At 41.4% G+C, this 72,089-nt stretch overlaps 1 protein-coding gene and 1 long non-coding RNA gene across 4 annotated transcripts; one reads left to right on the top strand and one right to left on the bottom strand.

Annotated features, from left to right (window-relative positions):
- The first annotated feature begins 22,566 nt into the window (after positions 1–22,566).
- On the top strand, positions 22,567–25,318 carry LOC119650317. The gene is made up of 3 exons (XR_005249259.1): positions 22,567–22,979; positions 23,063–23,146; positions 25,190–25,318. It is a non-coding gene; the product is annotated as an uncharacterized LOC119650317 (long non-coding RNA).
- A 98-nt stretch (positions 25,319–25,416) lies between these two features.
- Positions 25,417–64,698, bottom strand: LOC119650217 (zinc finger protein 184). Of its 3 annotated transcripts, XM_038052787.1 has the most exons (5): positions 64,304–64,698; positions 37,666–37,996; positions 37,338–37,611; positions 37,100–37,287; positions 25,417–27,024 (listed from the first exon to the last, which is right to left on the bottom strand). In XM_038052787.1, the coding sequence occupies exons 2-5, from the start codon at positions 37,982–37,984 to the stop codon at positions 26,405–26,407; spliced, it is 1,401 nt and encodes a 466-aa protein (XP_037908715.1). In that variant the 5' UTR covers positions 37,985–37,996; positions 64,304–64,698; the 3' UTR covers positions 25,417–26,404. The 3 variants fall into 3 exon arrangements, with proteins under 3 accessions (XP_037908715.1, XP_037908713.1, XP_037908714.1); XM_038052785.1 differs by having other exon boundaries at positions 37,338–37,996; XM_038052786.1 differs by having other exon boundaries at positions 37,100–37,272; positions 37,338–37,996.
- Positions 64,699–72,089: the final 7,391 nt, after the last annotated feature.

The following is a 72,089-nucleotide window of genomic DNA, read 5'->3' as shown; positions in this document are numbered from 1 at the left end:
GGTGAATTTTTGCAACTCTGACGCAGCATGAAATAAAACATTAGGGGGGATGTTTGCTATGTAGATGCCTTCTAATCCACTAAAGATTGAATAGAAGATATATTCTGCTCACCTAATTAGCGTAAACCATACCTATTTCTTGCCTGCGAATATTCCCTCTTAATAAAATTGGGTGAAAATTGTCAGTGTACACTCTTGATTGGACAGTTGACTAAGGTGAAGTTTATGTTTAACTTTCATAATTACGTTCAAAACTTATTAACTAAATTATCCGTTTTCCAAAACTCTGAATCGGCATCCCATTATTCAGTTCAAAATGGCTACTTCCTCCGTCGAAAAGGATCCCAATGTTGTCCGGATTCCCCCGGAAATTAATGGTTCCAAAGACCTTGTCCATTGTTCTTGTATTGTTCTCATCCGGTGCTAAGGTGCTCATCAAGTGCTAGTATTCTGTCGCTAATGCGTTTTATGTAGAAGTGGGCAGGGAACTTTGGGCGCCAACCCTAGTCCTAATAAAACGATTTTGAGAAATGTTTCAGGTAGTTCGCAATATTATGGTTAGTAATATTATGAATGGTAACATAGTATAGTATATCCTGCAACTAAATCTGAATAAATTAGAGCTTCTGATAACCGTAACCAGCGGTAATCTGCGTAGATCAAAATAGTTCGGGTAGGTTGTGTCTTTGCTCTAACGGGAATTTTGACCCAATGTGTTTATGATCTGAGGCAATTTAAATTATTGGTACTTTTCTGTAAAGTACCACAGGATACAATCAGGTCTCATATATCTTCGCTTTGGATCCTCGCAAATAGGGATCTTAATTAAAAACGGATATATTATTCATTTTTTTGCTAATGTTCTCAGCGAGAAAATGTGTGGGTTGGCCCCATTTGAATTTGTTCTGACAGTCAAGCCGCGTTATCAGCACTGTTTTCTAGAAGGGTATTGCTCCTGATAGTCATCACCTGGAGAACATCGAGATCGTGAGGGGAGGGGGGGGGGGGGGGGAGGGACTTCAATTTTCCCCCAAAAGAATTCAATCCATCGTTTTTAGTTTTCCCCGAGTTTATAAATTAGTGCTTCGCTTTACAATAAAAACATCCGTCATAATCATAACAATGCTCTTGTCCATCTAGTTTTTCCAACATTCCTCAGTATTGATTCCTTTTGTCTCCCAGCAAATTGATATTCAGAATCTCCCCCTTGAGGTCCATTTCCATATTAATCGATCGACTGTACAACTGAAAGGCAAAATCTCGGAATTCAACTACCATAAAGCGGATTTCCTAGCCCTGAATCTTCTCAATCATGGTGTCTTGTCATTCTATTATTTCCTGGAAAAACTGCTTCCTTGCCTTGTTCTCACCACGGGTGGTAATCTGCCTAGATATAAGGTTTCTTTCTTTACATGAGTACAAGTCGATATCCGCAATCAATACTATCTTTGACGTAATTCACTACCGTGGTTTGATATAAACATCGTTGTTATGATTTCCACCATAGGTGGTAGGCGTAGAACAGAGCTCTGTGCAATGCTACCGGAGACAATATACTCTTTGTTTCCAACATCAGTGTCACACCAAAGTCATTTTTTTCGGGGAAAAGCAACAGTAGAAATGGGAATACTGCTACTCGCTAGGAATTTCCTAACCTGGCTTTAGTTTGCTGAACGCATTTCTGAATTTATCATACTTCCATAATGGTGACAATATCTTTGCAATACACGCTCCGCACAACTTTACCGCAAGCTGGAAGACTTTATTATATTAGCCTTCCGGGACCAAAAGTTTATTTCCCTATATCCCATTACAAATTTCTAATTCTTTTGCTCTGATTATTGCGGTCACTAATATGATCTGCAATTTCTTTATGGTAGCCACGACGCCCTAGTTATATGGTTGCCATTTAGCCTTTGGTGGGGTTTAACCCAAAAACCATATCCACGTGCCTTCGTTCGCAGTTACCTGAGATGCGTTTCAGCTCCTCGGAGATGCCTCTACTGTTCTGCGTCAGTGCTCTTGGGGAGATCCACTCTTCGTCCAGTTTGGAGCGATGACGTCAGCGTAGATGAGGGAAGATGTCATGGTATATTGAAGTCATCCAAGTCGCCTGGACAAGACATCATGAAGAACATTACCGATAACAAAAAGAAATAATATCGTGGCTGAATGGTTAGAGCACAAGGCTGTCGTACGAAAGGTCGCGGTTCAAATCTCACTGGTGGCAGTGGGATTTGTATTGTGATTTGACGTCGCATACCAGTCGACTCAGCTGTGAATGAGAACTTGAGTCAAATCAGGGTAATAATCTCGGGCGAGCGTAATGCTGACCACATTGCCTCCTACTGTGTACTACTGTAGTTTACCGCTACGGTCTTGAATGAGGTGCTTTATCACCCTTCAAGGCCCTGATCCAATATGGATTGTTGCGCCAACGATTATTATTATTACTATATCGTAGACAAGATGGTACCCTGGCTCCGCTTTAAATCTCAAATTCCTTCGAGATTTTACTTCGATCCAGCACGTGGCATTTTACACCACCATATGTCGCCCTGATAATCTCTATTAGTTTCTTCGGAATGCCTCTCCAGCGTAGAGCATTTCAGATGCACTTCCTTTTCATGCTATCGGGATCAATGAAGAGCAAGTGAAACGAACTTGTAAAGCCCGCCTTATTCCAGAATGACGTATAGAATGTTAATGGGGTCCATGCAAGGGGATCTGGAGCGAAAACCAATCTACCCTCTCTCGATTACATTTTCGAAATGTTCTTTGATGCGTTGATTATTTTCTCTATTATCTTTGCGATGGCGAGGACCACGTTTCTACCCTCCAATTGTCACATTCAAAACGGGTGCTATTCTTTGGAATCATTTTCTCTCGGGGAAAAGTCTCCGATTCCCAACATTTCCATATGAAACGAAGTGGCAGATCTGCAGGTAAGTGTAGTAAGTGCAGCGGTAAATAAGAGATCGTCCAGTTTAGCGGCTTTACTCCATTTGAATGTATTGATGGCCGAAATTATTGCTCTCCTGTTTCGAGGAACAGTCCATATGCGCATATTACGATAAGTGACTATTTCATCTACAAAAGCAGGAACTTCACCTGATGTGGTACGGCTAAGACCTTGGTGAAGTGATTTTTCCGTCTCTTCCGCTGCTCGTCATCCTGGATGAAAAGTCGACCGTCAATGTCCTTCACAAGAATATCGAAAGATTTACCGCCACATGAAAATTCTTCCGTGATGCGGTATATAGTTCAAAAATCATCGCGTTCTGCGGCATCTAAATATAACAATGCGGGGTATCAAATGAAAGGTCTCAACTGGTACTTTTCAAAACTGCTCTCAGTTTTAACATTTAATTCACAAGGGGAGGGAAGGGGCGGAAAAGTGGTTATTTATTTGAGGCACCCATTCTCAGAACCTACCCAACCCAAAAATAAAAAAATCACAAATCTACCACTATATGGTGCCTAGCCTCCGAAATACCCCCCAGAACGATATCTGTTCAAATAAAGTTAATAATAGTCCTATTACTATGATTTTTATGTCTATGTCTATTGTCTATTACTATAATTTTTAGTAATGGACTGCAAAATCTCCTTAAGGTCATCCTAGAAGCATGCATAGAGCATGATCCCACCAAGTTTGGTGGAAATCGTACTATTACTAATAATATTATAATAGGTCAAAATTGTCATTTCTGTGCAAATTCTAAGACTCTGAAATAACAGTAGCAGGCATTCTGACATAATATATGCATATAAATTATGTGATAGGTACTAATGGGACAAATGTACACCCAAATGATTTTATATAAGAAATACACAAAACCTTTCATACCTGAAGCGTCCAGCTTTCGGTTTCCTGACGTGTTTTTTAGCTAGTCTTCCTTATAACTGTCTGAATATTGTTCGTTTCGATGACGACGCTCGGGTCGGTTATTCAGTTCACTATTACACCAATTTCTGGGCGTTGTTCTGCATCATATTAACATTCAATTCTACATTCTTCTAACTATTTCATACAATACCGTATGTTATAGCTTCAATATTCTAATCCATGACTCACATATCATTGCAAAAATTCCTACAGGGTCCCTTATGAAATTGCCTGAAAATGCAAATCTTGAGGGACTCTTGCAGGTTTAAAGTGAATTAATTTTATATTTGCTTGAATTAGGTGTGTAATTCCCATTTTTGAAAAAAGTTGTCAGTCGTTACTTTCATTGCTGCCATTTTGCCAAATAATTGAGCGAAAAAAAAACGAATTCTGCCGTGGAGCGGATGAACTTGCCTCGTGACATCGGAGGTAGAAGCGTGGTTGATGTAGCGGCACAATGTCATCGCCTAGTCGACTCGCTACGCGCTTCTTTTTACACCAAAGAGCCGGCGAGTCCCTTGCATGCGGCTGTTTATAAGGGAGACAGTGAGTTGATTCCACTTAACTTGAAGGATCGATCTTTCAATCCTCCGAATGGGGTGAAGTTGGACCAAGAGCGGATCGATGAATGGAAGTCGAAGGCAATGCACGGTAAACACGTGAATTGCCTTTGGCAGCAATTTGTCGAACAGATGGCTGTGTGCTGGGGAACTCTCTGTTGAGACGGAGGGATTTATGTGTACAATTCAGGACGGCGTGCTTATAATGATAGAGCGGGTGGGCATGTGTGCTTTGGCGTTAGAGACGTTCAACCATCTCATTTATGGCTGCACTGTTATGACATCGGTGCAATACACGAACATGGCATAATGTAAGGTGATACATGAAAACCTTGCATATAAGTATGGGCTGATCACGGGAACATGTTTGGCTTACCTATAAGAATCGCAGGCAGTACTTGATAGTTCTGCTTACAGCATGTATTGGTACCGGCAAGTTCTAACTTATCGCCACATATCGCACAAGAAGCCTGGTGTGTTGTTAATTGACAAGACGGGTCGCTCCGCGTATATAATTGATGTTGCTATCCCCCATAATAGCAAAATTGAACGGAAATACGTGGAGAAGAAGGTCAACTATGAGCCAATGGTTCGGAAAATCAAAGAAATTTGGTGTCTCGAGCGGGTGGTTGTAGTTCCTATAATATTGTCAGCTATAAGTATTGCGCAAAAATCCGTCACGGCTTCCCTCTTGATGTCCTGGGACTCTCACATAGTCTGGTTCAAACCATTCGGAAATATATCATTCTGCATATGTGCTCGATATTGCATTAAATTGAATTAAAATAAATCCAAAGTTTCCCCAATTTGCCTTAGCATCATATTCATACATTCAGATTTGTTATTTATAGTTATTAGTAGTTTTTCTTGCTTGGACCATGGTGGCCATTAGGCCGCTGGGCCCATAGATTTATATGCGGAGAAACTGTTTAAAGTACCGCTGATTTTATTCTAGGTGTTTGCAGTCTTTATTGTATTTTGCAGGGCACAATCTCCTTGGTCATCGTTTGTCGATGTCCTGGGAATCTCGTCGGATGGGACAGTCTTGAGTATTATACCTTCGTTAACGGCACTGATCTTACGGACGCGCCAACAGAGAAGGTCCATGGAGAACTGATCCTCGCAAAACAAAGCAATGGATTCAGCCCCCCACCCCCTTTTCTAGGAGTAATCCTGGTTAGCCCGGCCACCGGTTAGGACCTTACTTGAAACTGAAGGTGTTCAGAGGCTGCATAGTGGAGACCAAGTCTCTCAGTAGGAGTTTTGATTCTTTGATGAGACGTTTCGGGCGGAGCAGTTTTTTGTAAGCTGAAATATGCTTTGTTGGCTGTCAACCGCTTGTGGAATTCGTCCATATAGCTGCTACCGATTGTGCTCCTAGATAGGAAAATTTTTTAACGCTTTCAAAGTTTTACTGCTGTTGTTGTTTTAAATGAAACTAGCACCAAATCCATAATTTAAAAAATACGGGAGAGCAGGCGAAGGTGGTGTCGGATCTATTTTCGATTTACGCTGAACACTTCTGTTCGGTCACCTGCAGCCAATGCAGACAGAAATTGGGGAATACGAACTTTTCGTATTGCCAGATACTACTTTTTAGAAATTAGAAATTCATATTATTGTCAATAAAAGTTTGACTCACAAAATAATGATACTTGTCGATATTTTGATATTTATTGATCGATAATACTTAGGGTTCTCAGAAGTCAAGCAAAGGCCACACCTCCAGTTAATCGATGAAGGTGGTGTGTTAGACTTAACTGTATCTGTGGGTTAAAGGAGCGCAACGCCAAAACTATGTTTTTATTCAGTTATTGATCCCATCTCATCACTCCTAAGGACATTCACCACTTTCCTGAATTTCTAATAGTGTGCATTCTTTTGCAGTTTCCCCGATTGGTGATGTGACATGGGTACATGGTAATTCTGCATAGTCTTCAAATTTTCAGGGCTCAGTTCTGCAATTATACCATCTACCGCATTTGAAATCCCTCTCTCGCAGGATTAGAATCCTAAAAGGAGAGCAATGCAATTCGTTTACCCTATCGGGATATCGATACGGGCTTGAAAGCAAGAAATCCATCCATTTAACTACCACTTGAATACGTAAACAGTGTGAGAGTTTCCATATATACCAAGAAACCATACTCCGTCGCTGAGTGTTCTGGGACGCTTAATTGTACGATTTCATTATGGTCATAGCTAATTAAAATCAATTTGCTGGCACCACGCATTTACTAGAGCGTCAACAAGTGCAATACTTCATAAATTCTAATTGTTGCACATTCAGTGGAAAAAGGCTTTCGGGTGGTTCGTACTATTACACTTCGCCTTACATTATTATTACACATTATACATACGAACACTCGATTGATAATTTATTTTCTTTCTTTGTGGGCAGATGAACTCAAAAAGATTTTTAACCGCTTATTTATTTACTCGCGTTGTATCTTAGCGATGGATGCTTCCCATTGAAAGGGTTATGAGGAGATACAGAGTACTTTGTTTTATGGACTTTTTGCAACATCGTTGTGAGTGTCATGTGGTCAAATGAGGGCTCGTTGAGTTGAAAATGGAATTCCCTTGCAGCAGCCATCTGGTTGGAGGATTGTTGCGACATTAAAATGTTCATGAAAGTTTTCCAGAGTTTCGTTCTGGTACACACAAGAGGTTATTCGAATATTCATTTGCCTATGGCCTGTGAAGCACTTCTCGAAGTTGTGCAACTGGAACTCACCCATAATATTTTTCATTTGATTCTTATAGAAGTTGACGGGTTAGTTAGCACTCCCTCACCATTTAATGTTCATTCATTGATAAAGTTTTGTAAATTATTTTTAATTTCATGTCATTTTAGGTGCGCCACACGCAATCATAACCCAAAGAAGGAAGATAGGTCGAATCAAATCAAAGAGGTTCAACCGAGATTGCATCATCAACGTACAAACATATTTAGTAGCATCATCAGTTTAAATTTAACATCTTCACCCAAAAATGATTACAATTATCTCCCCCATATTCTTTTCGATGAATTTTGGCATCACTATGTTTTTGGCATCAACTTATGGCGTCATTTTCTTATAGAATTCGGAATGCTTCCCTTTAAGATAGTAAAACTGTCTTGCTTTTTGCAACTCGGATTTTTTCCCACTAAGAACTAGGCAAGAATTCACTGATAAGCAGAAGCGATGTCTAAAAATGGTTATGACTCTATGGAGTACGGAAACAGTTATTATTGTAATTAGCTCATCTCTGAGCATTTATATTTATTAATTCTTTTATCAGGCAATTGGAATCTAAGCCGCTTGTGCCGAAGGACCGATAACTTGTTTGGAATCAAAGAACTGATATGAGTTGCACTATTTATTTGTATCAAATCTGAAAATTTCACGGATTGTAAAGGTCAAGTCGTATAAATGGTTGAAGACGATAGTTAAGATAGTACATAAAATATGTTCCTTCGGTAATATGTATCAATGAAATTTCACCACGTACATCCCTACATATTTTTATGCCTAGTCGTATCCATTCACATGCACCTACAAGAACATATACACATAAAGCCCTGTAAAATGGAAATTCAAATCTATTCAACATTTGGCGGGTTTAAATAAAACTCGTTGCGGTAGTTCCTAATGGATTTTGTTTACAAATTTTTTGTTTGATGTGTTAGATTTTTTTTGTGACTTGAACTCAGTCGATTTGGTGTTCAACACATTTCCGAACTTTTAAGTAGGCCACATGCTTTTTTATACATTCACGGCTAGTTTGGAACAAAATTAAAATTTGAATTCTTTGATGGCAATTTTATACAACCTTGCTCCTCATTTTGCTGATGTAAATTGCAAATTTCATTTGGTAAACTTGATGCAAAGGTGCTGGTTCTTTTGGAAAAAATATTAGAATCAGACGTCGCAATTTCTGCGGGTATTAAGTCTAGATAGTAAGTAAAGTAAATTGATTAGAGTTCATTGACGACATGGGATTAAAGTACTTATTTGGTACTCGTCAAGAACAAATATGCAACTGAAGCTGGGAAAAAATTCCATTGCAACAAGAATAACAATAGTATAAATAGAATTTGCCTTACGTTCTAGAAGAATTGAAGAATGATTGTGCTCCTTTAAAGTTTTTTTATGACTTTATGACGCCCATCCCCGCGAGACCACCGTTACAAGTATCACTTCGAGAGGAGGGTTTTGGTTTACACCAGCACGACTCCCTCTTTCAATCCCGAATTTCGGACAATGGAACATAACATGCTCCGGGTCCACGTGTGTAACGGCACATTCGGGACAGTTTGGGGACTCATCCAATCCGGAACAACACAAGTACCTCCTGTATCCACTGTGTCCCGTAAGGAGCTGCGTTAGGTGGTAATTCAACTCTCTCATGCTTTCGTTCGACCATCTTTCAGTTCCAGCGGCTTTTTCGGAATTATCCCACCGTTCCATCCTTCTGTACAGCTTCCTAGTGGGGTTTCGGAAAGCCGCAGTCACTTCAACGATGAGATCCAAGGGAATCATCCCCGCGATGACACATACTACCCTGCCCACCCTCAACGTGATTGGCTGGTATGCTGTGTTATCCAGTTTGCATGCCCAGGCAGGACCCGTGTATAGCAGCATAGACTTCACCACCCTGCGATAAGCCGGCGGCGACTAGATTTTGACCCTCCAATATTAAGCATTATTCTTGCTAGAGATGAGAAAACCTTTGCTACATTTTCGCGCGCATAATCAAGATGCCCTTTGAAGCCCAACTGGCTGACCATTACCTTCAGGTATCTACTGATCGACTTTGAAACGACCTCGTGGTTACCAAACTGGATTTTGATAGTATTGTTTTTCCTGCGATTGGTAATGAGGACTGCTTCCGTCTTCTCTTTCGTCAGGTCCAGTTTTACCATTTGTAGCCATGCTTTAATGGCATGAATGGTTTCACTTCTATGCATTTCCACGTCCTGGGGGTGTTTTGCAACTACTCGCAATAACGGGTTGTCTGCAAAACTAATCAGCGTTGCCTCCTTTGCCACGAAAAGGATGAAAACTCCGTCATACATTATGTTCCACAGTAGGGACCCCAGTACGAAGCTTTGGGGAAGACCTGCTGTCACAATATATTCCATTGGCCCGTCGTCCGTCTTGTACCAAAGAAGTCTCTCCAGGTAACCCTCGATTACCCGAGCTAAGTAACCAGGGAAGTTCAGTTTGGCTAGGCTTCTCTCAATGCAAACACCAGCCCCCCCCCTCACGAGCCAGGTCCACGACTGTTGCTATAGCATCGACAGAGGACCGTGCTCTCTGAAACTTATACTGCCGCTTCGATAGACCACCCGCTAGTTTGACGAACGGGAGCAGCCTGTTGTATATCACCCTCTTCAACATCTTCCCCATAGTGTCTAAAAGATGGATAGCGCGATATGAAGAAGGTTCGCCAGGTGGTTTTTGGGGCTTCGGTAGAAGAACGAACCTCTGCCTTTTCCACTGGCCGGGAAACACTGCTTCCACCATACACGATTCAAATGTGCTTATGAACTATGCGGGCCTGATTTTAGCAGCCAATTTGAGGGCTTTGTTCGGAATCCTACCCAATACCGGAGGCTTATTTTCCCCAATTCGCCACACAAAACTTTCGTTAGCCCGGGGATTGTGAAAACGTGGACCGGTGGCTGAGGTCCATTTTTTAAGGTTTTGTGTGAAACAAAACCTTATTAGAATCGATTCGATGTCTGTCTGTCTGTCTGTCACAGCCGATTTATTCGGAAACGGCTGAACCGATTGTCACGAAAATTGGTGGGAGTATGTGATCTACCGTTCCCTTTACATGCAATAACTGCCGCCATTTTGTGTTAAGTTTAAGGGGGACTCTCCATACATGTGAAAGGAGGGTGCAACATTTTTTTTCATAGAATGTGGCCATGTGGGGTATCAAATGAAAGGTCTCAATTAGTACTTTTCGAAACTGGTTCAATATTTGATATCGGGTAAAACATAGGGGAGTGAGGGCTCAAAATATGACCCCCAAAAAGTGTAACAGGTCTCGTTCTCAGAACCTATCCAACCGAAAAATCTGAAAAAAATCTCAATAGTGCATCTCTACGAAATCTAGGCCTCAAAATATATCCGGTTCCGATATCTGCACAAATAAAGTTAATAATAGTATATTTCCACATTTGAGAAATTTACCCGGCATGGCATGGGTATAATGAAGAATATAGTGCACAATTTGGTCAAGTTTGAGGAAAATCCAACTATTATTAACAAAGTTATAGGAGGTAAAACTTTACAATTTTTTGTGAATTTCGTGCACTCTACAACCTGATGACGTCATCATCACATATCAATTCGTCAATACCACAACGAAGTAAGTTCGTATGAATTGGGTGGAAAAGAATTATTTTGTCTTAGTTATTTAGTCATTTGTATATGAATATAAATTATTCCAACGAGACATGTGTGTATATAGGTATATAATATATGCGTGCTAATGAACTTTGCGGGTAGTGCCTAATTCAGATAGATATAAGAAGTAAATCGGAAATATGGGTACGATCAATTTATATACGTGCCTATAAGTATGCAGTATTCGAAAATAGGCAGTTTGTTTGTTTAGGGTGAGCGTAACATCTACGGCTGTAATATGTACGTATGTCTCGTAGTTTTGTAGTTGTATACGGGTAGAAAAATGTGCGTTGAAATTTCTTAGATAAGATGAACACAAAACCTTTATACCCGAAGCATGAGCTTCCGACTTGTTTCCTCTTGGGGGAAAAGGAAACTGATTGTTGTTTTTTCGAGCAAAATTCGCGAGCACGTCACTTGGGGTGACTTTTGTCCACGAATCTTGTTTATTACAACCTTGTGCGCAGCGCCCCACGGGTTCATACTTGCCTTAAGGCACAACCGCTTGTAGAAATTCAGCTCACTTTCCCTTATAGTCCTCTTGAAGCAATTTCGAAGATTGAGATATTTTTTCCGACTGTCTGGCTTCTGGCTTTCTTCTTGCCCTTTGGCAAAGTCTTCTCGCTCGCAGACATCATGTTCTCAACAGCGCGATTTCTTGGTTCCACCAGTAGTTTGGTTTCCTTTTGTGGTGGAACTTCCATCACGGCATTGTAGAGTCGCATGTCTCAGTTACTCGCTGACATAGCCGGCTCACTTTTTTCAACGTTGTTCCCTTCGAGTCGCGACCTGCTTCTGAAGCTACCAGGAAAGCCTCTTCCTCGAAGGCTCCAATAGACCACCCAGCTATCCTGGGTTTTCCATTTCTCTTGCTTACTCGACTGTCGCCGCCTTCGTTTCTGATGTCGAGAAAGATGGCCTGGTGTGGGTGTAGTGTTGACTCACCCGCCAGACCATCTCTCTCGCCAACGAGGTACTGAGGTAAGTGAGATCGACGATTGAGGCCAGCCCTCTCCCTCGGAAGGTGGGCACAGATCCAACATTGGCTAGTACGATGTCCAGCTCTGCGAACGTTTCAAGCTGGATTTGGCCACTAATGTTCGCCACTCGACTTCCCCAGTCTAAGGCCCACGCGTTGAAATCGTTGTCACTGTTTTTGGGGCTGTGGCCTCTAGTGTCCAACACCAAGCTGTCTAGCATTTCCTCATATTGCTGTAATGTTCCACTAGGAGTAGCGTAACAGTTGTAGGTATGGATGCTGTTTAATTTTACTCTTACGAAATCGGCTCCTGGAAATGTTATTGTTTCTTGAACGGCTTGTCGTGTGCATGCCCATATCGTCGGGTTTCCAGATGAGACTTTCACGCACGTAGCACACACGTATACGACTCACACTGCCCAGGTATATCAATTCTGGATCGGCTTTGATTTTCCGAAGGATATCAATGCCTTAACATATCTCCTTTCTTGGAAATAATGATTATTTTCGGACGAATTTTCTTTTCTTCTTCTGCCCCTTTTTCGCGCCCAGCTTTGTCCATTGTTCGGGTTTACGAGCTGTAGACTCTTCACCTTATGTCATAGTTGGAGCTGTCATCGAAGAACTAGTCGGAACGTTCGCCGGCTCTGCTTTCTTCGCTGAAGAGGCTTCTTCTCGATGTTTCCCTAGTGGAACAAACCTTGTTGAAGTATGCTGCCTTCCACGCTCGGCTTTTATAGTATGAGTAATTATGTGAATGAGGGGACTATCCAAGTTCCTTTCCGAGTTCCGTGACGAATTTCGATTGCCTAGTGTTAATGTTGCCCCCAGTGGTGACCTGCTAAATTTTGAGCCCTTGCGAAAAGATCCGGTGTAGATCTTATTTCCACTCCAGTAAGATCTCCGCCAAAGTAGTCAAGTTTTTCACTACAGAGGCACTGCGGTCATTGGATATCGACAGCCGACAGAAAGCTTGCCCACTCCCAAAAACGGTCGGTACTGGATTTCCGAAGCCCTGCATCGTAAATAAACTTCCTTTTTCGTCCTCCATATTTGGTTCGATTTCTATGTGTCCTTCCCACAGCCACTTTTTATCCACAGGTAGGCGTTTACTCCCCACCTACTCGGCCTGCGGATAAGCATGCCCGTGTACGCACCTCTCTTGATGGGTATATGTACATGCCCATAACGTATCCACCGATCGTTCCCTTATCAGCACGAAGGGACGTGCCTCATGGGAGATGTGACAAATCCATACAGGGTCCCTTTATTGGTTATTGTGTACATAGTAACTGTAATATGCCGATTAATCATATAACCGGTAGGACTCTGAAGGTGTTTCCTTCTTCTAGCTGGTTAAGCTTAGTATCTAGTATTGCACTCAGAGACAGTGAGTACATTAACCTACTTTGTACAAGTATAGGGCATTGACGCAGAATATATGTGGAGGTTTTAACACTCTATCTATACAATGTGCAGAGAGTGTCGGTACATATTCCTCGTTTTCCTCAGGTGGTAGTTTAGCCTACAGTGACTGGCGAGCATTCCTGTTGAGTATGATACTAATATTCTTTTGGTGAGGTTTTAATAATTCAGCGAGCCCTAAGGTAACATCTCCCTATAAGCATCCGGGACCGGCCAAACGGGCTCGGACAGAAAGGGCAATACGATTCCTGTTATTTTGGAGCCAAGTCGATGACGGTTCGGCATAGCATGGATTTGTAATTTGGCAAACGATCCAGAATGGGCTGCATCTGAGCTGTGGTATTCTATTACTTTTTCACATCAAAGTAACATCTCGTGAAAACGGCTTACAAGTTAATGTCTCCGTCTCGATAATAATCTTGGCAGGGCTGCACGTACGTTTAAAGCTATGACCTATTGAAAAGACAGTGCAGCCAGCGCCTGATCTCGGATCTGAACTCAAACTCCCATCAGGATTTGTGTCAACCCACGCGTGAAGCTTCTGACAGCTAAAATTCCTTTCCAAGAGTCCAGAGCATTATAGGCACGAAAGAAGTGGTTTCCACACTAGAACTCATGTGCACCCTTGAACTGTCTCACCAACACGGAAGAAGTGGAGGGAACGATAAGAAGGGATTTCCCAGATGTGAGCAACCTCAAAGTGGGAATTAAATCTGTCAACTCCAGAGGATAAATATTGGCAATTGTCACTGTGCTGGAGAAAACAGCGATCCAACTTCTCTGCTGTGGGAACATAAAGATCGGGTGGTTCTTTTGCAGGACAGGGCGAAGGGCAGTTCCAACCCGTTGTTTTAAGTGCTGGACTTTTGGACATATAGCACGGGCTTTGAGTTGCAAGTGTGGTGAATGCGGGTACAAAGCGAAGAGTTGCGAGTCGGCAAAATGTTGTGTCTTTTGCAAGGACCATGGTCTGTAGAAAGAAGATGTGACTTATGTGCGCGGTTTCAGGTGGTGTCAGGTGTTCAAAGAAGAGTTACAGATAGCGAAAAGCAAAGCACCATGGTTCTCGTCCTGCAAGCAAACATGCATAAGAGTGCAACTGCACACGACCTTATGGGGCTGACTTGTTTTTCAGTGTGCAGTACCACCTTCGTGGCATGCCGGTATATCTGGCACTGCTGGCATCTGGGTCAAAGACGCGGTTAACTTACAGACCCATGGTCAAGGAGATAGCTTCGTGTGGGTTTATTATACGGAAGTGACTTTCGTCAGCGTTTACCTTACATCAAACGAATGACCACTTTTCGGAATAGCCTCGCCGCCATGGAAGACGAGATTAGAAATATGGAAGGGAGAGTTCTAGTAAGAGGAGATTTTAACGAAAGAACCCTCGAATGAGACATATCGCAACCAAATTTTCGGGGCACACAGATGGTCACCAGGAGAGGATTTTTTGTCCTAAATATTGGTAGCACTCCGACATTCGGACGTTCTGGTTGCGAAGACATTATGACTGACGAAACCTTTGTTACCGAGTCGTTAGTATCAGCGATTTTCTGATGTAAGAAACGTCTTCAATTCTCTAGGCTACCTATTGCGGATATTGACCGGACTATTTAAAGGACTGTGCCTAGCTCTGCAAGATCCGGGAAGGACAGTGTAAAATGAAGGTCACATCGGGAGTAACTTAGAAATCTATCCTTGGACCCTCGGAACGCTTTACACGATTCGAGGTGAATGATGAATCGCATCTGGTAGGATACGCAAATGTTGTTGCGGCACTCGATACCACTGGCGCGGATGAGTAAGATCAGCGCACACGCGGAATGGTGATGCGACGAATTCGCGGTTGGCTGGACATGGATTCTCCCTAGCTCTGGAGAAAACTAAAGTCCTTGTCTTGAGCAAAGAGAGGATTCCCACAGTACCCCTATTTAGGTTTGTGAAACTATGATCTTGCCGAAGCTGGCGGTGAAATACGTCGGCATCGTGATAGACAAGAAGATGAATTGCTTTTATCAGATTCGCATCACCGTAGGCAAGACTGCGGCTAGGATGTTTACGATTTGTCTGTCCCATTTTGGAGGTCCTTTTGTCCAGTAGGCCTCGTTCGTTGATAAGTACGTTTCAGTCGGTCCTTCTTTACGGCCCCAAGTATGGGCTGACTCTCTCATAAAGAAATGTACCGCAAACGCTTAGCGTAACGACGGGGGACTTTGCGAGTTGTGTCCGCCTATCGTACAGTCTCGGAGCCAGCAGTAATGGCAATAGTAGGGGTTATTACGATCGGTCTCCATGCTGCGGAGGGGTTGGACCGTACATTTCATCCAAGACCGTGGTTCAATCGAAAGCACGTTGTGGTTGACTATTATCTAGCCCAGTTACTCAACGGACGGACGGAGGGACAGGGGTATTTTCAATTTTACCTGCACCCAGTCGGAAAATCACGGTCGCCCGACTGCATTTATAGCAAGGATGTGTTTAATGATGCCTTTTTCTTCTGCGGAAGGTGGGATAGCCATGCTATCACCTTTCGATTCAAAAGTTTCAATTGTTTCCGTACACCATAATTGAGGCTATGCTGCAGAGCTAGGACACGTGCCACAGAGTGGCTCGTTACATTAAGGTATTCTTAAAGTGAAAAAAAAATGAATGGATAGGAGAGTTTGCCTACACTGAATAAGCCTGGTCGGAGGTAACGTGCTTCTTGTTTGTGTAGTGGTCTTTCTTTCCTGGCCAGCTCATTGACTGCCTCACTATCTTTTAACCTAGTATGGCCTAGAACCCAGAGTATCCAGATCTTATCGTCCGAGCTAAGTGTACTTAATTTAATAAAGCTTTCCTCTACCAGCTTTTAGTCCACCTGGTTGGACCTAAGTGTTTCATAGCCGTTTCGCTATCGGTCGGAATCGCAACGTTCGGCCCCTATAATTTCGTTACTTTTACTTTACTTTTCGCTGTATTTCAAATTTTTTCTTGAAATTAGAGTTCACTATCAGACTACCCCCGATCTCCGCCATATTATTTACATAATATGCTGGTCCCAAACCCAGGTAAAGAGGAAGTTTAAAAAAATTAAATGCTGAGATCAGGGAAAGAGATAAATAAAGTACAGTTGAAGTTATTCCACAATGCTAAATCCTACCTAATCTCTCTTGGTGACAGGCCCGCAACAGCCCTACCAAGAAAATGCATCCAATGTCGTGAAAAACTGAATGATCGTGTTGACAGTTCCTAAGCTTTGGGGAAATATTATGCTGTCGAGGAATGGGCAAGGTTTCTTGACGCATGGATGTCGTCAGGACGCAAGTAAATTAGTTCAAGCAAAACAAATGGACGCTAAATATTAGCACTCTCACTGGAAAGACCGAGGAACTCGTAAGAGCAAGATGATATCTGGCAAATTCTCTACGTAAATGCTTGTACGGTGCCTGCTGATGACTATGTCATCATTGCAAGCAATCATAATGATCATGTGGGTGTAAAAGTAGATGGCAACAGATTCCATAGGATTCATGAACCGAGCTACTTGGCTGGAAGGACGGTGTACAAATGAAGGTTCATGAAAAGAAATGCCTCTACCAGAAGTGTTTCCACCATAAAACGTTGGCCAATTGTGCAAATTTACGAGAATGCCAGCCAAAGAATGCGATCGCTGTTACTCGAGCGGTCCATTACAATGATCTTAAAGGTCTTTCGATCAACTGGACACACGGTGTAGCGAAATAGATCTCTATTGATTTGTCAAAAGCCGACACCAGCGCACACAGAATATCGAAAACTTCTGTTTCGTTAATGACAGGAACAGTATTTTGGTTATCGGTCGACGAGTCGCCGATGGGTAGATGTCGAGAATATATCGAGCGGTTTTCAACTTCAACTGAAGTATTTATTCATTCTCCACTCCCATAAGCATTGCCGACATTTGGAATAATTCCACTTGCCAGCGACACTGAAGTCGAGGAAGCAATAAAACAACTAAAACCGAGAAGGCCACAGGACCTGACAACATCGCATCTGAGCTCTGAAAAGCGAAGAGCTGGGACCCAACATTGTTGCTCAATGAATTCTTCAATCGAAGGTAGAAGAATACCATTTGACAGGGAAAAGAGCACCACCGTTCCAATATGGAAAAAGAAAGGTAGTCCAGCAGAATGTTCAAATTACCGTCCGATTCAGTTGCTGCCCCATTCCATGAATATTTTTGAACGCATTCTTGACAACCATAGCCGTGTTTGCCAAGAACTGCGAAATTACTGACGTAATACACGCTACGTGGTTACTCATGGAGATATACTGTATCCTCCTCTTGACATTGCATTTCTAGATCTGGAGAAAACGTGCTACACGAACAATGCTGGTATACTTTATGACAACACTTAGTGGCAGAACAATTCGTGCCCTTAATTAAATTGCTCTACCAGGAACCTACCATTCGAACTGTAAATTGAAAAATCTGGCGGGTGTATCAAAACAGTTCGTGTCTCTATCGGTTTTCGTCAAGGAAACAGCCTCTCACCACTTCTCTTTGATCTTGTTGTGGACACTGTCACACGCGACATCCAACGTTCAACGCCCTATACATAGCTATATTCAGATGATGTTTCCTAGAGTCTAATAGCAATGGAATGATTACTTCATGCAACACGGTTTCAGATTGAACCTGAATAAAACAGAATTTTGTTGACCAATCCCCCCGGGAAACTGGCACTATTATTGTCAGTGGCAGTGATCGACGTATCAACGAACAAATCTTAAATTTAGCACAGTATCCGTCCGCCCTGTTACCCTCTGAGAAGGTGAGAAAATTGCGAGAGAGATGTCTTCCATGGTATGGTCATGTAGTACGCTGGGAGGTGATTTGAAGGCCTCGCGACTGCATCTCGACCAGGCCTTTGATAGACCAAAGTAACGAAACCGATCACGATGAGCCGACCCCGCTTGTGAACGGGGCAGAGGCTAGGGGCTAAAGAAAAGACGAAGACTGGCATACTATCCCTTGGCATCAGGAATTTGGAGCAATACCTAGAAAGAAAGTTGATCTTCCTTCCAAATTAGGCAGCTCTTAGCCGTTCCCCCCCGCGATATTCTGAAAATTATTCTGTCTCTGTGTATGTAAAGTAGTTGGTCCATGTCTACTTACGGTAAATGTGTTCCTTTTTCAGAGAGATAGAGGATATTTCTCTACCTTTGGCTATAGCCTTGTATAACCTGGAAGATTCAATGATTTGTTTAATCCTTTCACAGAATTTCCCGAAACTTTTTCGCTTTGCTCTTTTGATTGCGTTGCTGTTAGTCCTCGATACGTTTTTTTACTTCGACCATTTCCCGATTTGCTTCGCCCGGTTAATAAATTTATTCTCACTTTTGAGAGATGGCTGGTCCACCAGACCACGTCTCTTGGTGAAGCAGGCAGCCGGCCTCATACGTGTCAATGATGTCAGTTCGTTCCTGATATCATCGCCCACCTCTAAATCTGTTTTCTTTAGATCCCTTGACATTCTTTCGAATTTCAAAGCTGCTCTGAATATGGTTATCATTCACTCCTTAGTGGAGAACTACGCCTACGAACCGTTTTATACGGCCCGCTTCAACTCCTTTCAGGATTTCTTGAGAACCATACACTCCTCCTATACTGTTCTACTTTAAGCGTTCCTGGGGCAACCCACTTGTCAGCCATCTTGATAGAGCATAGCCAGCAATGTAATTGTCCCCCTCCTCCTTAATGTGTGCCAGTTCCACCTCTGATCAACTCGTCCACTTAGACTCTATTTGCAACCCTCTCGAACTTCGCTTTGGACCACCAATTCCTCAGAGATTTTACCTCGGGGTATCACGTTACATTATATGGCGCTCTGTTAATAGCTAGTTTCTCCGGAGTGCCGTTCCGGCGTAGGGCATTCCAGATGCACCCTGTGCTCACGCTGCCAAAAGCTTTCTCAAAATTGAAGATCAGGTGAATCGAGGAAAGATGAAATGATCCTGAGTGCGTTCATGTGGTCAACGTAAGAAGATTTAAATCGGAAACATCCTCCGGGAAAGGTTCGCATTCCCAGAGTTCCCATAAGTGGAAGTAGTTGCCCTGCCGAAATTGCAGGTACAACGATGAATAGTTTTGCGGGGCGATCGTCAAGTTTATGGGCTTTGCTCTGTTTGAGGCCACAACATGCTCAAAAATCCCAAATAGAGGTAGAATTCCAACAAGCAAGCATGCGCAAGTGAAAACTTGCTTTAAGAGTGAAAAGAAAAAGAAAAAAATAAGGAAAAAGAAAGTGAGTTCTTTAAAATCGAATATACGGAATGGATGCGGGTCCATACAACAAAGCGGCGAATCCCTGTGAGTTGGAGTTTAAGAATACTACTAAAGGGGATAACAATTTGTGGGTAAGTAACCGACAAATTTTGAAACTCTACTGCTAACAAAACATCAACACTTCATTACGATTCTTTACCATATCACTCCGGGGAAGAGAAATAATTCCGGCCATCAATGCACTCAAACGGAGTGATGCTTGTCAGCCTTCCAGCAGAGCCATTTATCGTTCGATGGACGATGACAACTTTTCTCAAACACCTCGACTACGCTGATGACATCTGTTTGCTCTCTAACCGGGTCATAGACCTTGGCCAAATGGTTCTCGAACTAGATTTGGAAAGAGAGGCAAGTAGAGTTCGACTAAAGGTTCTCTTCTACTCATCTGCATTAACGGGGAGCATCGAAAGCGCCGATCAATTTGTATATCTAGGAAACGTGGTTTCTGACGACTGCGGCGCCGAACTCGAGGATCCCCGACGCATTAACAACGCTAGATCCGCTTTCGATGCCCCATCTAAAATCTGAAAATGCAATTATCTAAACGCCTAAAATCAATCTGAGGTTGTTCTGTGCTAGTGTTCTTTCTGTGCTGCTATATGAGAATAGCACATGGAAAGGGAACTCCACTTTTACGCAGAAGTTCCAAGCTCTCACCAGTGCCTGTCTGCGTCGTATCATCGGAGTACGCTGGCTTGACACTATCCCAAACGAATCTCACCAGTGCCTAACTGCGTCGTATCATCGGAGTACGCTTGCTTGACACTATCCCAAACGAAAAACTTGGTTTGCGCACAGGCCTGGCACTAGTACGACTTGTGATCGGAAGACGGAAATGGTAGTGGGTCGGTCACAGAAGAGGAGTGACAAATGCATTGCGGGCTGCATCATGCGGTGGAATTCACTCTCCATAGAAAGCCGACGAGTGGGTCGCCCCAAGGGCACCTGGCGTAGAACAGTCGAGGAGGAAGAGCGAGCGTCTTGGTAACCCGGTATAGCACGTAGAGTCTTTATCGCAAAACGTACACTCGAAAGCGGCCATAAAATCCCTTCTGAAAAAGTGGGCACCATTCTGGAACTTTCCAAAAATTATGCAGCATATTATTATTTTTAACCGTACCAAATCTTGTACTTCTAGGATGAACTTTGGGTGAATTTCTAAAATATGATAATATACTATTATCAACTTTATTTGAGCTCATATCGATTCTGAGAACGAGACCTCTTATACTAATCAGTTCAGCCATTTTGAGCCCTCACTCCTCAACTGTTCATCCAATATCAGAAAAGCTTATACTAATCGGTTCAGCCATTTTGAGCTCTCACTCCTCAACTGTTCATCCAATATCCGAAAAGCAGTTCCAAAAGTATTAATTGAGCCCCCCACATGACTATATTCGATGAAAAAATTTGTACACCCCCCCTTTCGCATGTTCCCCATACATGCTCTTCCTCACACTTAAGGGGGTCATCCCGTGTGTCGGATTCGCTGAATCGAATTTTTTTTTTGGACATCAATTGTATCTCAATATAGTGTAGAATATATGGACGAAGTGATTTTTTGATATTCGGAGTCGTTCGGAAATTATAGTGTTAAACACGTGATAAGTAACATGGCAGATTTATGTCGATCGCCGTAATAAAGCGCGTATTTATCGATCCGAATGACTTCGTTAAAAGGACAAGAATTGAAGCCAAGGCTGTACATGTGTTTCTTGAAGAAACCTCAGGTTTCTAGACTAAGTGTAGCAAATTAATGACCAGTTAAGGTTTTATGGCTAAAAATTACATTCTACTTTTTAAATGCGTTTTTCTCGAAACTGCATATTGAAAATCGGCTGCCGCCGTATCCCAAAATCAATCCAACAAAATTCTTTGAAATTTTCACGTCTTATTCAGAACATATTTCTACGGTCCGCAAACTATGATAATTACGATTCGTTCAGTAGTTTTTTTTTATTCATTTAAGAAGCCGTGAAAAAACACCAAAATTCGCAAAAAAGTTTAACAAGGCACCAAAAATTTAGCTTTTAATATTTTTTAATAATCCTAGTTTGCGGACTGTAGTTAAGTTTGTACGTTAAAATGCCGTTTACTGTTTTTTCTTTAAGAGGATCACAGCACCTTCTAGCGTGGCAGCAGAAAAACACCTTTTTTGGAAATGGGTGTACAAATTGCTCTGTATTTCAATAACGAACTATGCGATCGGACTGAAAAAATTACTATGAGCACTAGATATTAATAAATCTATGGTGAAAAATTCGTTTTTGTACCTTTATCCAATTCTTCACAAAAAACTTCTATAGAGAGCCAAGAAAAACGGCTTTTAAACGGGATGACCCCCTTAACACAAAATCCCGCAACTTACTATATGTAAAGGGATTCATAGACCATATCTTCTCACCAAATTTCGTGACAATTGATTTAACCGCTTCCGGGTATATCGAATGTGATGCACAGGCAGACTACATACATTGAATCTATTTTAATAAGGTTTTGAAGGTTTTGATTCAATAATATAATCTTCAGTCATTAGTTGATCATACTATCAAGCGTATCTGTTAAATTTGCAAGGAAGTATTAAGCTGTGCCAAATATTAGTAATTAGAGGATATTAAGTAACGTGTCTGATTAAGTGGCCCGAACAGAAGTTTACGTCTAAAAGTTGTAGTGACCGCGGCTGCGCTACGGGAGCGGAATCTCATTCGGCTCTTTCTTAATTAGATAATTTGCTTAAATAATGCATTTAATAATATGCAATTACCCTAATGTTCGTCGCAGATTGCACATTATTGAATGCATTCAGCCGAATTAATCTTGACAGAGGTGAATGATTTGCCGCATCCGCCGGCGCATGCGCATGTTGTCGCAACATGAACCGAGAGAGTTCAATGCAACGTAGCGGGAGGCGAAGCGGTGCTGAAAAAAACGGGAGGCCTAAGGCCGGCAAGTCTTTGTTTTTTTTGGGGAACTGTTGGCGGGTGCGAGGAGTTTTGGTGAACTGTTGACGGGAAAAAGAAGTTTTGATGAACTGTTGGCGGGAAAAAAGAAGTTTTTGGTGAACTGTTGGCGGGTAATTAAGAGTGTTTGGAACTGTGGAGGAATTAAAGGGAATTTTTGAAGGGACGTGAATGACACGAACCCTTTGTCGTCTCTGTTCCGGACAAAGGAAGCCTCCGAGACTGCTTCGAAGACTAACCGTGACGCGGTTTGAATTAATATTAACCATCAAAAATTATAACATTCGTTGAAATAAAGTGTTACATCAGAAAACAGCAAACAAAAGGAGAAGAGGCGGCTCCAGTGGATGTGAAACTTTCGGGGAGGCTTTGCCGCAAGAACACGTTCACCTAGCGGATTTGGTAGAGTTGTGTATGCAGTCTATGCAGAATCCAGCGAACATTACAAGGTTTTCGTTTTTAGTAAAAAAAAAAAAATAAGAACAAAAGAAAAAACAACAAATAAACTACTCAATTAAAATTTATATTTTAGGATTTTCATATTCATATCATATCATACTGTAAAGAACTTCATAGTACCACAGAAGCATCCTTCGAGCTCGGAGTGACGGCCTGAGTAAGTTTTTTTTTTAAATTTTCTTTGTTTTGCAGTAAATTTTTTTCCTTTTAGTTTTTTTTCATTTCTCTAATTTAATTTAATTTTTTTTATTTTTTTTTATTATTATCATCATCATCATTATCAACGGCGCAACAACCGGTATCCGGTCTGGGCCTGCCTTAATAAGGAACTACAGACATCCCGGTTTTGCGCCGAGATCCACCAATTCGATATCCCTAAAACTATCTGGCGTCCTGACCTACACCATCGCTCCATCTTAGGCAGGGTCTGCCTCGTCTTCTTTTTCTACCATAAATATTGCCCTTATAGACTTTCCGGGTGGGATCATCCTCATCCATACGGATTAAGTGACAAGCCCACCGTAACCTATTGAGCCGGATTTTATCCACAACCTGACGGCGTAGGCTACGGAATCGTCCATCCTCATGTAGGCGGCCAAAGATTCTTCGGAGGATTCTTCTCTCGAACGTGGCCAAGAGTTCGCAATTTTTCTTGCTAAGAACCCAAGTTTCCGAGGAATACATGAGGACTGGCAAGATCTTGTACAGTAAGAGCTTTGACCCTATGGTGAGACGTTTCGAGCGGAACAGTCTTTGTAAGCTGAAAATTATATATTTATGTATTTGTTTTTTTATACTTAATACAATATGAATTGTGAATAATTCTGGGCGTAATTTGAGGATTCCCTCCCTCTCGTTTCTTCCTTGCTCCCGCAGAACCTGTATCAGAGGGACATCCTCAAAAATGACAAACTGGCCTGAGGATGTCAAGGAAGGGTGGGAGCCTCAGGGGCCGCGCCTCATTCAAGAACTGAGGCGGAAGAGGCGATAATCGGGGTTGTGATCCGTCGTGGATTTTCCCCTCCTTGATCGCGGCACTCGGGCCCGGAGACTTACGGTTCCACGCGCGCGGTTGAGCCTTTTTTTATTTTCCAATTTTAGTTCGCGTTCTGGTTGCTATTCGATAGGCCGTCGCGAATTCCCTAGTCTTGTCTATTTCGGAATCCGGTGCGGACCCACGCATCGGAATAGACACGTTGATTTGGTAGTAATGAAGCGTGAGGGATCAAAGCGCTCAAAGGACCCCCCCCCCCCCCCATATTCCCGAGCCTGGCTAGCAAGAACGTGTCGAGCGAGCACTTTGATGGAGCTTCAATCTTTGCGGGCGGACCTTCACGGTCAACTTAGCCAATTTTTTTATATTTCTGGGATAGCTCTGCCGTCTAGGTCGTTGTCGGCCACTTAGGATGATCGCTTTGATCATTCTACCCAAATAAGTTCATTATAAAGTGAAATTGATAAAAATCTCAGGAATCTCTCAATAGGTGATTGTATTTGTTGAAATGCGGAAAAAGGCAATACTATAATATGGAATGATCCGGCCTCCACTTGTAAAGGGTTCTGTAGGCCATATTCCTTGTAAAGTTATAAAGTTATACATATTCAGCAAAACCGATGGAAAGAGATAAGTCTGGTCTAGCTTTGAGGAAAGTTCTCGATGTATCGATGGATCCACTTCATTTAATTTGAAAAATCTTCGAATGAAGGTTTATGATTGTCTCGAATGCTTTACCAGATACCAGGAACTGTACCTTCAAGAATATTTTTGATACAATATATGTGCATGTATTCTTCTAGTTGGATAATTATCTGAAAATATCCAAGCGCCCAGAAAAAAATTCAAAAATTTTCCACGAGAAAAATCTGGCAAGCTCTTAAATAGGTTTTTAATATCAGCTCGTCCCTACTTATCAAGATATTATTCATTATGGGCATTGGCAGCATTATCACGACTTTCATCTCAATTTGGTTTTTATGATATTTCTTCTCGGAATAAACCTTAAAATAAAAACCAAATTGAGGCGAAAGTCGTGATAATGCTGCCAATGCCCATAATGAATAATATCTATTTTCTCAGCAATAAGTAACTTACAATGCATTTATTACCGTATATAAACACTAGTTATAACTTACGTCAAACAAACTTATGGGTTCCGCGCCAAAAAGGATTAAATCTCACTAGATTGTGATTTTCTTACAGTATGCGGCGGTGGGACGCCCCAAGAGCACTTGACGTAGAACACTAGAGGCGGAATACGGGGAACTTGGGAAGTCCTGAGGGGGTCTGGAGCCCATTTCAGCGAACTGCGGGCTATGACGCGAAGGTGTGTTTATCGTGTTATACCCCAAAAAGGGGTAAATGACAGCCATCAAATTAAGAAATTTTAGAGGAATTAAAATTGTAATATATATTTATCCAATAAACATATACAAAAAATACAAAAAACACATTCTAAGTTTCTATTTTAAATTCTATATAATATACAAAAGTCATCTATGTAATCAAAGGAAGCATACTACGGATAAATTCCTCTCACCTAAGCTCACGACAAACATTGCATTGCATAACTAGATATTGCACTCTTCCGGCCAATTGCATTAACATTTAGCATCTTACATAAATAATAAAAAAATACATAAATGAAAAATAGATACCGTTGGGCATAACGCCGCACGAGTAAATAAAGATAAAACTAGAAGATTTTCAAAGTAAAGAAATGCTAAAGATGAAGAAAGAATTCTCTTGACTTTAGCAAAAAACTTTATCTAACAAAAATTCTTTAAAGACTAGACAATCTCGTTCGTTTACCAAACCTGTTTAACGGTTTTCTACCTTCTACCCAATTTTAAAATATTTTATTCTACAGAAATCTAAAATATATTATCACAATTTATTATAAGTACTGGTGATCTAAAACAGTTGTTTGTACAGAAAATATTTATAATAACTTGACGGTTTTCGACTCACTTTTCTTAGGGGGTAGTTTATGTAAAGAAGAACTCTGCAATTATGTTAAGAGTATTTTTATTTAGACGACTATCCTGTTTTGAATTAGAACTGAATTCAGCCTGCACCCAATGGAATATAAGCTATTATCCATCCCCTAGAGCTCCAACGTTCATTATACTACATGTTACTGGATTTGACTATCAAAAGTTTAATATAAATGCTAGGACTATCCGGCTGCTATATAATACAATTCTCAATATAATACTACTCAATATTATCATTTCCCACGTAGTTTCTGGCAATGAGCTGCCCCACCAGGCTTGTCACCCACTTTATAAAAGGTCAGGGCATTGACATTGGTCCACAATAATAAAAGATGGAATACTATATTTACATATATAAATTCGGAATCAAGCTAATCTAGAAAATGTCGCTTAACATAGTGGTGGTTTCGTTCAAAGGATCTCATGCTACTATTGCATAACTACGAGTCAGCTCGAAGGGACTCGTTTTCATTGAGTGCGTAAAATTATTCTTAGGCGAAAAGTCAACAGGATTTTCTTGATAGAAGTTCAATTGCAAAGTGCCGGTGCCTCCGCTTGAATCGTAGTTTGAAGGGGAGATGGGGTTCCTAATGACGCTGATCCTTGCGAATCGATCAAAATCATCCGGAGACGTTGGCGATGTTAGTGTGGTATATGACTTTTGTGGTGGTTCGTCAAATGTCTCACTTTTAGGTTCGGATGATTCCAGCGGAGTTGTGTCAGGCATCCACATTATTCCAGTAGGTGGAGGGTTTAGGGCGCGTATGGAAGAAGGGCTATATGTCGACGTTGATGGTTTTTCACGTGGTAATTTTGTTGAGTCGGACTTTTGTTTATGGCTTCGATCTTTTTCTTGTTTGAGATGATTTCGCATACAGGACGATTCTTCGTGTTTGTATAGGTAGGATTTAAGTGCAAAGGCCTTTCCACATCGATTGCATGCATGCGGTTTCGTGTTCGAATGGGTTTGAATATGGGCTCTGAGATTCGATTTATCTGCAAACGCCTTGGAACAAATTTCGCATTTGAAAGGCTTCTCACCTGTAAATAAAATTGAAAATGAACATTACGAATTTTATACGAACTTTTTATATAAAATAAACATTCTTATTATTGGTTTTTCTTAGGTTACTCAGATATGTATTATACATTGAATATGACCCACTTTTTTGATAATAATAATCGTTGGCGCAACAATCCATATTGGATCAAGGCCTTGAAGTGTTTTAGAGTACTTAATTCAAGACTGTAACGCTACACTATAGTACACAGAATTAGGCTCGCCCAAAATTATTACCCTGATTTGACTCAGGTACTCATTCACAGCTGGGTCGACTGGTATCCGACGTCAAATCACGATACAAATCCCACTGCCACCAGTGAGATTTGAACTGGGACCTTCCGTACGACATAGCCTTGTGCTCTAACCACTCAGCTATCCGGAGGAGGAGTGTATGATTCTCAAGAGATCCTGAGAGGAGTTGAAGGGGGCCTTATAAGACGGTTCGTAGGTGTGGTTCCCCACCAAGGAGTGAATGGTAACCATATTCAAAGCAGCTCTGAAATTAGAAAGAATATGAAGGGATCCACTTCTTTAGCGTCAGTTTTATATCAGTTTTTTGCACAGGAATAGGCTTTGATGAATTTGTCTCCTAAGGAATATTATGCATATTATATAGAATTCTTCCATGGGTATACGTAACCCGGAATCAGTTCCAGTTTCAGACATGCAGCCAAAGTAACGACTGAAATCGCGTACAAAAGTTTGTACACAAACATATTTCCGAGGATTTTTTAATGAATCACTTTAAAAAAAAATGAAAATGAAAACCGCAAAGGGGTCATAATTTTTCCCGGAAATATTGGGGGTCGAATATTTTTATTACTATCTCCTGTTGTATTGTAGTTTCGCTTATGACACACTGGACCCCTTTTATTTTACAACATTCGAATGAATCAATTATAATGTATTAGACGATTTTTTCAGCTGTACTTAAGCATTTCCCAGTGAAAGCTGTGATTAGTAATTTTTTAAATTGCATAATTTTTAAAAATAAATTTTTTTACCAGAAAGTCTCAAATTTTTCTTATATAATGGATAAACGAAAGGAATTTAGTATCACTATTTGTGTTTTACTCGAAGAAGGCGTCAAATTGCAGAAAGACTCGGAGTGTCGTGTAAAGTTGTACAGGGTGACACATGGGAGATGGACGGTTTTGAACTGCGTTGTACTGATAGCGTGGTGGGGATATTTCTTCTCTACACAAGACGCCATTTCAATCATTTCACGTAGCTACTAATTCAATGGGAGTTCTTTGACGTATGTTTCGTGGTCGGATTATCTCATAATTTGGCGATATTTCTTGGCCTCCCCGATCACCTGAGTTATCAGCGTGTGACTTTTCTGTGGGGGTACCTCAAAAGCCAAGAGTGTTAATAGCCAGAAACCGCGAGATTTGGATGAGTTAAAAAATGCAATTGTTTAAGAAATTACTGCAACCCTTCAGAGATGTTGGTTTATGTGATTGAGGATTTCGAGAAGAGACTTGAGTCGCGCATCGTACATGATGGACATCATCTGGATGATGTTATTTTTCGTAAGTAAGTTTCATTTACACTAAAGTGGCGAGTAATGAGCTTTGATTTGGTGTCAATAACATACATGAATTTGGAAATTGGCTGAGTATTCTTTATTTAAAAACAGTCCATTTCCCGTGTGTCACCCTGTACATTAGATCTTTTCAAGGAAACGAGAAATCAAGACTAATATTGACAGAGAATAATTTGTGAAGACCCAACCCGACAATATGAGAAGAGGACACGTTTACCACAGGCATGTCTTAATGTAGCCCACATTTAACTGTTTCTTCAATCATGACTGTATTAATTGAAATAAGTAGCAACCCGGTTTCAACAGCTACGGTTAAAACGCGTTTACTGTTTAGTGGTTGAAGAGGTTGAGCCGCCAAAAAACCAAATGGACGATTGCGCAATGCAAAAATTGCTTTGGAAAGACGAATCGAGGTTCTACATACTCGAGTCGAACATGCGACTGTTTGAACATCTTTCAAAAGAAGAAAGGACATGAAACACCTTTTTGGTCACTTCATCAAGTTCTCTTCATAATTTGCGATTGAAGGACCCTGAAAAATTGCCTAAAAACGGAGCAACGCGACAACAGGATTAAGAGTCGGTGCGGCACATCAGGAAATGAAACGTTTGGAACAGTGGCTGCATTTGTTGAACTGAAAGAGTATTTTGCCTTATTTTCCCTTCCGAATGGAGTCCTGCTTCGGATTCCGATTGCTACTGTCGGTGTTACGCACAACTTTTTTGAGCTCGATACGGTTGTTCTAAAAGAAAAGAAGGATTGACTGGGCGACTCGTCTAGCTGTTCATGTTTCCCTGTTCTTGGTAATGCAAATAGGAGGCATTTTTTCAGAGAGCAGCCAGAAAACAAAGCTTCTTTCGGAGGTCATCAGGCTGAGACTGATTATTTTTTTTTAGTGCAGGGCACACTATCTTCATGTCCTTTTGGATTTTGGGTTGCGGTTGTGTGAAACAAAAACTTATTAGAATCGATTCAAAGTCAATATCACACCCGATTTATTCTAGAGCGGCTGACACAAACGGTTATTTTTTAAAATTGATTTTCACAGAATATGGTCATGTGGAGTATCAAATGAAAGGGATCGATTAGTATTTTTCGAAACTGATCTTATTTTTGATATTGAGTGAAACAACAAACAACAAAACCTAGGCCTCGAAATACATCCCATTCCGATACCTGCTCGAATAAAATCAAAAACCCCTATAATAATTAATAATATAATAAACAATTTTGGAGTTTGAAGGGAATGCAACTATTATTAATAAAGTTATACAAGGTCAATATTTTATATTTCACGTGGATTTATCGCAATCTAAGACGCGTATGACGTCATCATCATATAAGGTGAACTCATATTAACGGCGGAGTTGAATATATCAAGGAAATCTTTTGAATTTTTAGCTATATACAAATGGAAAAATATGAATAAGACTCTCACTCAAGATGAACACAAACCCTTTATTACCGAAGCCTCCAGAATCCGGTCAAGGCGTGTCTTAATAAGGAATTCCAGGCATCCCGGTTTTGGGCGCATGTTCACCAATTCGATATCCCTAAAAGCTGTCTGGCGACCTAGCCTCCGCTGTCGCTTCATCTGAACCAGCGTCTGTCACGCTTTCTTTTTCTACAATGGATATTGCCTTTATACACTTTCGACACTAATATCCCCATCCACACGGAGCCGGATTTTGTGCACAGCCAGATGGTCATGGTATAGTTCGTAAATTTCGTCGCTATGCAGGCTACGGACTAGTCCATCCGCTTATATAGAGCTAAAAATTCTTCGGAGGATTTTTCTCTCGAACACGGCCAAGAGTTCGCCAGTTTTCTTGCTAGCAATCCAGGTCTCTGAGGAATATATGAGAACTGGCTTGAGATCATAGTCTTATACAATAAGAGCGCTAAGCGTATACTAAGACGTTTCGTACGAAATAGTTTTTGTAAGCTGAAAAAGACTCTCTTTGCTACCAACAACCGTGCGCGAATTCATCCTCATAGCTGTCATCGGTTATGATTTTCGACCCTAGATAGGAGAAACTATCAATGGTCTTAAAATTGTAGTCTCTTGTCTTAGATCGTAATTGATGTTGAATGATCTTGAGAATGATCTTACTGCTTTTATCTGACCTCGCACATTGGTCAGGGTCAACCTAGACAGTCCTATCAATTCCTATGGCCGTGTACAGTTTTACCCTGACTATTTTGACGCATTTTCTCATGGAATGTGCGCTCCCTGTACAGAGATGAAGCTGATGAGCAGCTAGCCGATACCCTGTCCCAATATAGGGTTGATATAACAGCGTTGCAAGAGATGCGATGGATAGGGACCGGTTCCCTGGAGAAGAGCCACTACACCATATATTATAGCGGTCATCCAGTAAACCATGTGCTCGGAGTAGGTTTCTTAGTCAGCCAAAAAATGAAACCTGCTGTTATCGGCTTTGAAAACATAAGCGAACGGCTATGCACTCTGCGCTTGCGAGGCAAGTTTAGAAATATAAGCCTCATAAACATTCACGCCCCTACAGAGGAGACTGCAGAGTCGGAGAAGGATACCCTCTACGCGGCAGTAGAATAAACCCTCGAACCCTGTCCCAGATATGATATCAAAATCATACTTGGGATTTTAACAGCCAAGTAGGAAAGGAGCCAGTATTCAGGCGATACGTTGGCTCCCATAGCTTACACGAAAAAATAAATGATAACGAACTGCGGACTATTCAATTAGCAGGGTCACACGAAATGGTTGTTGGAAGTACCTGGTTTGCGCGGAAAGCGGTCCACAAACATACGTGGGCCTCTCCCGACGGAACCACTTTCAACCAAATTGACCACGTGTTGATCGAACGCCGCCACTTCTCAGCCTTGATAAATGTCAGAACATATAGGGGGGCCAATATAGACTCGGATCACTATCTCGTTGGCATGGTGCTCCGAGCTCGAATAACAATACCACCTAGAATCCCCTCTGACAATCAGGTGAGAGTGAACACTGAAGCCATCCACAACGCAACCCTCCGCGACACCTATAAGAGGGAAATGGATGCCAGAATAACCGCAGTCAACAGAGGACCTGGAGATGAAGCATCAACAAATGATCTTTACAATCACCTGAAGAACGTTATCATGGATACGGCCATAAGCATACTTGGCCCCAGCCGCAAAAGGAGTCGGAACGGCTGGTTTGATGATGAATGTAAGCTAGCAAAGGAACGGAAGAATGCCGCCTACCGAGTAATGTTGCATTCTCAAAGAACGCGGGCACGCGCAGAGACTTATCACGAACTCCGTCGAGCGGAGAAGTGACTTCACAGACGGAAAAAGTAAGCCTGGGAGAACCAACAAGTCTGTGAACTAGAAAAGTACAGGGAGCAACCGCACCAGGCGCGGAAGTTTTACCAATAAGTCAGCAGGATGAAGCCTTATACACCTCGATGCTCATCCTGCCGAGACAAAGAGGGAAATCTGATTTCCGACAGAATGGGCATATTAGAGCGATGGGTTGAGTACTTTGATGAGCTAATGAACCACCAGAACATCGGCGAGTTGGAGGTCCCGCCAACTGAAGACGACGGACAAATACTGCCACCACCAAGTTTAGGAGAAACAGTCCGTGAAATTCATTGGCTAAAAAATCATAAGTCGCCAGGAGTCGATGGAATTACAGCCGAATTGGTTAAATATGGAGGCGACCAGTTACACCAAGTGGTTCATCAACTTGTGCTCAAGGTATGGGACAGCGAATCAATGCCTGACGATTGGCAACGAGGCATTATCTGTCTCATACATAAAAGGGGAAATATCAGACAGTGCAACAATTATAGAGGTATCACGTTGCTGAGTACCATCTAAAAGATATTCTTAACTATCTTGCTAGGCCGGATAGCCCCATACGCCCAGAATATCATTGGCCCATACCAAAGACGCTTCACTCCAGGCAAATCAGCAACAACTGTTGGAATATGGACAACAGTTGCACCATCTGTTTATCGACTTTAAAGCCGCCTATGATAGCATAGCCAGGGTAAAACTGTACACGGCCATGAGAGAATTCGGTATCCCGACGAAATTAATAAGACTGACTAGGCTGACCCTGACCAATGTGCGAGGCCAGATAAAAGCAGCAGGATCACTCTCAAGACCATTCGACATCAACAACGGTCTACGACAAGGGGATGCGCTATCATGCGTCCTCTTTAACCTGGCCCTCGAGAAAGTGATCCGTGATGCTGAGGTAAATGCAAGGGGGACAATCCTCTTCAAGTCCACCCAACTACTGGCCTATGCTGACGATATCGACATCATGGGAAGAACCACCCGAGACGTACAAACTGCCTTGATCCAGATCGAGCAGGCGGTAATCGGTGCGAGATCTTGGGCTGCACATCAATGAAGGCAAGACAAAATATATGGTGGCAACGTCAGCACCGAAGACGAATCAACCAACAACATCAAACCGCACTGGTCAAACACAAACACGAAAAAGAATAAGGATAGGAGAATACAACTTTGAGACAGTTGACAATTTCTCCTATCTAGGGTCGAAAATCACAACCGATAACAACTACGATGATGAAATCCGCGGACGGTTGTTGTCAGCCAACAGAGCCTATTTCAGCTTACAAAGACTGTTCCGCTCGAAACGTCTCACCATAGGGTCAAAGCTCTTACTGTACAAGACTATGATCTTGCCAGTCCTCATGTATTCCTCGGAAACTTGGGTTCTTAGCAAGAAAAATTGCGAACTCTTGGCTGCGTTCGAGAGAGGAATCCTCCGAAGAATTTTTGGCCCCCTACATGAGGATGGACGATTCCGTAGCCTACACAATGACGAAATCTATGAGCGATACCACGACCGTCCGGTTGTGGATAAAATCCGGCTCAATAGGTTACGGTGGGCGGGTCACTTAATCCGTATGGATGAGGATGATCCCACCCGGAAAGTCTATAAGGGCAATATCTATGGTAGAAAAAGAAGACGAGGCAGACCCTGCCTAAGATGGAGCGATGGTGTAGGTCAGGACGCCAGACAGCTTTTAGGGATATCGAATTGGTGGACCTCGGCGCAAAACCGAGATGTCTGGAGTTCCTTATTAAGGCAGGCCTAGACCGGATACCGGTTGTTGCGCTGTTGATAATGATGCTATCAAAAGCGGCCTGAAAGTCGATGAAAATATGGTGCAACTGATGCCCAAATTCCAACAGTTGTTCCATCGCCTACCGCACAGAGAAAGTCGGATTTGTTGATGATTTGCCTGGAGTGAGGCCTCTTTGGTATGGGCTGAGCGTCCAGCTTTGGTATTTCAATTTGTTTTTGTGTGACAAGTAGAACAGTTGCTGTGTTTGAACTTGAATTGGTGGCCACCTATGTGGTTCAGGTTGGCGAAATCCCAATAAATTCCTTGATGCAAAGTTCTTCCCTTACCTTCCAGCAGGGACATATCGTTCCAACCACCTTCGTTCTAGTTCAGTTCTGATGGTTGTCTTCACGTCGTAGTTCGTAGATTTCGCGTCTTGCCACCTCTTTTGAGGCTAATCACCACATTCCTCGTCTTTCAAGCTACCCCCAACCCTCCATCCGTCCCGGATATTGTCGCAGGTCATATGCCGTGACTGCAACATATTTACTACACGGATTGCTCTGGTTTGCATAATGTGCGGAAGACGCGTGAAAATTTGGTAATTATGTTATTACATTTCATTAGAAGTAGCACCTAATGCAGGGTAAAAAGAGGACATACATGTGTGCTTTACGAGATTATAGATCTTTAATGAGTTTGCTCGTTTTTATGATATTCAGAACACCGTTCGGGCGCCACATAGACTCCTACGCTGTCTAAAACATGAATATGAAAGCAAAGGGTTTGAAGTTTCCAAGTGGTTAGAAATTACTTTCACCTTACACATATATGCGCTTCGAATCTACCTGCGATCTTAAGCAATCTAATCGCGGTCGAAACCCGTATTTTGAACGCTTCACCAAATTCATGTGGATAAAGGAAGAATACTAGAAGATAAGCTCTCCACTACAGTTGGATTCCAATGCACTTGGTACTTAGGGTACAGTCAGCCAGAAGGGAGAGTACAGCAATTCCCATAACGGGACAAATTGGAGACTCGATTACGGCCGGTCTATCTGTGGTATTACTTTCAAAATCTTCAAAAACAATGCCATGGAAAGGAGGCACTTCAGACTAGATCTTGACTGCTAGAACCTTTTTTTGCGCCTCTATCGGGAAATGTAGAAGAAGGGGAATATGTAAAAAAAAAAATAAAACTAGGTAGCTTGCTCCTACTACAATATATTTTAATAGTTAGTAAATACGTATTTCGAAAGCTACTTACTTTCTTCCTTCACCCTTCAGGTAGGTACCCTTCAGGTAGGTAGCTTAAGTACTGAGGAAGAAAGTAAGTATTATAGCTTTCGAAATACGTATTTACTAACTATTAAAATATATTGTAGTAGGAGCAAGCTACCTAGTTTTATTTTTATTTAGAAGAACTACAAGCATCGGAACGATAACTATTTTAAGGGGAATATGATTTAGAGGTAACTGGTCTAACACCTATGTGAAAACAGATCAATGGCTCGAGACGAAAGGTGGGGACATGTTGGTGACCACCCACAATGGAGGCAGCAGACTTTTCGATCAATGGCGTTTGTTCACCTCATATCAAAGACTTCTGTCTAAAGACGTAAAGGTTACACAGGATGCCAAAGTCCCTTCCTTTCTACTGACAGCAAGTTGTAGAACTGCCTTTATATCTTTCTGGTACAAAAGGCATGGGTTTAACAAATTCTCGGGTATCGGATCAATTAAGGGGGTTGGGCCTTCTACAATGAAAAATCCGTGAGGCCGACAGCCTGGGGCACATATCTAATTTGTAAGAAGCCACAATCCCGAGGCAATTCTGTGCTCATGACTTAATTCCGGTCATTTTAGAATATCAGATTAATGGTAATAGGGAAACGTCATAGTTTTAAGCCGCCGTGTTCCTATTACCGAAGAAACAGCTAAGAGATCAGGTGACGTATATGGAGCCAAGTGTCCTTGAAATCTTAATAGGTTGTGTTGCAAACCTTAGCACATTGTAGCAAATGCAATCATAGGGGAGAAAAGTTATTTTATCATTTCAGCGGGTGTCAGACGACCGTTATTATTTAGAATTCAGTTTGGCTGTCACGGGCGAGTAGAAAGAATCGAGAGTGAAAGAGTGAAATTAAATGGCAATAAAATGCAGCTCCCTAGGCGTCTCAGGACTCCTTTAGCGACAAAAGCTTAATTTGAAACTTTGAGTAGCACACTCTTAGAGTGCTTTGAATAGACTTACTCCATTAGTCTAAATAAATTCGTTAAGACCAGGGGCCTGCTAGAAGGGAGGAACGGTAAGAAATCAATCAGAGGAATCCTGAAAGCAGTAAGAATGAAATTCCCAATATGAGTAGGAGGATGAGGAGTTTTGTAAAAAGTTCGAAACAAGACTCCTTCAGAACATACTATGAGGAGCTGGAAAGCGAAAGAGAGACTTTAAGGTCTGCAGGGAAATGAAAAGGGATGAGTCGGCCAAGTTGGGCTCTCTTAGCAAACTGGATAGTATGTTCACAAACCCCAGGGTTGAAACAAACAAATGAGAAAAGTGAGAGGGAAAGAATTAGGTTTCTGCAAACGTAATTTTGTGCAAGAGAAAGTGAAACATTACCGTAGTGGCGGTTGCCAGTTAAAAGGCAAAAACTGCTTTACTGTCTTTTGAGCACGTCAAAGCACCTGGCATTTGTCCAGCGATATATACCAAAGGAGAGTATAGAGCATTAAACACGACCCCTTTCTGTTGACCTCTAAACATTCCAAAGCTTGGGAAAGATGACTATTCAAGCCCAAAAATCTTCAGGCAAATAAGCCTAATATCGTTCTCACTGAAATGTTTGGTTGAGCTTCCTTTTCGAGAGAAGACACTGAGATCGCACTTGCTAGATGAAAAGCAACATTGAAAGTGTTTTGAGTCGGTCCTCCATTTCTTCATTCCAAAATTGAGGATATTGAAGAGAAGAGCTATTAGCTCTCCGAAGAACAGTGTGATGCTGCTCGAGAGCATGGTATTGTCAAGTGGAGCTAGATTATGCTTCCTAGAGATTTCATTTAGTTGCTTAAGGAAAGCCTCCTGTTCTTCTACATTGGAAATTTCTGTTGGTGCGTGACTTTCTATAGTTATGATACTCCTTAAACTGGGCCGGAATTTCGTAATCAAGACCCTGTTAAAGACCAGCTTCCAGTTCATAAGAGCGACCCTTGTGGTAGCTGTAATGTTTGCAAAATTATTCTTCAGAAATACCCGGATGGCAGACGGGATAGGATCCCCACCCACTTTGTTTAGTTTCTAAAGAGTTATTCTTGGCTACCTAGGCGTTTATCAACTGTGAAGACAAAAGCTCATTTTGTAAAATCTTTTAACTCCTGATCCTGATTCAATATAGCTCTTTTACTGGTGAAAGATCATTTACTTACCAGTATGTGTTCGAATATGTCCTTGAAGAAGCCATGGCCTTGAAAAACATTTACCACAGTGTGGGCACTTACATCCTTGATTGTGAGTCCTCACATGCATGGAATAAGCTGGCATGGAAACGTAAACTTTTTCACAGTGTGGACAACGCCTCGCTTTCTTATCCAGAATCGATCTAAAATTGGTCAAACTTTTGTTACCCTTAAATGTTGCCGTTTCTCTAAACCTCTCATGGCTTACCTGTGAGTCTGCCGATGTCTGGCCAAATTGGAAGAAGTAGAATACTTCTTGCCGCATTCGGGACATACATGATCATCTTCTGTCATTGGAGATTTTCCGTCCATGGTTTTCGAAATGGTTCCAGATGAATGTTCGTCTCCACTACAAATGCTTGCATTACTCGGCAGACTACTGCAGGATAATTCATCGAATTTTGAATGGCTGTCGGAAACAGTGGATCGACGGGATTTTTTCTTATCGAAAATTTTATGGCTGTAGTAATTCGAATCGTCGTCTGAGGATGAGAAAAATTGCATTCTCTCTGAGGATGATTTGTAGATATTTTCACCGATGCTATGATTTCTCCTTATTACGGAATGTTCACCAGATTCGAGGAAACGATCTTGATGAGTGGATTCATTGGTTTCGCTCCAGTTTTCTGGGATGGTATGTCTACGTCGAAATTTGGGTTGTTTATTGTCAGTAGTCAAAAATGGGTTTGCGTTAATTTTTGGAGAATCGTTTTTCAGCTTCTCGTTGTTTATATAATCGGTTATTTCGTTAACGTTGGTTGTACTTAAACGGCCGGCCGCTAGTGTGACTTCCGCCAATTGTGTTAAATTGTAAAGTTCTTCGGGAATGGTTGTGGTGGATATGTCTTGTACCATTTTGGAAGCAAACTGAAAGCAAAATGTTGACTATTGAGTATTAAATTAAATTAAATCAAATTAATTATATTTATTGATCTATTTTTAATTCAATAATTTAAAAATTTTCTGCGTGTGGCCAAGGGTAAAGTTGCTACTTTAGGTGAAACATTAAGTGCCATTCCTGTATTGGATTATAGTGTATGCCAGAGACATTTCTATAAGTGGAAGACTTCACTGCTTATACTACAACTCCTTGAAACACTTTAAGTTTTCATTTTCTATCTACTAGCCGAACGTTACAAATTTTCTTATTCAAACCACTGCTGGGTGTATTAGATATCTGAAGTTTTTACGATTTAATGATTGAGTCTCCATCCTTAACACCATAGAGGCTTTTTAATCTTCCTCATAAAGGTACTGGAATCGTTCTTAAAAAAGTTGACTACCGACGCTCATGTGTTCAGGTTTTCCTTCATCTTATTTTTTTTTAACAAATTATCAAGTTATCCTAAAAGGCAAATTGGAATCATATTTTTCAGTTTGTAGTTGGTTGTTTGTTAATCTAAGAAGATCGGAGTATCGTAGTTTCATTATGTTCATATGTCCATGTGGTACTAGTAATGAACGCAGTTCAAAATTGGGAATTTAAGTTGAACATTGTGTGCAAAAGTGACCAATTATGAACATGTGTTTACTCGCCGTTTTGCGCCAGTTCCGGAGGACAAATAACGATTTTAGTATTTCGTTTCCTCATACGATCCATCGGTAAAAAAATGACGTTTTAAATCTGAACGTATCTGGAATATTTGATCCTTAAGTACTATTGAGCTAAAATATAATTTTCACATGGGGGTTATCAGGCCATCCTAGTTCTATTCTAGATAAGAAAATTACAAATTTTTTCTTACATATTAGCTGCACCCCTCCGAAGGAAAAATAATGGGGAGTCAGTGTCCCATCAATAGTACAGCTTGCGAAAGTCTAAATGAACGAAAGTCTAACAGATCAAAGATGGGGGTTTGAATTTTGAAGTTTCTTCCTCTACAGATTTAAATACATATTTAAATATATAATAGTATTTCTTCATGTTGCGTAGGAAGTCTGCCACGTACCCTATTCATTTTGCCTATGGCAGGTAATATTGGTCTAAGAAAAAAAACAGTTCAATCCCTAAACTGTAGATAGAACTCAGTTGATAGTACTTTAAGGGGGTCATCCCGTCTGAAGGAGGTTTTTTTTTGGCTTTTTTTCGAATTTTTTTCTGAAGAACTGGATCAAGATGCTAATACGAATTTTTCACGATAAATTTATTAATATCTTGAGCATTCATAGTAATTTTTCCAGCCCGATCGCATAGTTCGTTATTGAAATACAGAGTAATTTATACACCGAGGGTTATTAAAAAATACCAAAAATGTAAATTTTTGGAGCCGTGTTAAGCTTTTTTTTGTGAATTTTGGTGTTTTTTCACTGTTTCTTCAATGTATAAAAAAAAACTACTGAATGAATCGCAATTATCCTAAAAAAAAAAAAAATTTGATTCTGCGGATACGACACACGGGATGACCCTCTTAATGGAAGAAATTTTGACTTTTATCTAAGCTAAAGTTACAATGGATTCTAAAGAAATTTGATATCACCCACAACGGCGTTCGGAAAAAGATTTGGATATTAACAGTTGTATCCGAGGCTGATTACGGAATGACGGGGATAATATTGATAATAATCTAGTCGAAGATATATATATTATGACCTGAGGTTAAGACTAGACTAGACTATTAGGACTATTAGACATATTAGGTAAAAAATAAAACATTCATTTTCAAGTAAAAACAAGGAAGTAAATGTGCTTCGCTCAAACAGATTTCCCCGTCCTCTTGCAATCCCACCTGCATTTGCAAATCACTTTCTCAGAAAGAGACTTTCTAAAAATCCACTTCCAAAGTGGCAGCTCTATTTCCGTGATGATTCGTCAGATATAGCAATCCTTTGCAACATTTTAAGCAAATGCCAATGTTCCTAGGGAGACAAGCTCATGGCCATGTTGCAAAACACGAAGAATGGTTTTTTTTTGGGGTATACATAGGGTGCTCAATAACGCTATGGATGCCAGCCTAACTCCAACTATCTCTAAGAAATCGATCAAGAAATCTAGACTTACATGTCGGATATTCTGAAGCTTAAGGAGGTAGGACGTTGGAGAGCACTCCCCTTTCTTATGAAGAACTACACTATTATACTTCAGAAAAGCCATCGCAGCGATTTATTTGGGCATAGGATCTACTATAATGTCCAGGCCTTTAAAGTGTTCATCCCTTCATGACCGTGTACTGTAGGACGTTTTGGGAAAACTGATTCCTGTTACGGCGCCGCAAAATTCCATATGCTGAATCGAGGTAAAGCAAATTCCAAAGCTAAAACACAGTTTGATAAAGCTGGTATTGGACACGTTTCTTATACAATTGTAAACAATCTATACATCTGGCCACTGTGGTTTCTTTCAAAATTGCGCTATACCATGTTAGGTTTTCCAATTAGCACATTACATTTCCTGTGCTTTCCTCTATGAACTTCCACCAGACAAGGAGTGTTAAAGGGTGAGAGAATTTGGGATGGTGGCATTCTGTATTTGGCAGGGTCGGAAAAATCTGGCCAATGGTGTTATGTTACCTTGCTGATGCAAAAAATCTTTCCATGAGATTGAGAATAAATTCTTTAAGTGGTTTGACATTTGTTTGCAGACAAACTTCGACGTTTCGGCCACACTTCTTAGTCTTCCAATTGTAAGTCCAGTGCAGTGTCTTAATATCTGGCGTTCGAAGGCCGTTCACTTTTCGATGGCTTTCGATGAGCATGTAATCCACGTTGGGGCTCCGTAGCATATGTATGATTGATCGTATCAGGGTCGAGTTAGTTTAATTCTTCTTATGAAGAAGAAAGTAGATTCTAATCAGTGCACCGCTTGTTTTACTGATAGCGAGCATAAGGTGAGGGTTGAACTTTAGGAATTCCGTGAGTTAGATTGATTCCTAAGCACTTGGTCTATTCTAATCTGCTCACTGCGGTATTTCCGACTTTCAACTTTAAGCGTCTAGAATTCTTGTGGATGGATCTATGTTAGCACCAGAGCAGTTAGATTTCCTCCGAAACATGCAGACTTGCGTCTTTGCTTTGTTTATGTTTATTCCCTATTCTGGTAGTATTTTCAGAGAAGTATGAAGTACGAGGTACTTTTCTATCGGTTTAATTGTCTTGCTGAACCGGAGGTCTGAAAATTAAACTAATGTGTCATCGACAAATTGAATCAGGTCTGTGCCGATTTCAGGGGACGGAATGTCAGTCGTGAAAATGTTATAAAGGGTTAGGCCAGAGACGGATCCTTGCAGCACTCCAGATATCACCGGCAGGAGATAGACATAGACATAGAATTGTCTGTCTGAATGGGGAACTGATTTTCAATTAATTTATAAATGAGTCCGTTTACCCTCAAGGAGTCAAAGGCCTTTTCTAGGTCAATTGACGTTATTGACGTTTAGTCGTGTTTAGTACTCATGGTATCATTGAGGTAGCTTAGAGCGCGCTGGGTAGAGTGTTTGAATCGAAACCCAAACTGATGGTTAGGAATTATGTTATTGTCATCGTAATGCTGGACCAACTCGGTTGTTAGATAGTATGCAAATGAGCCTATAATTCTCTGGTTCGCTAGAGACGCCCTTTTTCCTAATGGCAACAATTTTAGCTCTTTTCCAGGTGAACGAGAAATAACCGTTATTTATGCAGTTGTTGTAGATTGCAAGTAGGAACTCGATTGAGACCACAGGGAGGTTTCTTAGGACAAAGTTTGGAATTTCGTCAGGCCTGGCCGATTTTTTACCATTTAGGCTTTTCATCAGGGAGATGAGTTGTGGTAAACTCAGAAAATTGCGCGAATCCGTGGGTTCGGTTGACGGATTCGGAACTTGTAGCAATTTCTCAGGACGAATTTTTTGACTGTTGATTGAGCAATCACAGTGGGGGCTGGGTCTTTCCATCGAGGACTGTTGCTTTTCCAGCGTCATTACAGATAGGTTCTCTATTCTTAGACAGAACGGTTCCCGGTTAGCATATTTACGTCTTAGTCTGATCTTCCTTGAATTTATTCCAGAAGCGAAGAGATCTTTAGACGCACAAAGCCAAATTCAGTTGAATTATTAGTTTTTTCATATCTCTTTCAAGTAAGATCCATACGAGATGATCAGCTGTGGGGAAAAGAATCGGATACCTACTCTGCTTTGCAAAGTTGTCGGGCTGATGTCTGTCGGCTGTCCCAGTGCATTGCAATGTGAAGGTGTGGAAATTTTGAAGGACATTGGGAAATACGAGTATGTCTGAACAGAATTAGAATTAGACTTAATTTCGAAAATGGTTTTGCGCATTTACTCCGTTCAGATATATATGATGACGTTTTCAGGATTAGATTGGCTAGAAGCAGACCTACTTCCTGCACCCCGATTTTGTTTTCTTCTCATCTCACAATAATGGAATATTTGCAAATCTAGACTTCGGTTAATATTGAAGCTGCAAGTGAAGTAGTTTATCGGTTTTCAATAATTTTCTCTAAAATCAGGCCAAATCTTAAACTTTTTTTGACTGCCTTGACTCCTTATAATTTGCTTTGCTTTTGAAAGGAGTAGTCTTTTAGTTCGTAAATCACAGTACCTTTTGATATTTTTAGAGACCTCTTGTTGGTGCTTTCGCTGAATCTAATTATAAGATTGCCTGCGTTATCTCATCTCTTACTCATGTTAGTATTCATAAATATCCTGAAATACCTAACTGGCTTCAAAGTGGGCATTGTAAGAAACTTTAAACTTAAAAAAAGTGAAAATGTTTTGAGCTGAGGCTAGAAGGTTATGTTGAGCTTAAAAAAATTCCTTATTTTGTTTTTCCATTAGTATCATATTTTTTTTATGAAAATATTTTTTTTGAAGCTGTTCAGCAATGAGAACAGGTAGGCTTACTTTCTGGAACCTTGCCAAGATTACAAAAGTGAAATAATTGACGTAAGATTATAGATTGAATGAATTTGCGCTCCAGATTCGTTAATTAGTGGAAAATGCATACACTGTACTCCCCTATACAAGTTTTCACCGCCCAGCATCAAATCAAAATCGACCAAAGGAATATTTCTAATATTTATTAGAAATTTGAATTTATCTGGCAGAAACAGGCACGAGGCGGTTCCCGGACATAGTCGAAACCCATAAATGCGATGGAATCACACAAGTAGCAGTCCCAGGAAAGCATCAAGTGAATGTACGCCGGTGGCTGTGCTTTCAAATTTCGAAGATGTAAACGCTAATTTCTTCTAATTTTAGAACAGGAACGTCAATCCGTGAGCGACTCGAACAGGTCATTCCTCCTATAACTACACCAGCTTCTTATGTATCTTGTTTATATGTATGCAGGGTTTCATGCACCCGCAGATACTATACTTATAATGCACTTCGGAATATAATGTACTGCGACTAGATATACTCTCAGGTTTTACCTTGTCAGCTCCTACAAAGACCCACCCGAAAAGTATAATTCTGAGCATTTCCATCGTGAAGCCATACCACCATATTACAGAGGGTATTGGATCCATCTTTAAGGTGTCGGCGAGCAATCATTTCAGCGGCTAAAAATAGGAACAAATTGTCGATGCCCCGTGCACTTCGTATGTTAGGCACATAAAAGCGGAAATGAACTCGCTCAAAAGTGTTGTGCAGGAAGATATCAACATCAACATGACTATCATCATCGACATATTCATGATCAGCATCACGCCGACGAGCGGATTTTCAATTTCCACTTTCATCGGAAACTTGTTTGAAAATGAAAATTTAAAGAAATCACCACTGCGCCCTGACGTTACCCAGGAGCGGGCGAGGAAAATGAAAATTCGGGTTTCTCGGCAGCGTTCAGTCGAAGAACCAATTGTTTACGTTATTGGCCTTCGTGCTGTGATAAATAAACAAAATCTAAATTGCCGCATTGGCTTCGATTCAGGCATCTTGATTTCGTCAGTTTGATCGACGCAGAAACGTCTTTTTTCACAGGTTGTATGGATCTGATTTGTGGATTCAAGGAGGCATAAGAACATCGCATAAATACATCAGGTCAAGCGTGAAACTTCAAGGTGAGTAGCAAGTGATATGTACCAATAGGCTGAATCGTTGTTCGAGATTACTTTGTGGGAGCGCATACAAAACTGTGTTGCTGCCAGAAGCAAGGGAACAGGTGAACAAACTCTGCAGGGATAATCGCAATTTCACTAGCCCATTTCTAAATTTTAAATCGTCAGCAACAACATCACAACCAAGAATTTGTTTTTTTTTGTCATTTTCACATTACGCTCGATCACTGCTTCACCATTATTCACCTTAGCTGCTACAGAGGAACCTAAGCTTGCCGCGTCACTTTCACGAATAGGCTAGTTTTACATAGAGCGCTGTCTCTGAAGGCGAATAAGGTGCAATACTTCTCAAATGAATTTACGGATCAATTGCTGTAGGCCATTTAAAAACTTCACACAAAATTCTTGGGTTTTTGCTGAAGACATTAGGGATTTAAACTTCTGAAACGCTGATTTATTGAATCCCAAAGGAAGCACTAGGCCCGTTCCTGCACGATAGTTCCGAAAGATGTCCAAATTATTCTGGTTGACAACCTATGTGATGATGGCATCACACCAATCCAATTAATCATAAAAGGTCACCAACAAGGTGAGGAAATACTTTTTATCTATCCAATATGCTAACAGTAAAAGAAGATAAAAACATGATGTGATGTTAACGCCGTCATTGGGGAGGTGCTCTCAATTTCTAACAGGAATCCAATGCAGCTCTTTAACTCGAATAGTGAACTCAGTGGCATCCCCTGGCATGCCGATTCTTGTCGAAGAAGGGCGGGTATCAAGTGATATCATATTCATTGCCAGAATTGAGAAAAGAAACCAGATGATCATAACCAAGATGACAAACAGCTTACGAAGATAAAACACCATGGCAGGATTCGGATCTAGCAAAACAGAGGAGTTGGCTGAATGATCGTCATGGATACGGTTTTGCGAAGATACTAATTCGCTCGAGGGGACATAGAAATTGAAGCGAATTTTACCAAAGAATGCAACCAGTAGCTGGGTAGCCTACGTTTACAGAGCGTTTATATGTTCACGCTACACGCTACCCACTTTGTCGGGGTGAGAGATTAGCTAGTCGAACAATCAAATATTTTCGAATGCATCTCGGCTAACGTGGAATCACCATATCCAGAAACAATATTAAAAATCCTGCAGGGTTTTGTAGGATTACAACAGGCAGGACCTATTACTGGAATGATGAGAACTGTGCCATCCGCGGCACTCGAAGTTACCCTAAATCGACCCCTTATTGATTTGGAGGTGAGAAGGTAAGCAGCTAACGACACGTATAGGGTAAATAGAGCGTGGAAGGCGATTAATCATATAGTCATGCGTTCATTTGGAAAACGCTGCACAAATAACACTATTTGCTGATCATATGATTTCTAGATTTGTCTTTAAAAAGACATAATCATCATCACGGCGCAACACTCGGTGTATAGTCTCGGTCTGCTTAATAAGGAACTCCAAACAATTCGAGTTTTTCCCGAGGTCCACCAATTTGCTATGCCTAAAAGCGACCTGGCGTCCTGCCCTACACTATCTCTCCATCTCTGGCAGGGTCTGCTTCGATTAGCAGGATAGCTAAGGTATACTTGTAAGTGATAATGCCTCTAGAATTTTCCACGGTCAGTTCAAAAAGGCTGCATGATAACATAAATTTATGGTCAAAGGTCTCGAAAGTGATCTTGCAGATTTTATCTGCTCTCGCACGGTGATCAGGGTTAGGTTCAGCCTTATCAATTTAGCCGGGACGCGGAATACCCTCATATACAGTTTTACCGTGGCTATGCTGTTATAAGCGGCCTTGAAGCTTTTCCATCGCTGTAGTGAGAACATCTAATCTGCCTGGAGTGAAGTGCCTAACCTTGAAATGTGTAACGGGGCACTACAGGACTACAGTACACTGTAGGAGGCAATGTGATTAGCATTATGCTCGCCGGTGATTATTAACCTCATCGGACTCAAGTTCTCATTCACAGCTGAGTCTAGGGGATCCGACATCCATTCACGATACAAATCCCTCTGCCACCAGTAAGATTTGAGGGAGACCTTCTGCTACGACAGTCTAACGTTTTAACCATAGAGCCGCTCGATGGTGCTGAGCAACGTAATACTTTCATAATTGCTACATTGAGTGATGTCTACTTTTAAATGTGTTGTGTGAAAAAAAGTCTTATTAAAATCGATTCAATGTCTGTTTGTACTTCTGTTTGTCTGTCTGTTACACTCGATTCACTGGGAAATGGCTAAACCCATTGTCACGATATTTGGTGAGAATATGTAGTCTTTGTGCTTCTTTACATGCAATGTGGTATCATTTTGCGTTGGAGTTAAGGGGGGCTTTCTATATATGCATATGCAGGGACGACTTTAATTTTTTTCCCAGAGTACGGGGGATATCAAATGAAGAAGTTCGGCTAGCACTTTTCGAAACTGATCTTATTTTTCATATTGGGTGAAACACAGGGGAGGGAGAACTCAATATGTGAGCCGTGAAATGTGAAACATCCAATTATTACTAACAAAGTTGTAGAACGTCACAGTTTTATATTCCACGTGAATTCATTAAACTCCAATGCGATACACTACGAGTTATATATAAATGGAACCATCGTTTTATACCCGAAGCGACGAGCTTCCAGTTTCTAATGCCTCGTCATCAAACTTCAATTCGCTATACTAAGCCTTAAGCTTGAGCTGATGAATCGCTAGGTATAGTTGGTTTTATCAATTTACGGTGACATTATTTGTCTATCGTCTTCAGATAGCGGGACCTCCAACTCATTGGTGACAGCTACACCCTGTACGAAGTGAAACTACTATTTACAAAATGCTGCGGATCTAGACGAAGGAGTCGTAAAATACCTCTCCCAATTTTGCCAACCGTGCCCATTTGATAGTTTGCAGGCTAGGGATAATTCACTGCATTCGAACGGGGCCTCATTCATATTTGGTTGCCTGAGTGGGCACGCTTTACCTTACCATGCAATGGTGGCAATGGCACACGGACCCTTCTAATCCCCATAATCGTGGAAATCAACCAACTATTAGCAAGAGAAAAGAAAATAACAAACAAGCAGGACCTCATACCGCGCACCAACTAGTCCATCAGGCGGAAGCACGTCTCCACAATACTGAGAACCAGGTGACTACACTCAACAAAGGAGATGTTGGGAAGTCAAGCAGTGGAGCGAGGATCAACAACAAGTTGCTTCCTCAGGAGGCAGTAAAAGTACGTCTGTGGTCAGTATATCAAACGTCAGGAAGAAGAAATCTGCGCTATTTGAAGAAAGGCCTGAAAGCAAAAAGGACTTTTAAAAAAGTTCAGGACAGACCTAAGTTTTCAATAGCGACCCCAAGGAAGAGGGGAAGAGTGGAGATCACCGCATAAGAGGGAAATGTTTCAACGAACCAACGAAAGGGGAAATTCCGGGTAGGTCAGGGGTTAAGGTAAGTGCTAGCAGGCCCGCCATTAGCTATGTTAGTGCGGTGAAGGGCGTTCGTCTGACTATAATCTATATATTTCCGGAGCAAATACTTACTCGTGAGAAGCAGGAAATTTTCGAAGACATTGTCGTCATACAGATGTGCGGAGCTCGTCTTTACCGGCATACGGTTTCGGCCAGGTCTTATATTGGTGGATTGCGCGACGGATGGCTAGGCGGAATGGCTCAGGACCATAGTCTTTAAATTCCCAGACTGGAAAGGGGCAGAACTGTCGACATGTGCTGGCAATTATATGCCACGAGTCCACATGGTGACAGTCTACCTTCCCAAAGCCGCGGTGATTGAAAGGGAGGAAATTCTGCACTTTATAATTGCTGAAGATCACCACACGTGATTATGGAGAATCTTTAGTATGAAGGAGGAAGGCGAAGGCAAACTCGTCACGATCCCCAAAGACAATTAAACGACGTAACTTATCAGCCTTACAGATTTGATAGCATACCTCTGCATGTGCATAAGGAGAAACCGAAAAAGATATTTCGGAGGACACATAGGGTGAAAAGCCAAGGACGCTATAGAAGCCGAAAGGGCACGATCGAGCAAGGAGACGGACCTGCTGCCTACCGAGGAGGAGACAACCTTGACCTCGCTTTTCTAGGCCTCAAAACGGACAGTGAAACGCAAATATCAGAGGAAGACGGAGAAAACCGCACAGCATTAATGAGATAATGGCCAGCACTAAAATAGCCCAGGGAAATCTTCACCATGCAAAAACTGCGTCTGCAGTAATTGCAAGAGCAATTTCCAATAATAACATTGGAAAATTGCTTGCTCAAGAACCCTAGGCGTATTGAGGGGCAAATTCGTGGTCTGCAATGAGAAAGCATGCAGGTAATTTGGGATTCCTTTTGCGAAAAACGAAGAGCTTGCATCATTCTTGAAAACAATTTAAAATATATATGTTTTCAGAGTTCCTAACTGAAGACCTCGTAATTCGAAGCCAGGAGGAAAGTAGGTATAAATCCCCTTGTTATAAACTTTACTCAAGGTTGTCTACAGGGTCGGGTGCTATCACTACTAATGTGGAATATGGTAGGTGATGAGATCCTAAGGGAGCCCACAAATACTGGAATACAGGCCAGGGTTATGCTGACGACTTTGTTTTAATATGAGGATACCCTATTTGATAGAATTCAAACTGAACAGTCAAAGTCATCATAGTACCATCTCTGCCTAGGAAGCGCAGGCTTCAAATGTCTCTTTACGATTCATCACCTGAGATGCATTAAATTGTATTGCATGGAGGTGAAATGAGTACAGAAATCAAATATTTGGGGATCACATTAGACCAAAAGTTTCTCTGGAAGACACATGTTGAAAACACATCGGAAAGCTACAAGGTCCCTGTTGACTTGGAGGTCCATAGCGGAGAAAAAATGGGCATACATCCCGAAAATACTAGTTGGAAACACACGGTAATAAAATAAAATCATTGGCCTTTGATTATCTATAGGGCGGAAATCTGGGCAGAGAGAACTGGACTCAGCACAACAGGCATGAAGTTAGACAAACCTCAAAGCCTAGCTTGCGTGTGTATCAATATGGCAATGAGGAAATGCTCACCAGCACCCTAGAAGTCCTCTTGGAATTTACTGCTATCTTTACATACAACTGTGGGTAAGGAGGGCGATGCGAGTGCCCGATAGTATCAACGAGGCCAGGAGCTACCTAAATCGAAGGAAGATTGATATTCTTTGTTGTCGATATCTCGAATTACTGATACCAAGGAATAACATGATAACAAGATGTCATTTCGACAAGAAATCTTTGAAACAGAACAAAGTGCTTGAAACGCGTTGAAGCAATAGGAAAAACTGCGAGAGGGCGCAGCTTAACCCAGCTGCTGAGCTGGCCGGGAAAGGAGCAAAGATGCCGCTACATGAATCGGCGTTCATGGCTACGGTGATGAAAAATTAAGAGGAACAGCTGTAGGAGCTATACTGGACAAACCTACCAGGAGTGGAATTGTCCAGAGTGTTCATGGAGGAAACGAACCCAAGTACTCGAAGTGTTGCTTGAATCGCACCAAGAAGAATCTTCGGATCATTGAAGAAATACTTATTGGTCACTGCAGGGTAAAATATCACCTGGGGAAGCTCGGAATATCTATGGCATCTGGGAAAATACTTGATATCAGATGCCGGGCTGAAGCAGGGTTTCATTTTTCGGCTGACTACGAAATCTATTACGATTACATAGTTTATTGGATGGATGCTATATTATATTGTATATTAGCTTTTCTCCCAGAAGCAGGTCCCTATTTTGTAAGGCAGTGAGATCATTTTATGTTGGGACAGCGAATCGGTTAATTGCTGGGCAGCCTTCATCTGTTCAGAGAGCGCGTATTCCACAAAAGAATACGCAAATTGGTTATCACTTTTCTTTGCCGGGTTCATCGTTGTTTTGTCCGTTTTTTTCGAGGCTCCTTCCCTGGCTTCATAACACTCGTTTTCCGTATAGTGTCATTACCGCTACATATCCCACACCCTGGAGGACCACTTGACACAGTTTGTTTGGTTTTTGAGTGCGGGGGACTTGCCTTCATCCTCTCCTTCTGAGATAGAGATTGGATTTGGTTTTACTTAATGCTGCGCAAGTGGTAAGCCTATATCAGCGGAACAGCACAGAAGAGAACGAAATCATTCATGAGTATTTTCAATCTGGGGCAATGAGTTCGGGAGGCTAGCTTTTAACCAAGAAGACCATCGCACCGTTTGATTTGTCTGAGAAGTTGATTAGATAGGACAGGACAGGCAGATTTTTTACAATTAAGTCAATACAATTTTTACGTCTTTCTCTTGCTTCGAAAGCATGCTTCGAAGAATGTCTTTGACAAAAGCAGCGCGGTCGACCACTCCAGTTTACTTTTAAGATTGGGTAGCGTTTTCAACACTAAATAGTAACATCATATTGAATTGCCTTTGACACTTGGCCAACTGAATTAAACGTTCCTAACATGGATGCTAGGACACTAGAACATTGTTGGTAATGACCAAGTTGATAGCCCCACGTTATATCTTATACCGTCAAGTCTGCTCTGAAGGATGAGGTTGGGAGAATTTGCGTAACCGAATGGAGTGTTTTGAATTTCTGCCTGCAGGCGAAAATCTTTGTGAAGCAACTCTAAGCTTCAAAAGTGGCATTTTGTTGCTTCTTAGGAAACTTTTAAGGGGGCACTGTCAAACTAAGAAGTGGAAAAAATATATGAAGCCAATGTAAAGAAGAAAAGAAGGCAACTCTGCGCTCCTTATCCAGCCTTATATGAGGATACTTTAGAGAGGTACTCGAAGAATCTGTGCACTTCCTGCCTTTGGGAGGTGTACTTAGATCCGCAAAAGTTTTGCAAACGTCACAAGTTTTCATGGGATAGTGCAATGGTCTTAACATATGAGATTTAAGTGCTTACAGGTGAAGCTCCCTCCAGTCTCGCAACCTAACCTAGCCATCTATTCTAAGTATGAATAAAACAAATTTCCTAACGACTGACCCCTAATCGGATTGAAACTATAACTGTCAGTGATAGCGGTTTACCAAGAATTAAGCGACTTAACCATCGCGGAACGTTAACATCAGCCCAATGTGAATTGCAACATGAAATGATTTCACGTATTAGTGCAAGTTCGATAAAGTCACGTTCCCGGACTGGCGTCGTTGCAATCAGTCAATGATTGTACATGGCCATTCTGGTGCAAGTTCAGATGTGCCTCATGCGGTTTAGGTCAATGATATGGGAGAAACCGTAGGACTAAAGACGCGAATCATCTTTCCAAAATGGTAACCATGTTTGATAGTTCCGCCCTTATGTTTGATGATACTCAATCTGAATCTTAATTTGACCATTATCCACGCGTTCATTAAACCGCTGGAAGACTACCATAAGGAAAGCATATAATTGGGTTACACACGGTGTATCCAAGTCGTCTCTCAGGTTTCGCCAGTGTATCACAGGCGGAATTACTGGCGATATTAGAAGTCTGTCGATGGCTGGAGCGTGATTCGAGCCCTAAGCGTAGCATAACCATTCTGACTGACAGCCAAGCGGCAATCAAGGAGCTCCTGTGCCAGACGCGTGTCAATATATTTAAGATTACGGCGGACTGCACTGGGCACTGGCCCATAGGGGACCATGCCACTAGGCTCGACATACCCTACAACTCGCATTGTCGAAGCTGCGGAGAAGGAAGGAAAACCCTCGTGCACTTTCTCTGCGATTGCCCAGCTCTGGCTAGAGTCAGGCTGCGGACACTGGGTAAACCAATTTGGGGACCTCAGAGAGATTTCTAGCTGCAGAGTGGGAGAGCTGCTTTCTTTCGTGAATGGTACGGGCTGGCTCTGAAGATCCGAGCCGGCTTGACTGTGCCTCCCGGCTTCCATAACAACAGTCACCATCTTAGGAGTTTGTGGCATCACAACGGCGCACCAGGCGCTACCTACCTACCCCCATACTGGAGTCTCCATGCTTCCTGATTAAAGCGGCAGATAGGTTATGATTACATAGGCTGCATTTCTCATAGAGTCTTCTGCATAGCCAGCTGGACGCAGATTCAGACTTCCATCCATCAAATCACTATATTCTGCACCGACGTCTTAAGTATTTTATTGTTCATTCATTTAGCCGGAAAAGTGTTTCAGGTATGGTCCGTAGTATCCATGAAGATAATATCACTTGAACTAACATATTCTGCCGAAAATATTCTAAATTTTTCATGAGTCAAAACAACGAGCCACTGTGGGATTCCGCACGCGGTTTTACAAACATGGATTTTAGGGATTTCTAAATTTAAATAATTTGTGTTTTCCCGCTAAGAAGCGCTGTTGGCGTACTGCCAAGAAATCCAATGGTGACGCACTTTCAGCAATTTAGCAGGTTGTTTCAACCCATCGCAAGAACTTGCTGCTAAGTGTTGGGCAAGCTTGGCCGGCCACAAGGAAATCGTAGAGTGCCAGTGGTCCGAGCAATCATAATAATAATTGAGGACGCAGGTTGTTCTTTCGCCGACAGATTTCTGGCTCCGCGGCGAGGAATAATTACAGAAGTATCTAGAGGTAACAGCAGCAGCGGACACAGAACTGAAGAAAAGGGGAAAGAACACTCTTTGGTCGCAGCTGACTTTCCCATTAGTTTTGGGTCAATTGTATGAAATTGGGCATGTGAGTGGTTTTTGGGAATTTATTTTTGTGTGGCTGGTGTTCGAAGAGAACCATGAGGTGTTATTGTGGGCAAAAGCAACTTAAGGGGGTAGGCTTCCCTGTAGGGAAGTATGCATTTACAATGATCTTGATCAGGTGCTTGGTAGATTATTCCCTGGGCATTGTTCTCCACGCCGTAAACATGAAGCAAAACGCAAATTGCTTTTGGTTTAGGAACCCATATCAGATCTTATGATTGCAAGTAGGTTTGCCCCAATGATAAGAAATATCTTGCGGAAGCTGAGAGCTTAGTACTCAAAATAACAATAATATGGCTTCTTTACGTTAGAGTACAGAGCTTCCAATCATATTTTAAAATGGTCGCAACTAGGTAAGATTATTTTATATCTGACTTGTCTAGTACAGGGTGATGAAAGCGTGCTAAACGGCCACCACTAGGGAAAAACTCGTTTAAATTAACGAAGAGAAATTAAACGCTCAACACTTCCTGGTAATACGCCATCTTCTTTTATTTCTGTGCTAAAATTGATCCGTGAAAAAAATATTCTATTTTCCATATTCTCATTAAAGTGACTGATTTCCCTGACGATAGGATGATAAATTTTCTGAAATTCCCAATTTCGTAAATTGCTGAAATTGTTGAGGAATACTTGGCTCATATGCTCATTTTTTCTGGGGCATTTTGTTGGAGTTATTTGACTCTCCTCGATTACGGAACGAAACATTTGAAATTTATGCAAGATTTTTGAAAGAGCGATTTGTTTATAACGGATATGGTTGAAATGAGTAATGAAATGGAAAATCCTCTAATTTATTGATTGATCTAGATTTATTCTACAATTCAGATACATGTGTGGATGTGTTTGTGTACGAGTTGCATGGATCATCATCAAACAGGGATTTGGGTTGCACTAACAGAAAATTCATTGTAAGTAGGTTGAGAAAATATTTAGAAATTAAACAATATCAACGTCCAAGAAATTAAAAATTGAATAATTAGCTGCATAGCTTCGGGGAATATTTGAAATAATTCTTACTCTTATAGGTTTTATTGACGCAAATAGCCGGCAAAGTATGTTTATAATTTCGATACAAGAAGCAAAACGAATACGAGACAGAAAAAGATTTAGATGTACGGATTTGTGCAATCATTTCATATAAATAATTATAGTGGAGGCTGCGTGTAGGTGGTATTCCCATGTGCCTTTGAGAAATTATTCCTCAAATCTGATATTTTGAGTTATTTCTGTTTTTGCTGTGCGCTTCTTTGTGTCCTGGTATGAACAGTGGATTAAGATGATCCCCATATTTAATCATGCAAATTCGTTTCGGCTGATCCAATTGAAAAAGGTGAAAAGATTGGTAGATTCAGCAAAGCTTTAAGGATAATATAGAAAAAGAACTATGCCTTTAGACCAAGGGAAAAAACCATAAACTATGCAACTTGTTTTGGGGCTGAAAAGATGGGAATGCATCAGAAGTGTATCCTCCTTGTTGGGCTTGTTGCGAAAAGTGGAGAAGAAAATATCAAATTGTTAGTGTTATTTTTATTATCATCATATTTTTCCGAATTTTTCGTTGATACTGATTATAAAATTAAAATATGTTGGTTTTTTGAGTTGAGAGAACGAAAGATCTGCAAAAGAGAACAACGAAAGTTCAATAACAACAAAGTTTTAACACTTAACGACAGCTTGAAAAAGATCGACGTACGAGAAGCATTTAACACAGCAAAACAGATGAGGATAGGTTTAAAACCGCGAACCACCTTCTGTAGGGATCAGAATGGCAATATCATCAGCGACCCGACTCAAATAAAAGCAAGATGGATCCTGTATTTTCAAGCCCTATTAAACCCAATGACGACACATTTGCACCCCTTTGTCATTCCGGTTGACCCAAATGGAAAACAAGTGTCCACACACCCGGGTTGTACGAAATAGAGGCAGCTCTGTTTAAATTAAAATCGTGTAAAGCTCCCGGAATCTCCTCCCAACCGAGTTCTTAAAAGAAAGGGGAACAGAACTCACCAGTCTAATCTACAAACTAATCAGCAGAATTTGGACAACCGAACAACTACCTGACGACTGGAGGAAAAGTGCAATTTGTCCAGTGTACAAAAAGGGTAACTTCTTTGCTACACATGCTACAAAGTGCTGACGACTATAATTGAACGAAGTCTGAGAGAAACCCGTCGCCCCTACTGAAGCTAGTCCCACTAGTGGAAGCCACAAGAATTGACAACGAGGGCCAGGTAAAAGTCCAAAATGAACTGGCACAAAGCTTTCCTATAGTGTCAGGACTTAAGCAAGGTGATGGTCTCGCACCACCCTCTTTAGCTTTATGCTCGAATACGTCGTCATGAATTTGGCGTGACTTGATACGTTAGTGATAAAATCCGCGCTGTATGGATGCGAGACGTGAAACCATATCTTCGAGACGAAAGTTCTTCGAAACATTTCCGGAACCATAAAGGAAGTAAATGTCCTTCTAATCAGATACAATTATGAAATGTATAAATTATTTAACGATCCACTAGCATCGACACTAGTCATAATTCAGAAATTGTAGTCGACCAAGGGGAAACTAAGGAAACGTTGGGACGACTCAGTGGATACAGATTGCAGATCAATTCCAAGATCTTCCAACTAGGGGACGTGGTCTTTGAATCGAAATAATTGGAGGCGATGCACCGTGAGGCCAAGTCCCGATTTTGGCTGTAGCGCCATCGAGGAAGAACTGAACATTGGATAGTATCAAGTTTCATTCTCCAATAATGGGGGTTTTTCATAGTTTTGGTCAGCGTTATGCCTCGACGAGGCTGATCTAAACTGAACTACAACAGTACTGTACTAACAAAGGAATTGTTACTTTCCAAAAGCCAATCCATTTCACACACCTCGTTTAGTACTGTCAGGTGAGCAAGGCCCTTGGATTTCCGGTATATGACAGGCTATTGCGCAAAATATAATCGAAAAGATGAGCTGCAATGAAAACAGAAACAGAGAGAGATGAAAGAAAAATCAAAAGCCCGCATGGAGCCAAACAATTTCGGATTATTAAGCGACATTCAAGTAATGTAGCAGTAATTAGCAGTCCTTCTCTCTTCAGAATGCTTTAGGAATTGTAGAAAGTAAAAAATCCAAGCCCAGGTATTTCCTTTTCTTACCATTCCATATTTTAATCTCAATTAAACTGATTACAAATTTGTTCTGGTGATTTTATTAGGAGAATAAATCGATCGGGTTTCGATTGTGTCGCCATCAAATCAATACAGTATTGCTGAAAGTGTGACATATTTTTGTGGGTAAGAGCTGAAAAGTTTGGAAGTGAAAATTCTTGATGCGGGCAAAGCTCACTTCATAACTCTCCAAAATCGCCCAGGAACTGAAATTGATTTAGGTGCCAATCTCTCCATGACTCTATGGATTTAAACTAGACATAGATAGCTTGTGTTGAAATTTCACAATTCCAGAGCCAACCTCAAGCTATTTCCCCTTCGATCTGAATATATCTGCTGCCACCCTACCCGACACACTCCTTTCCAGCATCGAATTTAGATTCCTTCTCTGTATTAACAATCAACAACATCATATGCCCTGGATGTTTTAGTGTGTCAGGGCATGCAGGACAATTCGGCGACTGGTAGCAACCGCTGGGCTCCATGCAAAACTGGTTAATATCGTAGTTGCTCTCCCCGTGTTGCCATTTCATCCATTCCCTAATATTAAGAAGGAACATTCACTACTCTTTGAGGATGCTTCCTATCTGTGTTGTTAAAAATCAAATGGCTTTGGTGTTGTCATATTCCTGAGTTCATCCACTTATCCAAACGTCTTGTATGGTCATTTCTCCCGTCAAAATGTCGGCAGGTGGCAAACCTGCTACCACAAGGATTGTCGCATTCGATCTGATCATAAAAGCGCTGCAGAATATCGCCCACTTATGTCCCTGAGACCTTTTAAGCTTTCCGTCACACTGGCCATGTGCATAGCGGAATGGATCTTAGTTGAAGTATTTTAACCCACCTTCTGGCATGCCTAATCTTGGTCGTATTTCGGCGCCTACTACACATTTCATAGTTAGCTTGGAGACGACAGAATCTCCACCAACTTCCTCTTTGACAGTGTTTTTCCTTCTTCACTTTACTATCACAGCAGCTGGGGTAGATCTTAATATCATTTGCGTACTTTGTTGTTTTACAAAACCGACAATTGAAGCCAATGCGTTTTTGTTTCGTTTACTGTTCACGTAGTAGAGTAGAGTGGGCACGCCGGAACCCAAACTGGCTCTCCGACAAGCCATCACCTATTTTAATAATGAGTAGAAGTACGTTATATATAATTCTCTCCTTTATGTTCCCAATGTAAGCAGGTCAGGCGAAATGATGCTGGATCTATAGCTGACTTATTGGGTTTGGGAAGCAGAGCAATTTTTTTTATATGGGTCAGGAGATATTTCTTCTTTGAGCACGCCGAGAGAGTTCTCGAAGAGGCCGAGCATAGTCCTCACACGTACGTTTAGTGAGAATGCCATCCAAACTTTTCGTTGCCGATCCTATTGCATATTTCCTACAATTCTTCCTCATTAACTGTTAATCTTTTCCGTTGCTTTCATGGTGAGGGAATAAAATGGTAACAATTTTTTGAGAAGATGGCTCACGGAAGTCATTTACAGTGCACTTTATCTTGATAGCTTTTTACTACTACCATGTGAACCCGACCCCGGCGATTTCTGTCGAAATTATTGCACAACTACTTGAAGCAATTCCTTTTTTCATTAAATATTCTACTTTAAGCGGTTTTGCCATTGCCTAAATACGTCCTCTTGACCGTCGCTACCGGGTTTTTCTCTAAACCCCCAGATATACAGCTCGAAACTTTACAATTTGTTTGGGTTGCCTAGCGGGGACTAGTCGCCTTCTTGATAATAGTAGCATCGTTTGCCTCCGTTACTCGTTGGACAATCTGGGTGACCTTTTTAAGGACCATATCGTTCATAGATATATCGGCTTTGAGCATGGTTGAAAACGAGTCGCCCTCAAAAGCCTTCACCGTTCATCCGATTAGCCCAATCCGCATTCTACAGGGCTCCCTTTGTAGCATGATTCTCCTCTCGATGCAGATGGCCTGGTGGTCTGGTATAGTCCTCACTAACATACCAACCGTCTCTCCTGACTAAAGTCACGCTCGCATATGCTATAACAGACCTCAGGTCTCTCCCTTTGAAAGAATGTCAGATCCCAGCATTCACATCCAATTCCGCGAATGCTTTGAGTAGAATACGCCCCCTACACTTCTTGTTCGACTGCCCCATTTAAGAGCTCACCCATCATAGTGCATTGCTAGGATTTTAAGCCCTCGAATAATTTTCTAAAAGTCAGCATCTTCTCATATTCGGCAATTGAATCGGCAGTCATATTACGATTCTATGGATAATACTCTCTTCACCTTTTGCAGCACTGTGCTTTTGTTCTTTCGTAGCGGTTCAATGCCAGCTTTTCTTAAACACCTCGACTACACTGATGACAGCTGCTGGTTCTCTCACCCAATCAAGGTCTATGGCCAGATGAATATTGATTTGAAGAAGGAGGCTACTAGTGTTGGACTGCAAATATGTAATACCAAATCAAGGTTCTCAGTCCCACCTACGAGTGTGCTATCTGGTTTAATTTAAGTGCTAGCCAAATGGAGAAAATAAGGATCTTTGAAAGGAAATGTCTGCGTGCTTGCACGAGGCTTAATAGGACTGCTTCGTCAAACTATGAGTACTATGTAACTAATGAAGTGATGTATGCAGCTGCTGCTGTGCCAAGAATCGACACAGTTATCGTCAGATTGATTCAGAATCATATAGCGCAATCTGCTTCGCATGGTGAGAACCCTTGAGTTTCGCAGCCGTTCTATCCAAATGATGGGTATTTCGAGAAAACTCTCACGGCAGGCTTCATTCCTCCCGAAGCGTTCGTGTATCTTGACAGGAATGGTCTAATTCTTGATTCTGCCGATGATCCGGTTATGTATCATATACATAGACGGACCACAGACAAAAGGATAGAATACCCCTCGAATTTCACAGTGGATAATAATAATAATAATCGTTGGCGCAACAATCCATATTGGACCAGGGCCTTGAAGTGTGTTAGAGCACTTCATTCAAGACCGTAACGGTACACTAGGAGGCAATGTGGTCAGCATTGCGCTCGCCCGAGATTATTACCCTGATTTGACTCAGGTACTCATTCACAGCTGAGTCGACTGGTATCCGACGTCAAATCACGATGCAAATTCCACTGCCACCAGTCAGATTTGAACCGCGACCTTCCGTATGACAGCCTAGTGCTCTAACCACTGAGCTATCCGGACACGGGGGGGGGGGGCGGGATGAAGAAGAGAAATCCTGGTACTGGTGGCTGCAGGATGCCGGTTAGCGGTGACCGTGCTCAGTTCTGCCATTTGTTTCTTGGTGGGGCTTTGTAAATATGTACATATTGAACGGGTGCTGATTTTGCCTCCAGTTGTATAATAACTTATACATACATACGTTATTATTCTTTATTTCTTTGTAAATATTACAACTGTTATTATTACCTTTTCTATTGTACTCTTATTGTAAAAAAATAAAAAAAAAATATATAATATAAAATATATAATTATGATAGTTTTAAGCACAATAATTTAAGTTAAAAGTATCTTTTGTAGCGATAAAACATTTATTACTATTATTACTTTTATATTTCTTTATTTGCCACTAAGGCCAAGTGAATTCTGTCGGGTTTGTGACCATTTCCCGACAACTTATTGTAAAATTAGATTTTTATTTCTTACTGTTTCTCTTCTCTGCCTGTAAACTGTTATTCGAAAATTTTGAGAGCCCACAGTGGCCATTAGATTTAAGTTATTTTTGTTATTTTAAAAGGTTGTTTTTTATTGTTCATTTTTCCAATCTATATACTATTGTTACCTATTGCTTAAAATGATGATGATGATTTTAAAAACTAAAAGGTTCTCTGACAAATCATTGTACAATTTCAATTTCCATTAATAGGCAGAAAAAGAAGGGAGTCGAGCAATTTATGTATCTGGGAAGCGTTGTTTCCTGCGATGGTGGCACCGAGCATAATGCCACTCGACGCATTAATATCATTAACTCAGCCTTCAGTGTTTTTTCAAGATCTGAAAACACATTTACCTCAGGACATTAATTAAGTTTAGACAGTGATCTCTCATTGGTGTACTTTGACTAAAGGCAATAACTAATGAAAAACTTCAATGTTGTTAAATGGGCCGTCTTGACGGAAAGGTGCGAGTGGCAGTGCCTCACCTTAGAGTGTTGTTGCATAGAATAGTGGAGGGAAGGTACGAAGTGCGAAATTCTCCTAAACGCGTCGCGCTGCTAGCTACCAATATTGATGGCGTGTAGGTATGCCTCAAATAGGACATTATGGCAACCATATATGTATGCAATATGCAAACGTGTAATAGACAGGATCCGAGTTAATTATGGTTGAAGAAGCAATAATCAATGGAAATTTTTTTATTTCGAATTAAAATGACACAACTGATAATAATCAAGTTTTAGAAGCAGGGGCAGTACAGGTACAAAAAGTATATCGCAGAAAGTAATTATCCTGCCAGCCAAAAAGGAGGGACGCTTTCCACCTGGAGGTCGAAAAAAAATGTGGCAGAAAAAAATGGAGAGGTTTAAGCCGCTTGATATTCCCATATTGGGAAATGGCGAAGTCGCACTTCGCTGTCCTAGAAGCAAAAAAAGTATATTTCCGCCGATAGTCTGTCTGAGAAAAGAAATAAATTAACTCCCCTCCCCTACCTAAAAAGAAGATGTTTTTTGCACGAAGGAACAAATTTAAGTTGGTCACTTTAGCAAAAACTTTTTCAGTTCGAGCCTTTATATTGCTGGCTGGGAAATTTACCACTTTATCATATTTAACAATATAATAGCTCGAAATCTACTTTTATGGTGGATTGTAGCTCTATAATCCAATGAGGATATTCATTCTCTAATAAAATCCTACTGGAAACAATAATAAACTCTACAGAGCTTTTAAGAACCGCTTACACCTGTAGTTCATCACAAACATTTTAGTCGAAGTGATTTCCAAAATTGTTTTGATAATTGCTGAGATGTGAAAACAGATTAATGAAAGCAGCAATTTTTGTGATGCTATGAAAGGAATTGATTTGAATTCGACTTTTACTGCAACTACCGAAACTGTGTAACTCAATGGAATAACTGGTGTGTTAGTAATCGGCTAGAATGTTATTTTAGACTTTCCAGTGAGATAGTTTCCGGAAATGAGCTCTGTCTCGCTTTAAGTAAGTACTTTTTTAACCTTCACAATTAACGTAAAACGAAGACCTATGTCGAGTAGTATTTATCAACACTTATCATTTAATATTCCATATTATCATTTTCGATAAAAATAGGGTAAGCTCCCCTAATAATAATAAAATTCGTTCGTGCGACAATCAAATCGGTTCTGGGTCTTGAAATGTGAAAGAGACAACGTGGTCAGCAGGCTCAGGTATTCCTTCACAACTGAGCCCGTTGGTATCGGATATCCAGTCAGGATAGAAATTCCTCCGCCAGCAGTGGAATTTGAGTCGTCGCCTTTCGCTGCGACAACAGCGCTCACGAAACCATCCCGACCTGCAACACACTCAACGCGATATTCCATTCCAGTTACAATCTCTCTGTAAATCCAGTTGCTTCAAATAATCATATAACAAGAATTCGCCAAGAATTGATTATGTGGTCTTGCTGCTTCCTTATCGACTGAGCATTGCTGAAGTAGGACACGTATATATTCAGCGGCATAAATTCCCCCTGAAAGTGTGAAGTTCGAAAAAGGCAATTCTGGCCTACTATAATTTTGTTAATGGTAGCATGATTTTCTTCGAACTTAAGGGGGTTTGCGGTAATTTCGGAAAGTGTAGTAATATAAAGGGTTGGGGAAAAAGAAATGGCATATTGTGTCAATAGATGGCGACACTGAAACATATCTTGTGTTGTACTTATCGCATCGGGTCATACTATACGGCAATTTGAAGACGACAATCTGTGCTACAAAGGTCTCGTTGACAGTGTTGTGATCATACGTTTCAATCTCAAGTTATAGCGCGTCAAAGATGGAGTCCACCAAGCAAGAAATTCGTCATATTTCACGTTTTTACTACCTGAGAGGTAAAACTGCAACGAAGGCAGCCGAACAAATTTGTGAAATTTATGAGCCCGATTCTGTAACGATTCGCACAGCACAGCGTTGGTTCGATCGATTTCGTTCTGGTGTAGTGGATGTCGAAGATACACCCCCTACTGGTAGGCCAATCGTCGTACAAACCGATAAAATCGTCGAAATCATCCAAGTAGATCGGCATGTGAGCATTTGTTCGATTGGCCAGGATCTGGGTATAAACCATAAAACCGTTTGGAGCCATTTGCAGAAGCTTGGATTCCAAAAAAAGCTGGATGCTTGGGTGCCACACGAGTTGACGCAAAAAAATCTCTTGGATCGAATCAACGCCTGCGATGCACTGCTCAAACGGAACGAATTCGACCTATTTTTGAAGTGAATGGTGACTTCTGATGAAAAGTGGATCACGTACGACAACCTTAAGTGAAAAAGATCGTGGGTTGAAGCGTGGCGAGCCGGCCCAAACCATTGAATTGGAAGGAAATCATACACTATAAGCTGTTCAACTATGGCCAGACCCTAAATTCGGTCCTCTATTGTGAGCAACTCGACGGTTTGAAGCAGGCGATTGATCAGAAGCGCCCAGCATTGGTCAATAGGAATGGTGTTGTGTTCCACCAGGAAACGCTCGGTCTGACACATCTTTGATGACCCGCCAGAAGCTACGGGAGCTCGGATGGCATGTCCTATCGCACCCACCGTATAGTCGGGACCTGGCACCAAGTGATTACCATCTATTCCGGTCCATGCAAAACGCTCTTTGTGCTACTAAGTTGACCTCAAAAGAGGCTTGCGAAAAGTGGCTGTCTGAATTTTTTTGCAAATAAGGAGGGGGGGGGGGGGGGGTTTATAAGAGGGGATAATGAAGTTGCCTTCTAAATGGTAACCAGTTTGCGAACAAAACCGGGCATATTTGACTTAAATCAGATAATTCTAAGTATGTTAAATAAAACGTCAAATTTCGATCGCAAATACCACATTTCTTTCCCCCCAACCCAATATTATTATTGACTTTATTTGAACAGATATCATAATTAGATTAATGTGAGGCCCAGATTTTATATAGGGACCCGATTCTGTTTTTTTTTCAAACTTGTTGATTCTGTCATTTCTGAGAATGAGTCCTGACTCACTTCAAGTCTGTATCTAATATCCCCCTACTAACCTATTTCGCAACAGGTCTATGACCCGTTGCCCGTTTCACCAAGTATTAATTGAGATCTTTCATTTGATATCCAACATGGCTATTTTCGGAGGAAAAAAATGTATACCTATCTTCGCTTATATGCCCCTCCCCCCATAAAGTTTATTCTTGCACAAAAATTTTCAAAAGGATAAGTTGTGCTACAAAAGTTAACTTTGCATCCACAAACAAGGTGATAACTACAAGAATTCACTTGGAGCGTCTTTTAGAATTCTGACGAAAATGTGTGCATAAATGTCAATTAGCTGACTGCATCCTAGATATAGACGCATGCTTGAAACGATATTCGAAGAGAACAAAGCTGATATAATCTAGGCAGCGCTACTAAAAGTTGGGAATAAAGGACGTGATTAACGATCCGCATCTTAAAGAAAATCATTCTAAAGTCAACGCCCCGGAACGAGTTTCAGCGTAGACGCAATTGTATAATCCTAGTTAAGCTCTATCAAATGTGGCCAGAGCGTCTTTTTATTTATTTAGACTAGGAAATTGGAGGTTTCGCAGCTCAGTCAAATGTATAATAACTGCACTGAACAATGCAAAATCGGAGCACCGGGATACAGCATTTACACATATGATCTACATTTTTTTAAAGATATTTACTTTGGGCCTAATCAAGACGAATAAAAAATTTGGAAGATATCCAGAAAGAAATCCTTCCATATTGTTGCAAGCCTTACCAGGATCTTTATAATTATTTAATCCAATTTATCTTTAGTTATTTTCCTGTGCACACTACATCTGAGAAAGTGGTAAAACTCGTAAGCCCTCGGAACTATTATAATTCATCCCTTCAGCCATGTGGCCCTGAATATTATTCATCTTATTTTTACTCGCGTTAATTAGTCTTCGTAAAACTACAAAAATATAATTTATTATTCCAATTTGGACGGTCATTTCTATTCTGCTGCCAACGTGTAGTTAAAACTTCTTTTATAAAAAATGCTGATATCACCGATTTATTTTTCAAATATCTATGTACGCGTGAATAATTAGAAAAACCGATTTACACTGACCACGATGCTCTTACGTAATCACAATTATCACCACCTGAGCATTCAATGAACTGAATAAAATTGTTGATGTTTTACTCACCTTTCCAAAGGAAGTGCTTAATTAATCCCAAACAATGTCCTTCGCATACAGAAATAATCAAAACTGATTCATTCAAAAGTTGTCGATGCCAAAAATACTGCAATTAAGTGTTCGATTTCAGGAAAACACTTGTTTCAAATATTTTCAATCACACATTTCAACTGTCCTCGAATGTCCTCGCCAAGGGTACAAGTGATCGGCGGTCCTAATGCAACGCACTTTCAATAAATCTTGCTTTTGGAGTCCTCACGCACGTTTCACTACTTATTCTCGCTGAGAGCTCATTATGGACTGAACCAGGGGATCGCACCGGTCTCCGTGATTCCGTGCGTGATGTTTATGTACGTAGGATCCGCGGAGTGTATTGATCACCGCCACTGCACCGCGATGGCTCTTATTCCGTCCGCTGTAAAATATCTTTTAAGTAGCTACCCCTTGGATTGTTTCTTTTAAGATTTCACAGAACAGCGCGGAATCAGCGCATCTCACACATGCGATCGGTCGATCTGCTCGTGATCTTCGCATGGGGGGATGATGTGAGCTCAGTGTGCATGAGGAAAATCGGAAAATCGCTCTCCAAGAAAAACGTTCATATTGTGATTGGATTAATGAATGTTTTCGACCACCTACTATCGTTTCAAGGAAAAACCACTGTTCAATGAAATGCTATGAGAAATAGATATTTTTCTGTTGTTTTCTACGTTTTTCACAGGAAGTTCTGATTTACAAATAATATTTGCTATCCGAGATCGAAACATTTTAAGACGTACTGAGCTGAATGTGATGGGGTTGATTCGCTAAGTAACTCCATCCCACCTGCAGATATTCAATCGGAAAGAAGCAATATAAACCTAATTTTTAAAACATAATGAACCAAGAGCAATTGTTAACCAAACTGAAAAAAATTTGGAATTGGTGGCACTGGGCGGGATCAACTGTTGCAGTTCATACTTACCTTAAGAGTGTGGAGATTTTTAGGAATTTTTTTGTGACGACAAAAAAAAGAACTTTGGTTTTTTATATTGGTATTGACATATGTAAATCTCCATAAGGAAATATGTGTACAATCCGAAAACAACCATCTTAAAGAAAGATTACCAAGTGTCTTCTTGATTTCGACTGATTGGCTTATTTCAAATTAAAAAATCAAACCACATTTTAATCTGCAACCCTGCGGCGATAGAATGAATGAGGATCATCAGAGAAGATTAAAAATTAAATTTTTGACATGCCCTGAAAATTAATTTTATAATTTCATACTTCACCCTATGGGTTATGGCTGAAGACTCCACTTAGAGTTTTACCTGTTTGTCGTAAAAGATGACTAAAAGGAATAGAATTTGTGCGTTAGAAACCTGTAAATTTTGGAAAGTGCCACTGAAACGTCAACAACGCCTCGGGTTGGGACTGACTTTTGGCTGGAATGCACGCACATTCCTCTACAACGATAGCAAGGGTCTGCAGAATGTTCATTTTCTCCGACTCGAGCGGGAATTCCGACGATATAGGCTGGACATTCTGGGCTAAGCGAAGTAAGACAATGGGGCTCTGGAAAGTACTCCTTTCCCTCTTGCCACACTAATGGCAATGTACTTTTGTACTTTGGAAAGCCAAGTGGTAGTAGACGCGAACCTGGTGTCGGGTACTTTCTAATCGCTACCATAAGGCGCGCTCTCGTGACCTGGGAACCGATTTCTGACAGACATGGGAGTAGGTAATGTATTTATATACTATTACAAAGGTGGTATTACCTTAAAATGTGCGATGTGCGCCGTCACCAAGCGCGATTCAAACATTACAACATCACCAAACATTGCAACAACACCTAACATTACTGCATTACCAAGCATCACCGCATTATAAAAGTGATATTGTAATATAACATGGCCTAATATTATCGTACTTCGTAGTACAAGTTGCGGTGGCAGTTGTCTATCCTGCCGCCGAGTATCAGGCTGGCTTTGGATTTGCTTTAGACCAACTTTGGGCTGGCTTTGGAATGCTTTGGATTGGTTTGGGCTGACTTCGGGCTGGCTTTGGGCTAGGAAATGATTTCAGGTGCATGTGAATATGGGGATGCAGATTCTTGGCTTCAAGTAATTGATTTATAATGTTAGGGTTTGAAATGAATGTAGGCTTCTGGTTGATGTGTATATACCTGGATCGTTAGTTTAGGTAATAGTTTCTAGTACAGGCGGCCGAGGCAGTTATCGAGTGCTGATAGCAGTGTTTATACCAAGTGGGGCCTATGTCGTCTTGTAGATTTGGAATGTAAAATGAACTTATAATCAATTTCTTCCTTCTAGCAAAATCAAGTAGCCCCGCGCGATCTTCGAAGTAGCCTTAAGGAGGCTATACGGGAAAGTAAGAGGGATTGCGACAAGCAGTTGCGTCTTGAAGTAAATACCAACCCATGGGGCGTTACTTACGAGGTTGTAATGAACAAGATTCGTGGACAAAAATCACCCCAAGTGACGTACCCGTGCCTGTTGTTCAAAATAATCGCAATCCTTTTCCCACAACAAGAAGAGGAGAGATCTGTGGACGAATTGGGGACAATAACACTCCAGCGTTGGACGGGATCCCAAACAAAGCCCTGATGTTGGCTGCTAAAATCAGGCCCGCATGGTTCATAGGTACATTTAAATCAGGCATGGTTGAAGGAGTGCTTCTCGCTCAGTAAAGAGGCAGAGATTGGTTCTGTTACCGAAGCCCCACAAACCACTTGGCGCACCCTCTTCATATCGCCCTATCTGTCTTTTAGACACTATGGGGAAGATGTTGGAGAGGGTGATATACAACAGGCTAGTCGTCGGGCTAGTGGGTAGTCTATCGGAACAGCAGTATGGGTTTCGTAGAGCGCGGTCCACGGGTGATGTCATTGCTACGGTCGTGCACCTGGTCCGGGATGCATCGGTCGCTGGTAAGTGCTCCGCGGTGTTAACGCTGGATCTCGGGAATGCCTTTAACTGAGCTAACTGGGGTTGAATTAAGGTCACCCTGTCTAAACTGAGTGTGCCTGGTTACTTAGCTCGGATAATCAACAGTTACCTTTCGGGGAGACTTTTTTGGTACGAGACGAACTACGGACCGAAGGAATATATTGTGACAGCAGGTGTTCCCCAAGGATCCCTACTGGGGCGCCTGCTATGGAACATAATGTATGACGGAGTGCTTGACCTTCGCGTGCCAAGGGAGCAACATAGATTGATTTTGCAGATGAGCTGGCAGTGGTAGTAGTTGCGAAGGACCATCTGAACGTGGAACTGTACGCAAGTGAAACCATTCATGCTATCAAAGCATGACTCCAAATGATGAAATTGGACCTGGCGGAAGATAAGACGGAGGCGATCCCTATTAACAATTGCAGGAAAAACAACACTGTCAAAATCCGGGTTGGTAATCATGAGGTCGTTTCAAAATTGATCAATAGATACCTGGGGATAATGATCGATGCCAAGTTGAGCTCGCAAAAAGGCAGCAAAGTCTAGTTCATTTCTAGCAGGGATGGTGTCATATCTGTTTCTCAGCTGGTTTTGATTAAGATTTTGTGTGTGATATGTGAACTTTTATTATGCCAAGCAAAGATAACATAAATCATTTGGTGCTGTCGAACACTTTACATTTTCATCATCAGCAACGGTCCATTAACCGGCATCCGGTCTAGGCCTGTCTTCGTAAGGAACTCCAGACGCCCCCATTTTGGACCGAGGTCCACCAAGTCGATATCCCTAAAAGTTGTTTGGGGTTCTAACCTACGCCATGGCTCCATCTCAGGCAGGACCTGCCTCGTTTTTTTCTACCATAGACCTTTCGAGCTGGATCATCCTCATCCATACGGATTAAACTGTAACCTATTGAGCCAGATTTTATCCACAACCTGACGGTCATGGTATCGCTCATAGATTTCGTCGTTATGTAGGCTACTGAATCGTCCATGCTTATGTAGGGGGCCACAAATTCTTCGGAGGATTCTTCTCTCGAACGCGGCAAGATTTCGCAATTTTTCTGGTTGAGAACCTAGGTTTCCGAGGAACACATAGGGACTGCAAGGTCATTGTCTTGTACAGTAAGAGCTTTGACCCTATGGTGAGACGTTTCGAGCGAAACAGTTTTTCTAAGTTGAAATAGGCTCTGTTGTCTGCCAACAATTGTGCGCGGATTTCATCGTCATTGGTATTATCGGTTGTGATTTTCAACCCCAGATAGGATAAATTTTCAACGGTTTAAAGTTGTAGCCTCCTCTTCCCGTTTGACCAGTGCGATTCGATGTTATTCGTTCTTTCGTTTTTGGCGCAGACGTTTCCACCATGTACTTCGTCTTGCCTTCATCAATGTGCAGCCCGAGATCTAGTGCCGCCTGCTTGATCTGGTTGAAAGTAGACCGTACATTTCGGGTTGTTATTCCCATAATGTCAATATTGTCAGCGTAGGCCAGTAGTTGGGTGGATTTGAAGAGGATGGTGCCCCTCGCATTTACATCTGCACCGCGAATCACTCTCTCCAGGGCCAGGTTGAAGACAACGCATGATAGGGCATCCCCTTGTCTTAGACCGTTGTTGATGGTGAACGGTCTCGAGGGTGAATCTGCTGTTTCTTGGTCAGGGTTAGCTAGTCAGTGTTATCAATTTCGTTGGGATACCGAATTCTCTCATGGCCGTATACACTTGGCTATGCTATCATAGGCGGCGGTCTTAAAGTTGATAAAAAGATGTTGTAACTAACTGATGTCCATATTCCAATAGTTTTTATATCGCCTACCGCAGAGAGAAAATCTGATCTGGTGCTGATTTCCAACCAATTCGGCTGTAATTCCATCGGCTCCTGGCGACTTATGGTTCTTAAGTCGGTAGAATGTGCGGACTTTTTCTTCCATGCTTGGTGGTGGCAACATTTGTCCGTCGTCTGCAGTTGGCGGTACCTCCAACTCGTCCATATTTTGGTTGTAGAGCAGTTCATCAAAATAGTCCGATTTCCCTCTTTGTCTCGGCAGGATGAGCATCGAGGTGTGTAAGACTTCATACAGCCGACGTGTTGGTAAAAGTTCTGCACCTGATGCAGTTGCTCTTTGCACTTTTCGAGTTCACAGACCTGTTGCTTCTCCCAGGCTTCCTTTTTCAGTCTGTGAAGTCGTTTCTCCGCTCGACAGAGTTCATGATAAGTCTCTGCGCCTGCCTGCTTTTTTGAAACTACGACATTACTCGGTATGCAGCATTCTTCCGTTTCGTTGCCAGCATACTTTATATTATAATAATAATAATCGTTGGCGTTACAATCCAATTGGTAATGAGACGTAAGGTTTGTAATATTACTTTGTAATAATGTATGTAATACTACTTAGTAATATCACGTTTTTCAAAAAATGATATGACATTAACTACTAGGTTGATATTTTGCGCGCCTCTAGTTCCGGGAAAGCTTTCTAAAGGTGAAACTGTGATCGTGATGAGGAATCTGAAGGCGAAGGCGGGATCTGACAACACCTGGCTTAGACATATGACATGTCTTCGCCTCGGCAACTATAATGGCGTAAGGTTTGTAGACTTTTTGGTGGTACATTGTTCGAGCACATAGCCTGCCATAAAGTTAGTTAAATTTCAGCTGACCGACACCGTTCGAGCAATCAGATTGACCGTCTCCTCGATGTGTGTAACAAAAGACCCGAAAGCGATTATCATCTAATGGTCGGCTACTTTCGCTTGCGTGTTGCGCCGGGCCCTTCTGGCTGGGTTGGAGAGCTGTGACCCTCCAAGTTAACACCGACCGCCTATATGATTCAGTTGTCGCTGGACAGTGGGAGAGTTATTTTGCTGATCGGACGGCAGATATACTAACTAACCCGCCTGATAATATCGATGAGCATGCTCTTTTCTCGGGTGCAACGCTGGTCGTCGGCTACGTCCTGAAGGTGCATCGTAAAATCTGGCTGACTATGGAATCGTGGAAACGGATCAATGAGCGGAAGGGGTTGAAGGCTCTGCCGCTGCGAATTATGGTGGGCGTGATGACTTCAACTTTGATACCGGGTGAGATTCCGGAAAGGTCAGCCTAATGTACGCTGTGACAAAAGAAAATTTACTATTGGGCTGGTCGGAGAAGCGGGAGATGGCACAAAACCTAGTGATAATCGTTAAGATTCGAAAGAAGAGCAACCGTTTCGAGTGTGGCAATTGGAGGGGTATCTGCGTGCTTCCTGCCGTTGCAAAGGAAATAATTTGAATAATCCTGGAAGGCATCAAAGAATATCTCGAAATTTTGATAGAGAGAGGGTAAGCTGTTTTCCGCTCTGGACCCTCCTATATCAACACCCTGCGGATCATTTTGGAACATTGTTTGCAGTTTAAATCGTCGCTTTACTTCGTCTTCACCTTTTTCGAAAAAGATTTCGATAGTGTGAACAGGGATCGTATCTGGCGTGCTCTACATCCGAGGGGCATTTCTAATACACCTACCAGCTGGGGTGAAAAGTTCATAAGCTAACACACAAATGGGGCAACCAGTATGAAATCCATATGGTTTCTAGTTAACCCTAGTCCCCAACCACGTGTACAGATTTGACATCTGTTGGACTATTAGTATGTGGGATAGAGCATTTTGAGTGAAGCAACTTTTGTTAGTTTGAAGAAAATGGATAAAGAGGAATTTCGTGTGCTAATAAAGCATTGCAATATTGTTGAAGCCAAGGCTTGGCTTGACATTATTATATGAACGCGGTGGACGCCCCAAAGAGGCTGTTATCGACGCATATATTATTTCGGGTGATATTGACATTCAAAATCTTAAGCGAAAATTTTGACCTGTTATAATTTTGTTAGTGATACGATTTCCACCAAAGTTGGTGAGATCATGCTCTATATTGTAGCCTACATTAGCCTAGGATCAACTTAAGGGGGGTTTTGCAGCCAATTATTAAAAATTATAGTAATATACTATTATTAACTTCATTTGAATAGATACGAATATAGATATGTGAGGTGCGGCCACATCTCCCATCAGGCGCGACCCCAGCTGGCGGATTGGAGCATACCTATTGATGTGTAAATGTGTGTTCATGCACTTTTCTTTTTTGATTGTGCGTGCACAACTCTGTCAAAACAAAAGCAAAAGCATGATGGGCAAAAGCAAAGAATGATGGGCTAAAAGGAGATAGCTGGCCAAAAAAGGCTATTTCGACACCCATCGGATCTGATCAAGAGGTAGTTCAGCAGCAGCAAATAGATCCATTCAGGAGAAGCTCATCAATTTTACGATCCCCTCTAATATCAAAGCTTGCAAAAGAGAAAGCTCATGGGAGCTCAGCAATTGAAAAAGGTGAAGGAGTCAGTAAAATGAGTAATCTGGCCAAGACTCACCGAGAACAGAGCCCTCTAAAATAGTGGAGCTGTCCGAATTCATCAAGGACAAGCACAACGTGCACCAAGCCGGTAAGAACATGGTGAGGGTCATCAGGGTGCTTTAGAATAGGTTGCAGAAAGAAAAAAGAAAGCCTAAGGAAAAGCCGGACATCCCAGCCCCAACAGTGTCACAGGCGACCCAAGTGACATCAAAGCACAAGGTCATCGACCTTCGATCAAGTAAGAGAGTGCGAAACAAAGAGGAGGAAGCTTTGGGGAATCAACGGGCACCAAAAAGGAAAAAAAGGGGTCTTGACCAGCCCAACAAGCGGAACTAAAAGTTCAGAAGGGCCCAAAGTGCCCAAAGGAGGAATGCCGGCTAGCGAAGCGAAACTGAAGGAAAATAAGAACGGTGGTTGGACTAAGGTCACGAATAAAAAAAGGGATAAGAA

The sequence above is a fragment of the Hermetia illucens genome, chromosome 2, assembly GCF_905115235.1.
Source record: "Hermetia illucens chromosome 2, iHerIll2.2.curated.20191125, whole genome shotgun sequence".
NCBI classification, from domain to species: domain Eukaryota; kingdom Metazoa; phylum Arthropoda; class Insecta; order Diptera; family Stratiomyidae; genus Hermetia; species Hermetia illucens.
Note: the sequence above shows the minus strand (reverse complement) of the source record. Positions and strands in the feature narration are given on the sequence as shown.

Excerpts from the sequence above, each read along its gene's own strand:
- LOC119650217 (XM_038052785.1), bottom strand. The coding sequence starts at position 37,984 with ATGGTACAAGACATATCCACCACAACCATTCCCGAAGAACTTTACAAT. Across the intron at positions 37,288-37,337 it reads AGACATCGGCAGACTCACAG|TTTGACCAATTTTAGATCGA; the intron begins GTAAGCCATGAG and ends GGGTAACAAAAG. Across the intron at positions 27,025-37,099 it reads ACATATTCGAACACATACTG|GTGAGAAGCCTTTCAAATGC; the intron begins GTAAGTAAATGA and ends TTTTATTTACAG.